The 70,709-nt window shown below is 40.9% G+C and overlaps 5 protein-coding genes, 5 non-coding genes and 1 pseudogene across 10 annotated transcripts; 3 read left to right on the top strand and 8 right to left on the bottom strand.

Moving 5' to 3' along the window:
• Positions 1-23,345: 23,345 nt before the first annotated feature.
• Positions 23,346-25,581, bottom strand: LOC121970275. The gene is made up of 4 exons (XM_042520871.1): positions 24,603-25,581; positions 24,338-24,520; positions 24,170-24,261; positions 23,346-24,088 (listed from the first exon to the last, which is right to left on the bottom strand). The coding sequence occupies exons 1-4, from the start codon at positions 25,323-25,325 to the stop codon at positions 23,476-23,478; spliced, it is 1,611 nt and encodes a 536-aa protein (XP_042376805.1). The 5' UTR covers positions 25,326-25,581; the 3' UTR covers positions 23,346-23,475.
• Positions 25,582-27,385: 1,804 nt separating this feature from the next.
• On the top strand, positions 27,386-27,480 carry LOC121974084. Its single transcript, XR_006109947.1, has one exon. It is a non-coding gene; the product is annotated as a small nucleolar RNA snoR1 (small nucleolar RNA).
• An 842-nt stretch (positions 27,481-28,322) lies between these two features.
• Positions 28,323-28,414, top strand: LOC121974083. Its single transcript, XR_006109946.1, has one exon. It is a non-coding gene; the product is annotated as a small nucleolar RNA snoR1 (small nucleolar RNA).
• Positions 28,415-29,013: 599 nt separating this feature from the next.
• LOC121970274 (dof zinc finger protein DOF5.6-like) lies at positions 29,014-29,915 on the top strand. The gene has a single exon (XM_042520870.1). The coding sequence runs from the start codon at positions 29,229-29,231 to the stop codon at positions 29,796-29,798; it is 570 nt and encodes a 189-aa protein (XP_042376804.1). The 5' UTR covers positions 29,014-29,228; the 3' UTR covers positions 29,799-29,915.
• A 1,852-nt stretch (positions 29,916-31,767) lies between these two features.
• LOC121970273 lies at positions 31,768-33,572 on the bottom strand (annotated as a pseudogene).
• A 219-nt stretch (positions 33,573-33,791) lies between these two features.
• LOC121970272 (peroxidase 4-like) lies at positions 33,792-35,099 on the bottom strand. The gene is made up of 3 exons (XM_042520869.1): positions 34,863-35,099; positions 34,575-34,766; positions 33,792-34,499 (listed from the first exon to the last, which is right to left on the bottom strand). The coding sequence occupies exons 1-3, from the start codon at positions 35,073-35,075 to the stop codon at positions 33,939-33,941; spliced, it is 966 nt and encodes a 321-aa protein (XP_042376803.1). The 5' UTR covers positions 35,076-35,099; the 3' UTR covers positions 33,792-33,938.
• Positions 35,100-36,744: 1,645 nt separating this feature from the next.
• TRNAG-GCC lies at positions 36,745-36,815 on the bottom strand. Its single transcript has one exon. It is a non-coding gene; the product is annotated as a tRNA-Gly (tRNA).
• An 87-nt stretch (positions 36,816-36,902) lies between these two features.
• TRNAG-GCC lies at positions 36,903-36,973 on the bottom strand. Its single transcript has one exon. It is a non-coding gene; the product is annotated as a tRNA-Gly (tRNA).
• A 1,574-nt stretch (positions 36,974-38,547) lies between these two features.
• On the bottom strand, positions 38,548-38,650 carry LOC121973873. The gene has a single exon (XR_006109785.1). It is a non-coding gene; the product is annotated as a U6 spliceosomal RNA (small nuclear RNA).
• A 1,256-nt stretch (positions 38,651-39,906) lies between these two features.
• On the bottom strand, positions 39,907-43,538 carry LOC121970271 (NADH dehydrogenase [ubiquinone] 1 alpha subcomplex subunit 8-B-like). Its single transcript, XM_042520868.1, has 3 exons — positions 43,401-43,538; positions 43,120-43,331; positions 39,907-40,258 (listed from the first exon to the last, which is right to left on the bottom strand). The coding sequence occupies exons 2-3, from the start codon at positions 43,305-43,307 to the stop codon at positions 40,123-40,125; spliced, it is 324 nt and encodes a 107-aa protein (XP_042376802.1). The 5' UTR covers positions 43,308-43,331; positions 43,401-43,538; the 3' UTR covers positions 39,907-40,122.
• Positions 43,539-43,685: 147 nt separating this feature from the next.
• Positions 43,686-47,451, bottom strand: LOC121970270. Its single transcript, XM_042520866.1, has 8 exons — positions 47,098-47,451; positions 46,524-46,706; positions 46,011-46,454; positions 45,771-45,947; positions 45,380-45,673; positions 45,185-45,307; positions 44,169-45,119; positions 43,686-44,082 (listed from the first exon to the last, which is right to left on the bottom strand). Exons 1-8 carry the CDS (start codon positions 47,296-47,298, stop codon positions 43,801-43,803), a joined length of 2,655 nt encoding a protein of 884 aa, XP_042376800.1. The 5' UTR covers positions 47,299-47,451; the 3' UTR covers positions 43,686-43,800.
• Between the last annotated feature and the right edge of the window lie 23,258 nt (positions 47,452-70,709).

Raw genomic sequence — 70,709 nt, 5'->3', positions numbered from 1 at the left:
AGACTCCTTAGGTTGATATCCTAACCCAGCCTTGTTGTAGACCACCCTTTGGGCATTTAGAATCATATCTAAGGTCTTAGAGCTAGTTGAGAATTTCTCAAGCATTTTCTTGAGTTTCTCAACTTCACTCTTTAGGGCTTTGTTTTCATCCTCAAGAAGCTCTTGATGTAGGTCATCAACCTCATCTTCCCTAAGAGTCTTCAAGTGTTCTACTTCATCTTTTAATGATTTAATTTCAGTTTTTGATTTCTTAAGCAAAGTAGATAAATGTGCAATAGTTTTATAGCATTTTTCTAAGTGAGGAGAAGTTACCTCTTCATCATCCGAAGATGATGAAGCCGCGGTTGATGTATCACTTCCGAAGTCCGATTCCTCCCTTGCCATGAGCGCTAATTGGCGAGTGCTTTTCTCCTTCTTTTCTTCCTCCGATGAGCTTGAGGAGGATTCATCCCAAGTAGCTTTGAGAGCTTTCTTCTTCTTGGCCCTTTCCTCCTTCTTCTTTAGTTTTGGACACTCGCTCCGATAGTGTCCTTTCTTGCTACACTCATAACATGTAACATTAGTCTTATCAATATTTTGATCAATAGACTTACCTTTCCCTTTGTATCTCCGGCTCCTTCTCATGATTCTTCTCACGAAATTGGCCATCTCGCTTGATGATGATCTACCTTCATCATCAGACTCGGAGGAGGATGAGGATGTAGGAATTTCTTTCTCCTTCTTCTTTTCTTTCTTCCTTCTTCCATCCTTGCTCTTTTCTCCTGCAACTAATGCAATACCTTTCTCTTTTTGACCCTTGTTAGCAAGTTCATGAAGTTCCATTTCACAAAAGAATTCATCTAATTTAACAATTGAAAGGTCCTTGGAGACCTTGTAGGCATCTACCATAGATGACCACAAGGCATTCCTCGGAAAGGCTTTGAGAGCGTACCTTACGAGATCGTGATTCTCTACGCATTCATCTACGGAATGAAGACCATTGATGATCTCTTTGAGCCTTCCATGTAGTTCACTTACCGTTTCATTCTCCTTCATGGTGAGATTTTGCAGTTGGTTTAGGAACAAGTCTCTCTTGGCGATCCGAGAGTCTCGGGTTCCTTCTTGGAGCTCGATGAGCTTGTTTCACAAATCTTTTGCACTCACAAAAGGACCTACCTTGACAAGTTGATCTTTGGCTATCCCACATTGTAGAGTGACCACCGCCTTGGCATCGGCTTGTCCTTTGCGAGTTTGCTCGGCGGACCACCTTGACGATTCTAGTTCCTTACCTTCTTCGTCCTTCGGAGGTGTGAACCCTTCCTTGACCGAGAACCACATGGAGATGTCGGTCTTGAGGTAGTACTCCATACGGCTCTTCCAATATTGGAAGTCCGCTCCGTCGAAGTAGGGTGGACGATTGGTGCTAAAACCTTCCTTCATAGCCATCTTCTTGCTCTTTAGGGTGTTAATCCGGATGAAGAGCGCCTTGCTCTGATACCACTTGTTAGGACCTTCGGATGGCTAGAGAGGGGGGGTGTGAATAGCCTCCTTTAAAACTTAAAGAATTTTCTTGCAAGAGTTTGTTAGCACAGCGGAAATAAGTAAAATGAAAACTGATGCAAGGAAAAGAAACAAACCACCACTAACAAAACGATGTACGAGGTTCGGGGATAACTTGCCCCTACTCCTCGGCGTGTCCGTAAGGTGGACGATCCATTAATCTTTCGATAGATCACACCCCGGACAAAATCCGGCTAAGTATCTCTCCTTCTCGGTGGAGTAACCTCTCCACAAAGTCACAGAAATGATTTGAAACGAAGCACAAGACTTACAGAGTTTTGTGGCTAAAAGAATGGACAAATGAAACTTACAGCCATGAAGCAAAATGCAAAGACAAAAGGATTCCACAGCCAAGAGCTCAACAACACAGCACACTTGCTTTGGTCGACAGAGAGTTTTCAAAAAAAATCTTGCCAAACCTCTCTTCTTCCTTCTTCTTATTCTGCTTTCTCACTGTCTTCAGCCAGAGCCGAATCACTGTCACCTGTATCGAATCACTGCGACCAACTCAGGCGTCGCCAATCACTCTTCCTCCTCATCTGGTTCTCTGAACTCACACCAATACTATCCATGGTCTTCACTGGTGTCTCTGAGCTCGAACCAATAAACAAGAGTCAAGTTGTAGCCACTGATCGCAGCCAGTGAACGTTGATGCTCCAAATGCACCATTTGCAATGAAACACAGTGGAAAGATCACTTGGTCTTATTCTTCTGATGGAGCTTAATTTGAAATTAACCATTGGCACGACACCTGCAACCTGTAACTTAAAAAATCTCACAGCAGATGATTTGATCAGTGAATCAGAAATCGCAGAGAAACAGCAGAAGACAAACGACATCATCGTGGATCGGTCATCAGACCGATCCATAGCCTTTCGGACCGATCAGGACACATCCTGATCGGTCTGGGATGATTTTGATCGGTCTGTGGACCGATCAGCCTATAGGTGGATCAGTCCACAGACCGATCCCCTATAGTTTTCCAGAAATCATCGCTTCCTTCTGATTGGTCTGTAGACCGATCAGATAACCCACAGAATGCTTCTGTGTGGTTACTGATCGGTCACGAGATCGATCAGATAATCCACAGATCGCTTCGGTGTGGTGATCGGTCAACAGACCGATCCAATGTCTCTGTGTTAGTTTTAGAGCTTCCCAGCCCTAAACCCTAACGTCTTCCTGGTCCAGAGAACGAGCTACCAAGCCCTCTCTGACCTAGTCCGGAGAACGAGCTGTCGAGCCCTCTCCGACTTCCACGTCCGGTCCAGGGACTGAGCTACCGAGCCCTCTCTGACCTAGTCCGGAGAACGAGCTGCCGAGCCCTCTCCGACTTCATCCGGTCCAGAGAACGAGCTACCGAGCCCTCTCCGACTTTGCGTGCCAAGTATCCGTACTTGGACTTTTCCTCTCCACATGATCAACCTTGATCATTAATCAGTCTGAGTTTAATTAACATCTGATACAAACTTAAATCAGTGTCAACATCAAAACAACAGCCAGGTCAGACTGTATTAACATAACACACTCATAATAAGAAGGAGCCCAAAATGTAATTTGGGATTGGTGCGGTAGTTCAATAATAGTTCTTTAGTGGAATGAATTATTATTGATGAAATTAAGTTGTGTGTTGGGGGCGAACACGGGATGCTTAATTTCATCGGGAGACCAAAACCAATTCTCCTCTCGGTCCCTATCGTAGCCTCTAGTATATAGAGATTTATACCCACCGCATACCCACCTTCTTACCCATCCAATGGGGCCGGCCAAGCTAGCTTGGAACCCAAGCTAGGGCCGGCCAAGATCAAGTAGATGAGTCATGTAGGTGGTCGGCCAAAGCTTGGGTCCCAAGCTTAGGTGGCCGGCCACTAGAATATTAAAAAGGATTTTTATTAAAATTATTTCTTATGTGGATATCATGATTTTAAAAGAGAGTTTAAAAATTAAAAATTTCCTTTTATAACTTTCTACAAAAGATTAAGAGAAGAGATTAATCTCTTTCCTTATTTGTAGTTTAAAAGGATGGTTTTAATTTTTGGTAAAAACTTTCCTTATTTGTAAATCATCTACATGTTTAAAAGAGAGTTTAAAATTTGAAATCTTTCCTTATTTGTTGATTAAAGGAGGATTTTAAATTTTAAGAAAACTTTCCTTTTTAACCATGTTCATGATTTAAAAGAGAGTTTAAAATTAAATATTCTCTTTTATAAGTTTCTACAAAAGATTAAGAAAAGATTTGATATCTTTCCTTATTTGTAGATTGAAAGAGATTTTAATTTTAGAGATAACTTTCTTTTATCCACATGTTTAAAAGAAAGATTTTAATTTATTAAATTTCCTTTTTATAAACCAATCATGAAGGGATAAAAATTATTGGAGAAATTTTATAAATTTCCGGAAGCAAATAAGGAAGTTTTAATTTGTGTTTAAAATTTTATTTGCTTGGAAATTTTATGGTGTGGCCGGCCAAATAAATTGGAGAAGAAAAATTATTTTTAATTAAATAAATTTTTCCTTTTCATGGCAAAAGAATTAAGGAAGTTTTTATTAAATTTTCCTTATTTGCCAAGACCAAGGATTATAAAAGAGGGGGTAGAGGAGGCTTCAAGGCTAAGGACTCTATTCTATTTTTCTCCCTCTTTTCCTTGGTGGTGTGGCCGGCCCTTTCCCCTTTCTTCTTCTCTTCTTCTTCTCTTTGTGGCCGAACCTCTTCATGCTCATGGAGTTTTAATTGGTGGCCGGATCTAGCTTGAGGAAGAAGGAGAGAAAGCTTACATCCCTTGGAGCTTGGTTGGTGGAAAAGATCTTCATCTTTTGGAAGCTTTGTGCTTGGCCGAAATTTGAAGAAAGGAAAAGAAGGTGCTTTGGTGGTTTCTCATCTCGGAAGATCGTTGCCCACACAACGTCCGAGATTAGAAGAGGAATACGATAGAAGATCAAGAGGTCTTTCTAAAATGTATAACTAGTAATTTTTCTTTCCGCATCATACTAGTTATTTTTGGATATAATACCAAATACAAGAGGCATGCGATTCTAGTATTTCGAATATGTTTTTCGATGTTGTGTTCTTTTGTTTTTTTTCCTTGTGATTTAATTGTTCTTTTCGGTTAACCTAAAGTTATTTTAGGAAATTAAATATTAACTTTCCATAAAAGGTTTTGTCTAGTCGGTGGTGGTTGCTCCCATATCCAAGAAGGCCATGTGCCTCACCACGTCAGTACTGGGAACCAATTATGGAAATTAATATTTAATGGAATTAATAATTTAAGGTGATTTGGGTCGAACGTGTTAAGTTCCGCAGGAGACCCAAGTCAAAACCTAAAAGAACGAATAGATTAAGTTTTGGATCAAACGTGTTAAGTTCCGCAGGCGATCCAAAATTTAATTTAAAAGAACACATGGTAGCTAGGAAAAGGTTCAGACCTTTGTACAAAATTTTTGTATAGTGGAACCTCTAGGTTTTCCGAGTAGCAACCAGCAATTGGTATCAGAGCTAGGGTTTTGCCTCTGTGTATTTGGTATTAGTTTAATTATGCACATGTCATACATAATTTAGACAGGATAATAGTAGGATGTGTTAACTTTGTGGATGCAGGATCCAACTATTATGACTTATAGTTATTATGTGTGTGATTGGACCCTTGGACATGTCAAGGGCATTTTATTGTGTGTGCATGATTGTATTATAAAATACAGCAGGAGCTGTATTTAGTTTTATTAGGATTTTATTTTTGATCTAGTTACATGTACATTCATTTTATGGAATATAGGATCGATGGATGTAAATTTTATTTTATGTTCGATCTAGTTTACATGTACATGCTTTCGAGGAATATAGGATCAAAATGTAAAATTCTATTTATGTCACGGATCGAATCTTGCAAAGCGTGGAACCTTCTAAGGATCAGAGGCGCAGCGGAACTAGGAGCAAGATGGATGCGACAGCTATGGCCAAATATGGCAGCAGCTTGGGATGACAATACACGAAGGACAACCAGAGATAAAAGCCATAATAGTTGAAAATTAGATTTTCTATTTATTGCTTTTATATTCTGCTGTGTGTGCATGTTAGTTTACATATTTAATAGGCTAGCATAGTTAAAATTCCTCATTTATAAATAACTAAGTGGGAGAGGGATTTTTAAGTAAATCCCATGGTCTCCATTACTGGTTTGTAAGTGATGCAAACAAGCTTGCGCGTTGGCTCTGAGTGCCTTCCTCCATAACGGATGAGCTTGTTTGTGGATCACTAGAACAGACTTCTATTTTTGGATGACTATAGGAAGTTAATTAAGAGCGTGTGATCTTCCCCAACGGAAGGGGCATAATCTTATTAATGGACTTAGTGTCAAGTAATTGTATACACTTAGACACATCTAATAGTATCCTCCCCATCGGAGTCACTGCTATTATTTGTGTGACCAAATGATACCAACTATTAATTTTATTTGTCAAAAAGTTAGGTTGACAAGATAATAAAATTAATGGGTTAAAACCCTCCTTTTACAAATATTGAATTTGTATACGTCCACACTAACGTGGCATGCAAAATTCAAGGTTTGAGGTGTTGGTGAATTTAAATAATATTGTTTGAGGAATCAATATTTTTTTTAAAATTCAAAAGTTTTTGACCAAATATTTGATCAAAGACAGATCAACTATTAATTTTATTCGTCATAAAGTAAAGTTGACGAGATAATAAAATTAATGAATAAAATCTCCTCTTCGATTTTGTATACGTCCACACTATCGTGGCATATAAAATTCATGGGGATTTTTAAGGAGTTGATCTTGACCAAGTATTTTTGTGATTCTTAGGTTTTAAAATATTTGTCAATCCCCTAGTAGTCATACTATAAGAAAGACTTAATAATCCCAATTGTAATGATTGGAAATAGGACTTGGACATTAAGGTAGACTGTCTTCTTAGAACTAAGAACAATATAGGTGTATTTAATTCATTAGTTGAAACATGTTTAGTGGTGTTATCTACCAGAACCTGGAGTGTAGATACAGATGCCATTAATCATGTCCGCAATTCATTGCAGGGTTCCAGGAAACCCGACAACTAAATGAAAATTAAAACACCGTCTACATAAAAATGGTAGCTGTTGCAGTGGGAGATGTTTATCTTTTGATAAGAATAAAACATGGATTTTTGAGTAATTGTCTTTATGCACCAAGTTTAGAAAGAACTAGTTTTCAGTTTCTAAACTATTCAAAGAACTTGATATTCTGCCTCTTTTAAATAACAAAGTTGTTATTAAGAAAAAGAGGGAAGTTATCTGTTCTGGTACGTTGGTTGGCAATTTATAAATCCAATAACTCTCACGATGCAACAAATGGAAATTAGTAACACATCTACTAATTTTAAGAGAAAGTAACCTTCAAAAATGAACCAATTATATCTTTGGCTTCTAAGGCTAGGTTATATTAACTTGAGTAGGATTCATTGGTAGCTGATGAACTTTTGGGTTCATTAGTAGTGAAAATCTTTCCAACCTACGAGTCTTACTTGGAAGGAAAAATAACTAAGAAGCTTTTAAGTCTAAGGGGTATAGAGTCAAAGATATATTAGAATTGGTTCATTCTGATTTGTGTGATCCTATGAGCATCCAGGCAAGAGGTTGTTTCAAATATTTCATCTATTTTATAGACAACTATTTGAGATACAGATATATTTACTTGATGTGCCGCAAGTCTAAGTGCTTTGATTAGTTCAAAGAGTACGAGGCTGATGTGGAGAAACGACAAAGGAAAAGTATCAAGACACGACGGTAAGATCGTAGTAGCAAGTACCTCTTGGGAGAATTTAGGAGTCATTTATCAGAAGTAGGGATTCAATCCCAGCTAACTGCACCTGGTACACCCCAACATAATGGTGTAGGAAAAGGAAGGTATAGGACTCTTATGGAAATAAGTAGATTGATGAGTTATTAAGAATATTATCAAAATCATTTTAAGGATATACTCTGGAAACGGGAGTGAATATAGTACCTTCTAAAGTCAGAACTCTCTACTCATATAGAATTGCTGAATAGGCGTAAGCCTATTTCGAAGCATATTCGGATTCGGGTAGTCCAGCACATATGCAGAAGAGAGACAATGATAAGTTGGACAGGAATTCACTTGTTTGTGGGTTATCCTAGTGAAATGAAAGTAGGTTTATAGTCTTAAAAATCAGAAGGTCATTGTTAGCATCAATGACCGATTTTTAGAAAAGGACTATGTAATAAACCATGTGCCCATAAGAAAATTTGTTCTTAAGGAAGTAATAAAAGGCATGTCTAATCTAGTACCAACCGTACAAGATGAGATACCACAAGGAAACTGCAACACGTATCACAAATGATACACAATTGAAGAAAGTGCCTTGTCACAGTGGGAGGGTTGTTAGGCAACCTAAAAAGATTCATGTTTTGGGAGAGTTTTTGGACTCGATCCCTGGAGGACATGAACCTGATCTCCGGACATATGACGAAACACTCCAAGATAAAGATGCAATATCTTGGCAAAGAGTAATGAATAATGTAATTAGAATATATGTATTCTAATAAAATCTGAAGCTTGTAGAACCACCAAATGATATAAAAGCCTTTGGGTGTAAAATGTCTATAATAGGAAAAGAGGATAGAAAGGAAGGTAGTAACTTTCAAAGCAAGGCTTGATGAAAAGGAAACATTTTCACTGGTAGCCATGCTTAAGTCTATCCGATTCTTTTATCTATTTGGCAAGTGGATGTCAAGACAAATTCCTTAATGGAAGTCTTGATGAAAGCATCCATATAAAGCAACCGTAAGGGTTCATTGCAAAGGGCTAAGAGCATCTTGTGTGTAAGCTCAATCGGTCTATGGACTGAGCCAAGGTCTTGGAACATCCAGTTTATCAAAGTAATCCGCACTATGGATTTATTGAGTAAACGGATAAGTCTTGTGTATACAAAAGGTGTGATGGAAACGTGGTGGTATTTCTTGTACTATACGTAGATAACATTTTTGGTAGTTGGAAACAATATCAAAATATTGTCAGAAGTAAGGGTATGGTTGTCCAAATAATTCGATATAAAGGACTTGGGAGAATGTATATATTTTTGAGATCAAAGTAATAAGGGATCGAAAGAAAAAATATATTTTACTTATCCTAAGCTTGATACATCGGAAAATCGTTGCTCGTTTTAAGCATGCAAAACTCCTCGAAAGGTTTCTTACCTTTTAAGCATGGAGTGTCTTTATCTAAAGAGATGTCTCCGATGACATCAAAGGAGATTGAGGACATGTAGGCAGTTCTTTATGTTGGTGCAACCTTAGGTCAAGGTTGACCTGGTTGACCTGACACGAGTTGACCTGACTCGAGTTGTATTTTGATGTTTGACGAGAATAGAAAAGTTCTATTATGATGTTTGACGAGAGTAGAAAAGTTGTATTCTGATGTTTGACATAATACAAACTTGGGAGATTGTGGGTGCAATCTTTGGTCAAGGTTGACCTAGTTGACCCGAGGTGAGTCGACCTGATTCGGGAAATCCTGGTGAGTGAAGCCAGGTGAAAGTCCTGGTGAGTGAAGCCAGGCAAGGGAAAGTCCTGGTGAGTGAAGCCAGGCAGTTGGAAAGTCCTGGTGAGTGAAGCCAGGCAAGGGAAATCCAAATAGGTCAAGGTTGACCAGACATCTGGTGAAAAGTCCAAGTATGGAGACTTGGCACGGAAAAGTCCAAGTATGGAGACTTGGCACGGGAAAAGTCCAAGTATGGAGACTTGGCACGGAAAAGTCCAAGTATGGAGACTTGGCACGGAAAAGTCCAAGTATGGAGACTTGGCACGGAAAAGTCCAAGTATGGAGACTTGGCACGGGAAAAGTCCAAGTATGGAGACTTGGCAAGGAAAAGTCCAAGCAGGGAGCTTGGCACGGGAGAAGTCCAAGTATGGAAGCTTGGCATGGGAAGTCGGAGAGGGCTCGGCAGCTCGTTCTCCGGACTAGGTCAGAGAGGGCTCGGTAGCTCGTTCTTTGGACCAGACAGAGTTGGAGAGGGCTCGGTAGCTCGTTCTCCAGACTAGGTCAGGGAGGGCTCGGTAGCTCGTTCTCTGGACCGGATAAAGTCAGAGAGGGCTCGGTAGCTTGTTCTCCGGACTAGGTCAGAGAGGGCTCGGTAGCTCGTTCTCTGGACCGGATAGAGTCGGAGAGGGCTCGGTAGCTCGTTCTTCGGACTAGGTCAGAGAGGGCTCGGTAGATTGTTCTCTGGACCGGACGAAGTCGGAGAGGGCTCGGTAGCTCGTTCTCCGGACTAGGTAAGAGAGGGCTCGGTAGCTCGTTCTCAGGACTAGGTAGGGTTTAGGGCTAGAGCTCTAAACCTGGATCAGTCTGGTGACCGATCCAGTGATACGCTGGTTGACTGATCGGTCTGGTGACCGATCAGTAACCAAACAGTGTGCTTCTGTGAATTACCTGATCGGAGGGAGAAGAAAGAGGGGGATCGGTCTGTGGACCGATCCACCTGAGTCCTGATCGGTCCACAGACCGATCAGAGACGAGGCCAACTCTCACAGAGAGTTGGCTGATCGGTCTGGGGGCCGATCAGTCTAAGGCCTGATCGGTCCCAAGACCGATCAGAACACTCCTGGACCGATCAGGAGTGTGCCTGATCGGTCCAGGCCCTAGCCGTTGCGACACAACGGCTAGTTTATGTGTCTTCTTCTTCGCAAGTTATATAACAGGTCGAGGGCTATAGGATTAGGGGTTGCTTCTCTTTTCTTACTGAACTTATTGCAATCAGAGCTTTGCTGAGCTCTCATTTTCCTGAAGCTTCGTGGAAGCTGTTGTAGGTGTTTCGTGAAGTTGCTGCTTCATCCAGTCCACGAGAAGGCAAGCTGTGTTTTTACATTCTTACTGCCTTTGTATTGTGCAGAATCTTTGTACTCCTATCTTGCTGTTGCAAGAACTTTGTGGCTAGGTTTCTCCACCCAGAAGGAGTGTTTATTAGCCGGTTTTCCGGGGTCTCATCCACCGACGGATTGAGAGGATTCGTCCACCTTACGGACACGCCGAGGAGTAGGAGTTTCATCTCCGAACCTCGTTACATCGCTGTGCTTGAGGTTTGATTTCTCCGAAACGATAATTTGGGGTCGGCTATTCACACCCCCCCTCTCTAGCCGCATCCGAAGGTCCTAACAAGTGGTATCAGAGCCAGGTTGCTCTTCGTCGGATTAACACCCGGGGGAGCAATTATGTGCCTCGCCACGTCACTCGGTGGTGGTTGCTCCCATATCCAAGAAGGTCATGTGCCTCGCCACGTCAGTACTGGGAACCAATTATGGAAATTAATATTTAATGAAATTAATAACTTAAGGTGATTTGGGTCGAACGTGTTAAGTTCCGCAAGAGACCCAAGTCAAAACCTAAAAGAACGAATAGATTAAGTTTTGGATCAAACGTGTTAAGTTCCGCAGGCGATCCAAATTTTAATTTAAAAGAACACATGGTAGCTAGGAAAATGTTCAGGCCTTTGTACAAAATTTTTGTACAGTGGAACCTCTATGTTTTCCGAGTAGCAACCAGCAATTTCCAGACTGGTCCTCCAGATCGATAGGACTTTTGCTCAACACCCGAGGTTTCAGGACTTTCTGTTGGACGCCTGCTCTACGACCCGTCCAGTCTTCCACCTGGTTCGCGACACCAGGACTTTCCACTTAGGGTCCCCGACTCTAGGACTTTTGCCTGAAGCCCTCGACCCACCAAAACTTTTCGCCTAGGGTTACCACCCCCTACGACCTAGGGTTACCGCCCCCTAGGGTTTTCCCTTTGCCTAACCGCAGGTAGGACTTTTCCTCACCTAGCATAATTCAAAAAAACTTTATGCTCCCCCTTTCATTATGTTTAAATTCTTTATTAGTTTAAATTCTCCTTAATTATTAACTTTGACTTTTCTCTTCTCCTTTGACATAAATCAAAAATAATACTAAGTAGAGAACAAAAATGTAAAGATAAAAATTTTTTAGCTTCTCCTGAAAGGTAGCTCTTATTTGAATATTAGTATTGCAAGAAGAAAAAACAACTTAGCAAAACTTTTAAGTTTTTTGAAAGTGACTTAAACTTAGCTTTTGAAAATAAGTGATTTAAAATACATTTAGATTTTTCAAAAAATAATTTAGCTAAATTTTAGTTTTAAAAATTACTTAAAAAATTTAGCTAATCTTAGATTTTCAAACTTAGCTTTTCCCAAAAACATAACTAAATTTTAGCTTTGAAAATAATTGTTTTGTTAAGTACTTTAATTTTCAAAATAAGTTGATAAGAACTTTTTTAATACTCAGTTTTATAAAGATTTTGAAAAAAAAAACTTAGTTAAAAGTACTCATCTTAAAAAGAAAAAAATAGTTTACTTTTAAGAATATTTTGATAAAAACTTCAGCCCTTTTTTTTAAAAAATATATATATTTTAATAAGCACTTAGCTTGAAGAATATTTTGTTAAAAAAAACTTAGCTTTAAAAATATTTTCTTATAAAAATACTTAACTAAGTAAAATATTTTTTAAAAAAACTTAAAATGCTTTATCAAATACTTAGTTTTAAAAAATGATTTATTTTTCATTCCAAAAATAGTTTAAAAATGAACTTTCTTTTTCAGAAATATTTTGAACCTTTTTTTTTAAAAAAAAAAAAACTTTAACAAAAAAAAACCTTAACTTAACTTCTTTCACTCCCCCTTGATTAATGCCTTAAAAATTTTAAGAATGCTAGAGTCCAAGCATGTAAATAAATAAAAAAAAAGTTTATTATTTTCCTGATTTTTCATCTCACTCATTTTAGGTTATCAAACATGTTCAGCTTATGAGTACTTGTGAGATGGAGTTAACTTTATTTTAATTTTATCAATAAAAGTATGAGTTTGAAATTTTAAAATATAAGTTTGAATTTCAAATATGAGTTTAATTAGATTTAAACATTTCACAATAAAATTTCGAATATATTGAAAATTAATTAAGTTTGAAATTATAAACTTACATATTCGAAATAAATTTTTATTTGAAAATTAATTATCTTTTAGGAATAATTAAGATTTTGAAAATCTAAAAGTTAATAATTTAAAATTTAATTATGATTAATAATAAAATAATTAAGATGTTTGAAAATGATTTAAAAATAATTATAATTTAATTATGATTTTAAAATAATTAACATTTTGAATTTAACTAGGTTTGAAATTAAACCTTTTATAATTAATTAGATTTTGAAATTAATCATGATTTCATAATTAATTATGAATTTTAATTGAGTTAGCTTTAATTTAATTAATTCAGGTTTGGTTAACTACTTTAAACCTAGGTCCATCTCACCCTTTTCTAGATTTTCAATCAGAGAACTTTACTAGTTTTGTGAGATGGTTAATTTAATCTTCAATTTAAATTCCAATCTAAGGATTGATTTACAATTGAGTTAGACTCAGATTTTTTATTAAATATTCATTTCAATGATTGACTTTCAAGCTATGGTGAGGCACTAGATCTTCTTGAGTATGAGATCATCTACAACTTATAGACAAAGTCTTTTAAAGAAATTGGATATTTAATTTTTCTTTTTGAAACCCCTAGATCTAACTAGTCAAGTGTAAATCATGCCTAGGTCCTTATCTAGCCTAATCTAAGCATGTATAATAGAAGTAGTACGACAAGCATCAAACAATTCTATTTATAAATAAAGATGGTTTTTTCTATTGGCTCTCCCTAGATCATAGCCTCGATAAGGTCTATTAAGGTAATGGATTTGATCCTTTGGGACCCAATATTATCCAAGTCTAACTTGTTTAATCAAGTTAGACTTAGGGACCCATGCTTGGACTACTTTTTTATTTGATCACATTACAAGAGATAAATAAGACTTGTATTTTCGTTTACCCTTAAACCCAAGTCCGGATCGGTTGTAGACGGCTCTCTATTTTCCAATAATCAGGTCCAGGTTCTTGGAACCCAAAGTGAACCGTTCCAACGTGTCTTTTAGTTCCTTGACTTGATTTTTCAAGCTAGAATTCTCTTCCTCAAGCTTTTGGACTTGAGTTGAGGTTCCAGTCTGAATAAGGTCTGTCAAGGAGCTAGGTTTAGTCACTTCTTTAAGGGTTGTTATCTCCTTTTGAAGTGATTTGACCCGGACATTGGATTTAGCTAATTTCTTTAATAAATATGAAACTAAATTTTCTAGATCGTCTACTTGAGTACCGTCGAATAGCGAACTTATAGTGGGGTTAGGTCCTTCGGAAACGGATACGGATTTGTGGCTTCGCTCGGGCTCGGCTTTAGATTTGCTCTCGGTATCGAACTCAGACTCAATTTCGGCAACATATGCTTCTACCGATAGAGCGAGGAAGCTAGTTTGCTTGTGTTCTTTTTCGTCGGACTCTTCGAAGGACTCGGACCATGTTGCTTTCAAGGACTTCCTTCTTCGTTGCTTCTGGTTCGGACAGTCCGGCTTATAGTGTCCCTTCCGATTGCAGCCGTATCAAGTAACTCCAGATTTGGGCTTCGTGTTCGATGGAGTCACCTTCTTCTTTTTGCACATTTTTCGTATCAGGTTGACGAGTTCGACTGCTATCTCGTCGTCGTCGTCATCTGAGTCCAATTCTTCTTCGGACTCGGGTTCAATCTGATGCTTCTTTCTAGTCTCCTTTGCCTTACTTGTACCTACAATCAACACAATATCTTTCTCAGCTGGACGTGCATTAGTCTATTCATGCAATTCAAATTCAGAAAACAACTCATCTAGTTTAATTAAAGATAAATCCTTAGATGCCTTGTAGGCATCTACCATTGATGCCCACACTATATTCCTCAAAAAAGTATTGAGTGCGTACCTTATTACATCCCGATTCTCCACCTTCTGTCCGATTGCATGGAGGTCATTGAGAAGATCTTAATGTGCGCGTGAAGTTGTCTAGCCGTCTCACCTTCTTACATTTTGATGTTATACAATTTATTAAAAAGTAAATCACGCTTGCTTACCTTCGTGTCGGAAGTGCCCTTGTGCAGCTCGATCAATTTTCCCACAACTCTTTCGCGCTTGAGAATGGGCCGACTCAGTTCAACTCCTCTTTTGTCAGTCCACATTGAAGAGTGCACGTTACTTTGACGTTGGCTTCGACCTTCTTTATTATACTTGCGTCCCAATTTTTGCATAAAACCGGTTTTCCCATACCGTCGAGTCGGAGTGTGATGCCGGTTTTGATGATCATCCACATCTCGAACTAGGTTTGAAGGTAAGAATCCATTTGGCCCTTCCAGTTGCCAAAATCTTCGCCGGAGAAGAGCAGCGGTCGGGTTGTGCTATAACCTTCTTGATGGGTCATTTTAGAGAAAACCTCGCACACAAAAAGACAATAAATTTTGTTCCAAGACTCGGTCTTGGATTTAGTAGTGTGGGATTTAAGAAATTAAAATGCGAACTCGAGTGGTGTTGCACCAACTTCGAGAAAAAAAATCGATTGCGATAAAAATAGATCGGAAGGCGACAATTTTACGGATTCCGATTGACTCTGAAAAAAATTGAAAATTGCCTCGAGAAAAAAAAATTGCTTGAATGATGGTGTTAGACCCCGTGGTAGTTTTGATGTGATCAACCAAGTTGGTTAGGTCCTACTTTGTGTTTGATCCCTGTGTCTGAGTGTGCAGGAGCTTAAGAGCACAGGAAGTCGAGCGGAAGACGCAGCTAGCGAGAAGGACGGCACGGGAAGAGAGCCGACGGGCTCGGTGCGTCCGAAGGACGAGAGAGCTGCGGAAGAGTACTCCGGTGGGCGTGAAGAGTGTGCGCAGCGTTCGAGGGACATTAAGCCGGGACGGAAGGCTGCTCGAAGAGAAGGCCGGGAATTGGGTTCGGGTGAGCCCTATTCCGGTTGGCCGCAATCACCCAAAAGATCGGAGCGTTGGAAGTCAAAGCAAGCTGGAAATGAAGCCAAGAAGCTGAGCTGCTAGCTTGAAGGCGCCTTCAGCCAGGTTGAAGGTGCCTTCAACCCAGTCAATCCGACCGTTTGCCTTCAAATAGAGTTCTATCCGATCACTCGCTTAGAGGCGCCTTGGACCCTCGTTGGAGGCGCCTTGGAGCTTCGAGATCAGATTTCTAGAGGCTATTTAAAGGCCCCTGGAGCTAGGAATTCAACATCAACTCAAGCAATCATTGTGTAGCCATTCCTAGCAATAGTTCTAAGCTTCCAAAGTGTAAAAGGTTTCTCCGCCTTCAGAGAATGAGAATTTTTCTACTTAGCTCTTCATCGCCCTGGATTAACAACTGTCTTGGTTGTAACCAGGTTAACTCCCGATCTTCTCTGTCTTTCTATATTTTCGTATTGCTTTATTAATTTATCACTATTGCACTAATTGAGTTGAAAGTACGAGGAGGGTATATTTTATTTTTTGTTTTCAGCAATTCACCCCCCTCTTACCGGCCTCCACTGCACCTACAATTGGTATCAGAACCTGATCGCCTCAGAAGGACTAACCGCCAACTGAAGCACTACGATCAAGATGATGGCCGGAGTGAACATTCATCCCCCGAAGTTCGACGGAGATTTCGCTACATGGAAGCGAAAAATGGAGGTATTCTTTTAAACAGACTTTGATATTTTAATTACTATGAAATATGGTTTTGTAGCTCCTAAAGACAAAGAAGAAAACACGTGGAGCAAGAAGGAGCAAGCCGATTTCATCGCCAACGGAAAAGCTGAATTCCACCTCCTCAGCGTTCTGCCACCTCAGGAGGTAAGTCAGATCGGAAGCTACGACTCAGCGAAAGATCTCTGGGAGAAATTCCTGGAGCTTCACGAAGGTACCTCTGAAGCGAAGCTGGCGCGACGCGACATCCTCCGGACACAACTAACAAACCTCCGGATGAACAACGGTGAGAAGGTAGCGCAACTCCAAGCGAGAATCAAGGAGCTGATAACGCAACTAACGAACCTTAGAGAAGAAGTAACCAATCGGGATTCCATCCGATACACGCTCAATGTCTTCCCGAGAACTCCAGAGTAGGCCTCCTTAGTAGATGCGTACTACATCTCTAATGACCTCGAGATAAGTACTTTAGAACAATTGTTTTCCACTTTTGAACTTCACGAATCTCGAGTTTCAGAGTCCAATGGAGTAGAGAAGACCAGTCAGAACATTGCCTTAAAGGCAAAAATGAACAGTTCTGACTCCGAAGCTTCAGTCGACGAATCCGAAGCGACACTACTCATAAGACGCTTCAATAAGTTTTTCAGTACTAATAAATTTAAATCGCAGAGGCATCATCAAAAGAAGAGGACGGTTCGTTGCTACAACTGCAACGAAGAGGGGCACATCAAAGATGACTGCCCAAAGCTAAAGAGAAAGGAGAAAGAAAGGGAAAAGTCAAAATACAAGAAACCAGAACCCTCCAAGCACAAGAACCTGAAGGTTACCTGGTCAGATTCGTCATCCTCTGAGTCAGACATCGAAGAATTCTCGGGGTTAGCGCTAATGGCGAACCATCAGCTGGAAGAAGACTCAAGCACAGAGATGAGCATCGATGAAGGGGGAGGAACATCAGAAGAAGAAAGCAGCAGTGAAGGGGGAGCATCACCAGATCAGATAAGTAAGGTAAACAATCTAACCCCGACTCAATCTTTTAAATTTATTAAAGCTCTTTCTAAAGAATTAAATAAATTAGAAAAAAAATGAAAATTTGAAATCAGAAAATGAAAATTTAAAATTGGAAATTGAAAAATTGAAATCTGATGCATGCTTAAAGATAAATGTTTTTCCAAAATCAAAACTTAAAATTTATGGAAAATTAAACTGGTATATAAGGAAGCATCAGGGTCAACTTAGGAAAATTTCTAAGAATTATATACCCCCTAAGTTTTTGACTAATCCTGTAGGAAGGAACCTTTATTGGGTTCCAAAATCTTTGTTTGTTTAAATTTCTCTTTTAGTTAAAAGCTTACAGTGAGAAAATTAAACATTGAAATTCTTTATGGAAGCTTTGTCTAAGGAAGTGATTGTTGCTCCAATAACCAAGAAGGCCTAGTGTCTCGCCACGACCTGGAAGCTAAAATATTGAAAGAAAATGTTTAATTAACTTTCTGAAAAAACATTAAAAATAAGAATTAAATAATGCTTTGAAAGTTTATCAACCATTTTTTTAATTAATTAACTTAGAATTTTTTTTTTTTGGGAAATTCAGTTTAACTTAGAATTTTTTTTTGTAAAATTCTAAAAATTCATTTTTTCTTAGAAATTTTTTTAAAAAATTCAATTTAACTTAGAAATTTTTTCAAAAAATTCATTTTTTCTCATAAATTTTCTACCTTAATATTCTCTTGTTGGAACCTCATTTTTGCTGTGATTAAAGGGGGAGAGAAAGGTACAAGTTTAGGGGGAGTACGGAAAAATTAAAAATTTTAATATTTTTTCTAAACTGTGTTGCAATTTTATTTATTGCAAATTTATGCTTAAATATGTTAGTTTAGTAATTTCCTTTAAAATTACTATTTATGTCTATTTTAACCCTAACTTGAACTTGGGTTGATGCACATCAAAAAGGGGGTGATTGTTAGACCCCGTGGTAGTTTTGATGTGATCAACCAAGTTGATTAGGTCCTGCTTTGTGTTTGATCCCTGTGTCTGAGTGTGCAGGAGCTTAGGAGCACAGGAAGTCGAGCGGAAGACGCATCTAGCGAGAAGGACGGCACGGGAAGGGAGCCGACAGGCTCGGTGCGTCCGAAGGACGAGAGAGCTGCGGAAGAGTACTTTGGTGGGCGTGAAGAGCGTGTGCGTCATTCGAGGGGCATTAAGCCGGGATGGAAGGATGCTCGAGGAGAAGGCCAGGAATTGAGTTCGGGTGAGCCCTATTCCGATTGGCCGCAATCACCCAAAAGATCGGAGCATTGGAAGTCAAAGCAAGCTGGAAATGAAGCCAAGAAGCTGAGCTGCCAGCTTGAAGGCGCCTTCAGCCAGGTTGAAGGCGCCTCCAGCTTGAAGGCGCCTTCAGCCAAGTTGAAGGCGCCTCCATCTTGAAGGCGCCTTCAACCCAGTCAATCCGACCGTTTGCCTTTGGATAGAGTTCTATCCGATCACTCGCTTAGAGGCGCCTTGGACCCTCATTGGAGGCGCCTTGGAGCTTAGAGATCAGATTTCCAGAGGTTATTTAAAGGCCCCTGGAGCTAGGAATTCAACATCAACTCAAGCAATCATTGTGCAGTCATTCCTAGCAATAGTTCTAAGCTTCCAAAGTGTAAAAGGCTTCTTCGTCTTCAGAGAAGGAGAATTTTTCTACTGAGCTCTTCATCGCCCTGGATTAACAACCGTCTTGGTTGTAACCAGGTTAACTCCCGGTCTTCTATGTCTTTCTATATTTTCGTATTGCTTTATTAATTTATCACTATTGCACTAATTGAGTTGAAAGTACGAGGAGAGTATATTTTATTTTTTGTTTTTAGCAATTCACCCCCCCCTCTTGCCGGCCTCCGCTACACCTACAGATGGTTTCACCAATTTAAAGCGACTCCACTCTGATACCAATTGTAAGATCAAAAGTGCTAGAGGGGGAGGGTGAATAACGCTCGTGACTATTTCATTCGTTTAAAGCAATCGAGTAATACGCAGCAGAATAAAAGCAATAAAAGAAATGACACGTTGGTTTACTTGGTTCGAAACATGTGGCGACTCTTACTCCAATGCCCGCGACCGTTGATTACTTTCGATGGGCAATCACTATAAGCTTGGAAATTCTTTACAATTTCAAGTACAATATTAAAGCAGTAATAAAATTTATACCGACTACTAAGAACAGTAAACTTGAAGCTTCTGGTCATCAGAGTCTTGTTACAGCTTTGTCGGATCGTCCTTTGAGTAGCACGCTGAGAAAAGATCGCGAGTTTGTGTTGTTCCTTTACTGCTGCTCGAATTGGACTTAAGTAGCCCGTGCAGGGAGCCTCCAACACCATGGAGCATGCCCTCAATCCCGCCGAAATCGCAGCGTGGATGAGCTCCGAACTGGTCGCCGCTTATCCGCCTGAAGGTGCCTCCAACTCCATGGAGGGTGCTCTCCACCAGCGTCCAAGGCGCCCTCAACTCCATGGAGGGGGCCCTCTGCCTAGCGTTGAGAGCGCCTCCAACTCCATGGAGGGTGCCCTTTGCCCTACTGCGCAAAGGTGTTCGGCTAGTGCACCCAAGGCGCCTCCAAACTCCATGGAAGGTGCCTCGGGTACTGTTCATCCGAGGCTTTACATCTTTTTTGCTCCCTGCAAGATGTGTTAGTTTAAAATACAAAATATATCCTGCAAAACAGAGTTAGACATAATAAAATAATATTAAGATAAATATTGGACAGTCATCGGACTGTCCGGTTCTTAGGGTTGTAAATGAACCAAGCGTTCGTGAACAAGCTTGGTGTTCGGCTTGGTAAGAGTTTGTTTATGTTCGTTCAATATACATTAGATTAATTAAACAAACAAGCTTGAACAGCTCGTTAAGCTAAACAAATAAGCTTGAACACATATGTGTTCAGCTCGTTAACGTTCGTGAATAATATTCGTGAACAATATTTACGAACAATATTTATTAATAAAATTCTTTTCAATATGCTAAATAAACAATAAAATAAATAAATAAATAAATAAATTTAAATTATCAATCTTAATAACCAATCAAACAATTAAAAGTTTCAAACAATCAAAAAAGCTTGAATTGAGAGCTTGATAACATCTAAACGAACCAAGCTCAAGCCAAGCTCAAACTAAGCTCAAGCCAAGCTTGAATTGAGAGCTTGATAACATCTAAACGAAGCAAGATCAAACCAAGCTCAAGCCAAGCTCGAACCAAGCTCAAGCCAAGCTTGAATTGAGAGCTTGATAACATCTAAACGAACTAAGCTCAAGCCAAGCTCGAACTAAGCTCAAGCCAAGCTTGAATTGAGAGCTTGATAACATCTAAACGAATCAAGCTCAAGCCAAGCTTCAAATAAGCTCAAGCTCATAAAAAATAAACCAAGCCAAGCTTGAACACTCATTTCAAAAGCTTGGTTCATTTTAAGTTCGGCTCGGCTCGGCTCGGTTATCTTATCAAACAAGCTTGAACACCCCAAAGCTCGGCTCGGCTTGTTTACAGCCCTAGCGGTTCTGACTTCGGATTTCCAACCAGAAACCCTAGGTCGAACCGACGCCTACTATTCCCTCACCGGGAATGAGTCCTCACCTACTCCACTCAAGAGATATACCTGTCGCAAGACCGGTCCTCTAGACCGATTGGACTTTTGCTCATCGCCCGAGGTTCCAGGACTTTCTGCTGGATGCTCGCTCCACGACCCGTCCAGTCTTCCACCTGGTTCGCGACACCAAGACTTTCCACCTAGAGTCCCCGACTCTAGGACTTTTGGTCGAAGTCCTCGACTCACCAAGACTTTCCGCCTAGGGTTACCACCCTATAGGACCTAGGGCTACCACCCCCTAGGGTTTTCCCTTTGTTTAATCGCAGCTAGAACTTTTCCTCACCTAGGGTTACCACCCCCTAGGACCTAGGGTTACCACCCCCTAGGGTTTTCCACCCGCCTAACCGCAGCTAGGACTTTTGCCTAAGTACATTTAGGACTTTCCTGCAATCTCATTCAAAGTCGTTAGATAACAAAACAATTTAACTTTGGACCCTTTGACATAATTAAAATACATGTTCGATCGTCGGATGCTTCCCGTACCAACAAAACCTAACTTAATTCGGTTAACAACATTAAACTACCTCGGGGTACCTACATATGGTATCTAGGGGACCCTAAAGGAATTGAGGAGAAGAAGAAGGGCATTTGGGTCAAATCATTAGTAGGGCTTTTTAGAGGATGAGAGAGGCTTTGGAGGGAGGGGGCTTGGGGTTGGGTTCCTCCGCCACCACCCATGGGACCGGCCACGCCGCTCATCGCACGCCTGTTACCGCCTACGCCACCTCCAGCATCCACTCCAGCAACCATCTCCTCTTCCCTCTTAAGCCATCACCTCCTCACTAAGTGGTGATGCCACCAGACTAACTCAACGTCGTTCTCCTCTCGTCGGTAGCCCCTTCGGCACTAGCTTTCTCGTGCCTGGCCGTCGGCCTCTCTCTGACGGCTAGATTGCTTCTCTCACACATGCTAACAACCTCATGTCATCGCTCGCATCCTCCCCTGCGGACCTCCTTGCCCCAACCGTCGATACCAACTCGAGGCAAGGCTCACGTGACCTCTCTGTCAACCGCCGCCTCATCGGTAGCCCCGTCCCGCCTCCTCACAAGCACACTAGCATGCTATGCGCCACCCTTGGCGCCGACTCTCTTTCCCTCCTTTCTGGCACCCTTCTCGTCACCATCAGTGGCCGACCACCAACACCCTTCTCTCCACCAACTATAGCCAACCGACATTGCCCTCCGGGGTCGCCGCCCTCACACCACCTTATGGCTGCTGCCTTGTCACCGACTGACTACGCCAGCATAAGATTAGCTTCGAGCTGCATCAAGTTCCCATCATCGCAGCTAACTCTGAGTCACAATCAGCCCCATCGTGCCTTCGATCCACACTGTCATACATTTCCAACGACAATCTAGTATCCGATTTATGTTGACGTATGTTTCCAGTGCTGATCCGGCCTTCGGGCCACTGTTGTTATACTTTGCGTCTGTGATCTGTGTTCTGCTCTGCGTATTATGTTTCAACCTTGCACCACTGTTAGGATTCAGCCTTTGAGCTACCGGTATTATCTGGCATGCATGCCGCTGTTACATTCCGGCCTGCGTTCTGCTGTTGTATTCTGCCTACATGTCGCCTTCCGGATCCACGCTACATTCAGCTTCGTGTCGTCGCCTCCGGACCCAACTCCTCACCCAGCTCACATTCACGTACTCTTCTGGATCACGACGATTCGAGCAACCTTATGACTAGCTCACTAGTCTACCAGATGGCGCCCCCTGGGCCAGGGTACGTCACCGTAATCACTCTTCATTTATTTCATTATTTTGATATTATCCTGCTCCTTATATATTCGTGGAATCCACCTTGAGCATCGGGATGCCAGGGACTAGGGAAACCTAGTCGCTGTTTGCAAGTAACGTTGACTAGAGACCTTCTGATGACTTGGTCAACATAGAAGACAACTCATCATACCCTCCCCCTCCGGGTCATGGCGATTTAATCAACATTCTAGCCATGTTATTCCGATCATTCCGTTTTCTCAGCTTCCGGACGAGATCAAATAAGTCCATTGTTTATCAAAAACCTAGATTCAATATTGGTTTTGATACGAAATTTAAAAAGAAAAAGTTGGAAAAAATATCTCCATTAGAGATGCCCTTAATTTTCATCGACACCTTAGGAAAGAGAAAATTAAGGAGCTCACAAAACACTCCCAATGGAGATGCCTTGAGGTGGGACGGGTTTTTAGATAATAGAGATTCAAATCTCACCTAGAATATATTATATCCGAAGACTTTAAAAAAATTTTGGGTTGTTTTCAGGATTTATCTATACTTCCTGATTCTTGATGGTAGGTGGAAAATTTTTATAGATTTGGACCAATCACATCTAGTTGTTTATAGTAAAAAGTGATTACGCTCACCCTATAAGCCCCTCATAGCCTGATCCCTCACATCTCGTCTATAAGTTATGTGAGAGAAGATAAATCACAAGGTCAACCTATAACCGACCCGTGAAATGGCTAAGGGATAAAAGAAATTTTTTCCTAAGGACATACGTCTATCAAGAATTAATCTTTATCTCATTATAATAAATTTATTACCCTCTAATCAACTAATCAAAGACAAAAGTCACATCCAAGCTTACTCAAATGAGCACATCCCGATTAGTCAAACGGATCCCTGAATTGTATTTAAAAGAAAACTTTATAACATTAATCCACTAATCCATTAAATGAAGTTCCACGAACAAATTATTAAACGTGCATGGCTCAAGTTGAACATCAATTCGCCGGTCTATGGGTTTCTTGCCTTGATCCTTAGTTTTCTCGCTATTTGCGGCACCCTCGGATGAACAAGCTTACATTGCTCCAATTCTATCCAGTTTATGATCCTCAGTATCAGTGACTGGGGACAGCTACCTGACTTCAATCTCTCACCATCCTTTTGAGTTTGCTTCTTCAGACCAGATTCAAGTGCTTCTTCCACAAACTCCACGAACCATCTTCCTGCCTCTTTTCGTATCTGCTTTGCCAATTTCATCGACCTCCCCAAGCTAGAGCAACTCGGACCTTTATCCTCATCATTAATTTTATGGCCGCCATCTGATCTTGGATGTTTGCCAAGGCACACAGTGTTGGATGCTGATCTCGTCTTGGAAGTCGATCTCCCATTTTGGTTGATGGAGTTGTGATCCCTCTCTTTTAAGATGGAGTTTTCGTCGTTAGAAGATCGTTGTATCTTCGCTGAATCTTCTTTCTCTTCGCTTGGTGCTGTGATCAGAGTAGCTGCTTGAATCGATTCTATGTCTGCCACTGCCTGCACAATCTCCTGATGGAAGCTCAGGAACTGGTCGAAGCAAGCTGCCGGTGATTCTGGCTTTCCGCTTTTGCTCAATTCAGAAAACATCCTGAAACAATTCACACAATTAAGTCCTTAATGTCGATCGAATCGAGTGACTAGTTAGGAATAATGGAGATGATGGCCTTACTTGAGAACTCTGACCACGGTTTCTGTAGCAGAAGCGTCTCGCAGGGCCTGAAGAGCTGTCTTCTGAGCTGCTTCTCTTTGTTGCAGAGCCACCTGCAATTCAACTTCACACTAAATAAACTAATGAAATTTCTGAAAGGAATTAAAATTCTGTATATAAAAACTGCACCTTTCCAAGGGTGTCGAGCAGCTTCCCGGGCAAGGGTATGCTGCGTTCGCCGCCGGAGCTGTGGTACTGTGCGTTGTCGAAGGTGATTAAGGTGTCCTGTTTATCGGAACTCCAGCATACGTCCTCTCCGATGGATTTAGCACTCCTCAGTTTTGGCATGGGGCTTTTACTTGGAGGCGTCTCCTGGAAGAAGAAGAACAATTGGAGCATGTGAGATTCGACGAAAGATATTTCCTCCCTTCCTTCGGCGATACACTCTGCTTACAGCGGGAAAGGGAGTCTTTGGAATCTTGGGATCTCTCTCGCCGACGCTCTTCCACCTGGAGAACTTGGCCATGCTGCAGCTCTTCCTCACAGACGCTGACCCGGTTTCCTTGGCATCGGCGGCACTCATTTTACTCAGAGGAGTTCCATTGACAGATGCTCTGGTCGCCATTACCGGAGACGAGAAAACGCTACTAGTCGGAGTAAGTGTTATGCCCTTTTTGGGGGTTTTGACACCGAAGTCCAAAGCCACGGGCTTTACGCCTCCGGCGACTGCGTTCTTCTCCCACGAGCTTCTCCTGTGAACGGAAGCAAAGGAGGCGACGGACTTGTCGCCTCCGCTTGCCATAACACGGGCGATTGGCTCGGGGGTGCCTAGGAGGGGGTGGCGTCCGGGCAATGGCCGGGCGCCGACGATGAGGGGAACGGGGGAGGCCGGGTCGAGGCGGTCGACGTGGATGAACTGGCCTAGCTGAAGCTTGTTGGCGAGTACAAGCTCGTCCTGGCCCTCCGGAAGCGTGGCGTAGATGGAGTGCGCGGAGTCCGAGAGCTTGATGTAGAAGCCGCGCTTCGGCCACAGGTCCTTCTCGTCCAGGTCGGCCGGGAGGATGTCGGTAACCTGCAGCTGCGCGGTGCTCCTCCGCTCTCCGCATGACGTCGCCGGCTTATCCTGGTTCATTCCATCAAGGAGCTTTCGCAAGACTCCCGGCACCAATGTTGCCATGGCGATCTGGGGCCAAAATCAAGAATTTTTTCGGTTTTATACAAGATCAGAGCAACAATCTCGAATCTCGAATACAACAAACAGTCAAGAATCGCCGGAAAAGAGAGAATTTGTGAGGAAGAGCAGCTTGCGTTTTGGATCGATTTAGTAGGCCACCATGGGTGGGCAAAGATATCTGAGAGAACCTGAGTGACGACTTGTGATCTCGTTACCCGCTTATTTCACTCTCACAGGTCATGGTAGGGAACATAGGTGGGTCCTACAGGTTCTTCGAATCAACATATTGGTACGTTCTGTTTTAATGCAGTGGTGAGTATTATAAGAAGCCGGTATTGTGCGGCATCGTGGAATTTGTAACGTTGGGCAACGGTCGAGTTCCTTTATTTATGATTAAACATAAATAATAATAATAATAATTATTATTATTATTAATTATCCGAAGACTAGTTTTTATTTTTTATATTCCGTTTTTATCGATAAGAGCGTTTCAATGCGCTTCCATTGGGGAAATCTCGATAATTTTAATGGAGTTTTTTTAAAAAAAACCGAATCCAGCTGACATTAGAATTTGGAAATCCACCGAACCCTAGTTTTTCATACCCGCTAACCCGATTTACTCCGATTCCCATGCCCATCCATCCGATCTATATATAGCTGTTGCACCTGCGTGAGGGTTTTAGAACGCCGCCGAATCGGCGGCCGCCTCTTCTCGATCCTCCTCTTCCCCTTACTTAACTTGTCTCTTTTCTTCGCCTGTCTATATATACCTTTTTTTTTTTTTTTTTCCAGCGATATGATTTGCGAGATTCTTGTTTCCGCTATGTTTCTTCGTGCTTTTTAGTAGCTTCGCTGAGAATGTTATTCATGCTGGAGTTATCTCTCGTTTGTATGGTTTATTTGGGTAAGATCTGAGGTGTTTCTCTTTGCGACAAACAAAAAAAAAAAAACGAGATTTCGTTCTTGTACATTAATTCATTTCGAAAGCTTTAAGTGTCTTGTGCTCTTGACCTTCAAAAACAAAAACAAAAAAAAATCGTGACTTTGGGAATGTTTGTGCATGTCAGTATTCACAAGCTTATACTTTCTAATCATGAGAGTAGGGTAAATGTTGGTTACGTTCCTTTAGCTACATACATTTTTGTTGCCACGTTTTGTTACATTTGCTCACTTTTCAACCTTATACGACATCTTGTATGTTGGATTTATTTTATTTTGGGATTTCAAAAATATTATCAACAATTGTAAGTGGATTTGTGTTTGAATACTTTATATGTGTAATATTCTGCTGAAGCTGCACTAACTATTTTGGCTGATTTGTCAGCATCCCTGACTATAGTTAAGCTAGCTTATTTTTGTTGGATATTCTATCTGTAGTGCTTATACGAGTGTACTAATTTGAGTAGTCTATTAGTGGCAAATTGAAATTACTAGGATATGTTTGCTTGGGATTATGAATCCTTGATGTTTGCACCTAATTCTTTGTGATATCAATGATTTCATTCATGTTATTGATCATGAAAAAGCTTAAGAAGATGGTGGAGGCGGGTATGTCTTTCTTACCAATCCACATGAGATTAACATGCTTTGGTATGCACAATTGAATGTGTTCATGCTAGTCTATGAGACTACAACTTTTCTCTTAAACTAGTATCCTCTGCAGTAATTGGAGCAGTTGTCTTGGAAAATTTCTGTTTTCTACATAATTTTGTTGAATTATGTTTCTGCAATAATTCAATATTCATATCTTTTCATCATGTAGGATAGTTTTCTCTAATTCACAGCGAGGAATTCTGTTTGGTGATTTGGAGTTATGGGCAATCTAAGTTATGGCTTGTTCTTGCTTTGTGTTGTTGTTTGTCAGTGCAGTGCCTGGTTTTGCTTCCATGCTTACCATGTTTATTGCTTGACATCCTTTGCTGCTATTACATTGCAGAATCAAAGTCTGATCGACTTCAGTAGCCTTTTTTAGTTGATCTTAATTCGCTAAGTAAACCATCTTAACTATGCCTGCGCCTATCATTTTATTAGGACATTATCAGTAATGAGCAAGGATCAAAAAGGGTTATGATGATCATTGCTTGTTCTGACACCTCTTGTTTGAGAAGGGCTACATCATGTCAGCACTTCTTTGAGCAGAGTAGCAAATGTCTGAGCCCTTTCACGATCAATTGTAGAGGAGACATGCTTTCAAAATCACAGTACAGGACTTTTTAGTTGTTAACTATTTGATATACAACCAAACATCTATTTTGAGTATGCCATAGTAAATAATTCTCAATACAAAAACAAACATTTTCCGCACCTTCTCATGGATGATTCACTATGGCTTGTAGTAGTTGTCACTGCTATATGGTGGGCTGTGATGAATATTGCTTTCTTCTGCCACCTCTTGTTTGAGAATGGCGGGGAAATTTGATCATGCCTGTGTAGGCAGTGTCCTAACTTGGCTGAAGTTGGGTGGATCCCACTTACCACCGAGTGGGCCCCACTAACCCCTAGTCATGCTGGGACATTGTCTGCACAGGCTTGGATCTTCCACCTTTATGGGAGGGTAAGTTCGATCCTATCCACATAGATAGTGTCTAAACCCAATTAAGCACTGTCATGTGGATATTAATCATAAACTTTTCTTTTAACAAAAAATATAAATCTTGGTGATTGGTACACACATGGCAGTGCCTGATTGAATTCAGGAGCTATCCATGGACAGCTCAGATTTTCTAGTTCGTAAAATGCGGATCAGAAGATGAATTATTTTTCATCATTATTGGAGAGTGATGACCTTTGTAAAATAAGTGGAGGCCATCACTCTCCACCAATGGTGGAGAGTCGTCCATCTTCTGGTCCGTATTTTGCGGACCAGAGAATTCTTGCTCATCCATGGATAAGATCTAACTTATCGTTTTATGGCTCTTCGTTGAGCAAATTCAGCAATAAACTGAGCCCCTTTACTGTGATTGTTTCTTTTCATCAAATAATTCTAGCATTTTGTTCCAGGGCCATGATGAATAATGCTTTCTTCTGACACCTCTTGTTTGAGAAGGGGCTTTATGTCTCTTCCTTGAGCAGATTTAGCACCGAACTGAGCCCTTGTTGATATTCCTTTTTGGTGTCCGTTTTTCTTATTAAATTCTTTTATGTATACAATCTATTGTATGATCTTTCATTCTATGAGGCAGTTCAGCTTGCTGGTGACACAGGAAGTCGGCAGTGCAGGAGTATGCCATGAAATGAACAAAGATCAAATATGGTCGATGTCCCGTGAATGGAGAAGCAGGAATCGATGCTTTCCTTGTAGGCTTGTAGCCGTGGGAGAATAATGAGGCTGACCAATAAAGAAGCCAGGAATCGATCATAGCTTCTCAGATCATCGTAGCAGCATTCCTAATCCACTGTAGCATGATGCTCAAATTCGATAAAATGTCAGAGTGGGTGCTACCCGCAGACTTAAGCTTTTGCTCGTTTGGATCAATTGTTCTTTATATCCAGATCTAAGTCAAATTTGGTATTCATTTGTTAGAGAGACGATCAAGTCGGAAGTAAGGGGGGAGGGGGGTGTGGTGGATTACAATATTCTCAACCCGTGATGAACGACTGTGTCTGGTCCTTGTGCTGTTCGGTGAAATGTCGCAGTCACAGAATTTAATATCTTAGACATTATCAATGACTTTGCTTGATAAACGCTTTCGAGTTTAAACTTTAAAGTAGGCAAATGAAGCCCTAAGTCGCTCCTCCACTGACGTGTTTGTTATCTCTTCCTACTACTTTGTTATCGCATTCACAACCAAAGTGACTAGAGCTCCTCTCCTCTACTCTCTATATATTCTTCTTTCTTCCCTGCTCAAGATCCCTCTTCTTCTCCCACTTCATCATTAGCTCGCCATTAATTTCTTCAGGAGAGTGATGGGCCAAGACGAGGCCATATCCGCGGCCTACTTCCTAGCCTCCAGCGAGCTGGCCGCATGCTCGACGCCGGCAGCTGAGAGGAGGTTGCGGCCGCCACCGCCTCAGGAAGAGCCGCTCAGGTGCCCGCGGTGCGACTCTACGAACACCAAGTTCTGCTACTACAACAACTACAGCCTCTCGCAGCCTCGCTACTTTTGCAGGAGTTGTCGCCGCTACTGGACCAAGGGCGGCTCGCTCCGCAACGTCCCTGTCGGCGGCGCCTGCCGCAGGAACAAGCGCTACCGTCCTGCCTCTGCCGCCATCTCGGCTGCCACAACAGTGCAACCAGTACAGTTGCCGAATTTCTCGACCAACGACGTCTGTTTAAATATCATGAACAACTGCAAACATGGACTCGGAGACATGAACACGCTCGGGCTTTGCACGGAGGAGGAACCCTGCCAAAATCTAAAGTTTTTGTTGGATGGTGAAGGATCATCCTGCATGAACAATATTCTCTCCATCGGGTGGCCAGAATCGATCGGCTACTCTGACGATGGATCGTTATCATCGTCATGGGCTCTATGAATGGGAGTGCAACGAAGGGACGCATGCTCGATTCCATATTTTGTTTTCTTAATGAAGGGACGTGCTGATAATGTATATTTTTTTTCCCAATCAATCGAATGTTAAATTTCAAATTAAGAGTTGTTTCATATGGAAGAGAAACACCAATCTTCATTTGACTTTCTTGTTTAATTGAATGATTATGACATTAGTTGGTTGGGTTCATCCTTCCGTTCTTTTCGACAAGATGTATGCAAACAGACAATGACGGAAATTTGTCGGATATTTTTCTCAAAAAAAGCCAAAATTAAGGAACCTGATTCAACACCTATCTCATTCAGTGGGTTTTAAATCTGACAAACGCGGATTTAACCATTGATCTTGAATTTGACTCTGAGTTCGGGATGAACGAAATCACATTTTAATTTACCATGAGTCTGCAGTAACACGACAACAATGATGATAGCTACGCATAAGGAAAAAAAATTTAAAAAAAATTGATAAATTTAGTTCGCCGTATTAATTATTATTCGGTCAAAATTTTATATAGGTTATCAAAATAAATCAGAAAATACATGGAAATTTTTTTTATAATTATAAATATATTATAATAGTGAGGGATTTGAATTATAAATATTTAAATGAAAGCTAGATATTTTATCGCGTGTTATAATCCAAGAGAAACTATTGATAAGAATATCTATAATAATACTAAATATTTCTCTCAAATATTTATGGTCTCCACAGTCCACATCATCACTCAAATATCTCACTTCTTAAATATCTCAAATCTCACAATCAAATATCCCCTCAACCAAATATTTATAGATCCCACCTATCAAATATCTTACTTTCAAATATCTTAAATTATATAATAAAATATCTAAAAAAGATAATCATTTTTCTTATGAGACCCACTTACATACCATCTAAAATAAAATCACCTAACATAAAATTATATTCGATAACTTTTATTCACCTCTCAAATATCAAATACGTGAAAGAAGCCTTGATCGAAGATGTCCTAACGAAAAAGACCGATGACTTTGCGGTAAATTTAATGGCCGAGGGCGCAGCGACTGTTTATAAAAGACAGCCGCAGCCCCTATTTTTCATGTAGTCGTTGTCAGTCCTATTGGGATTGATGGGTACGACGACTGTTGGTGGGCAGGAATGGCCCACTCCACGCGTGAATAGATGTTAAGTTGAAAGGAAATGTTCTTATTTTTCTTTTTCTCAACAGAGAACGGCAGTGGTCTTGCAACGCGATTCAGATGTTATTTTTCTTTTTCTCAACAGAGAACGGCAGTGGTCTTGCAACGCGATTCAGATGTATGAGGACGTAGTGTTCCAACTATCAAGACTTTGGTTGGGTTACAGTCCCCCGTGCAATCTGCGCATTGAATTTTATTCTGTTTTTCATAACACACTGTAGGAAATAATGATAGTATTACGACTAGTATTTTTTTTTTATTATTTCAATTCAATCTCCATTATAAAATTTATAATGATGAATCAATCATCCATCCACACAAATGATAAATTCAAAAATCGACTATCCATATAAGAATCAATCGCACCTGGAGGCAGCTTGTGAGATGAGTTGACGTTCGCGGCTGCTGGCAAATTTTTAGGGACAGGCCTTCTTAAGGAAAGGATCGGTTGGATCAGATTCAGTGTTACTGAATACGAGTTAAGTCAGATATAAAATATATAATCGATGATACTTATCTTTTACTTCAATCGCACTCACTTAGAGACATAACAACAGAGTGCTTTCTAAGTTTCTGAAGCATTTAAGATTGAATTCTTAACAAATTAATAAATTAATTTTTATTAATGAGCAATTGATCTTAAAAAAACGTATTGAGGGATTGTTATTGTGAACATTTTTTTAATTTATCTTGACACGATGCAAGAAGAAGTAGGACAAACTCTCCACGTAATGAACATTCAAAAGTCGACATTTGCATATGCTTGCGGTGTTCCATAAGATCAAACCGATGAACTCCAAAATTAATTAATTCGAATAGCTAAATACATGAACTATGCAAATAAAAAATTTAACTAGCTAAGATGTACACATTAAAATTTCAAAGATAAAGCAGCTAGCATACAAAGCTGTTAACTTATTGCATCACAAAAGCAACAGAGGTATCTCTACCTTGGCATTGACTCCATCTGAAACAATCCTGTTCTCGCTCTTCCACTTGACATAGTCATTGCGGTTAAACTTTGTAAAACCCCTGGGAATCAGTTCAAAATGTTAGCACACAACATAAAACAGTGGCATGACTCTGGTGATCATTCCAATGTCAGCACACAACGTAAAGTGCCAATTTGATAATACTAGTAACCTCCAGTAAATTCTCAAACTGCTTGATGGAGTTTTATTTGGACTTCGAAGGTTTTCCTTCCTACACTCACCATTTTCCACTGACAATAATCTTCCGACGTCCAGGGAATTTGAACTTAGCCCGACGCAATGCTTCTTGAGCATTATGGCTGTTGCTATCCTTGCAGCGAACAGATAGAAAGACTTGGCCAATACTCACCCTAGCACATGTCCCTTGAGGCTTGCCAAAGGCACCACTCATCCCAGTCTGGAGCCTATCAGCTCCAGCACAAGAAAGCATTTTGTTGATTCAAAGGGCATGAAATGGGTGGACTCTCACTCTTAGATGGAAAGCATCCTTTCCTGCAAATTTTGTCATGTATTTATTACATGCGATGCGGGCAGCCTCAAGAGCTTCACTGGAAACATTTTCCTTTTCCCAACTCAGGTGGACACAGAAGGGGAACTCATCAACCCCTTTCTTCTTCATTCCAACATCATAAATCCTAATCTTAGGATCAGGAACACCACGGCAGTACTGTGATTTAGGATAGGGTTTGTTCTTAATTTGGCGATAACAACGTTCAGGTCCTGCGTGAAAAATAAGCCTTCAATTTGCATGCCAATTCACAACAATTAAAATTGGAAATAGATATGTGACTAACTAAACTAGGGGACAGTTTAGAGCCACCTGTATGATATCACAAGAAGTTAAACTAATTAGGTCTTTCATGTTACCATAGAGATTTCAAAAAAACAAGTTCAACAACAATCACTAGCTAAAAAGTTTTAAGGACACTATTGAATTAGCTTTGGTTTTAAAATTTATACTATTTGATGTAGAACGCCACTAATTTAAGGACACTATTGAATTGGCGATTACACGAACTAAATTCCGTATATTCAAGTATGCCCATCAATCAGTATGATAAATTAAAACCATCCTTATAACAAAATATTTCATGTTACTTCATAATACGCTAAAGCTAAAAATTATAGGATAAACATAAGATTTGTACCTTCCACGGAGTTTTTTTTTCCTTCTATTTTTTTGAGGTAAAAAAATGGGACTGCTAATGCAGGTTCAGATGACACGACGAACATTCACATTACGATTTTTCTGCTATTAACAATTAACATGAAGGTGATAATATGCTTGAATGAAACAAACATTGAAAATGATCCCCTTGATTCGACGTAAAAGGAGACAAGGAATCAGTTCAAACCGATCAAACCCAACAAAAAATGTGTGCAAAATCTTAATTGTTAACAAATCTAGCGAATCCAGATGCAAAGGCTCGTTGAAGATGAGAGAGATATCAAGAAACTTACTCCTGCCCATTGTCCCCACGAAGCCGAAGCACGAGATCGCCGACAGCCAGCAAGGGAAAATAACGCGGCTATTCGACGATTCGTGTGTGATTATGCGATGGGAAGAGAGCCGAAACCCTAGGCGGAAACTAAAGACCCTCTTCGATTATTACAGGCCGTGGGCCGCCAACGGCCCATATACTAAACACGCCTATAAAAAGCCCAACAAGTTCCCAGATCCCCCGTTTGCTGCATAATGCCTAGGATTGCCTGGGGGAACATGTTCTTCTACGTCCAATTTCCGACGCCGGCGACGTATCTCCGACGTTGACCTTATCATAAGATCAAGTCATCTAGTGCAAGTCTCGTGAAAGAAAACTCTCTGACTTTATAGTTTATCAAGATATATAAAACTTTGACTTATTAGTTTACATATAAAAACCCACGGCGACATTCAAACCATTCGAAGTACATTTTAGCACGCATAGTAATCTCTCACACATCATCGTTACACACTAGTTGATTTTCCTGCAGTTCTTGCGGATCTCCCCCTGATATCCAGTGAGCGGGCTGATGTCCCCCATCTTGGTCATCGCCGCCGCGAAGTCGGCGGCGAACTTGCTCGGATCGTAACTGTAAGTCCTCACCAGCGAATCGGTTGATCCGGCGCCGCTGAACATCTGCTGATCGGAGTGAAGCAGGCCTTTCCGGGAAACAAGATTGCCGAAGTAATAGTTGTCGAAGGTGGTGGGAGTTTGGAGGTCGAGAGGCGCCAAGTTGTCGTCGCCGGATCCCTGCGTCCTCGGACAATCGGACCTCCTCGCGGTGGCCAGGGAGCCGTCGATGTTAGCGTCGTCGTAGATGTGATCCCTGAAGGAGGTGCATCGAGCTTGGCCGACGGTGTGAGCCCCTACGAGCGCCACCATCTCTTGAGTCGAAAGGCCCTTCGCCGAGAACTTGGAGATGAGGGTGCTGAGGTTGGAGGTTGCAGGAGGGATGCTGCCGTTGGCTCCCGAAAGGCTCGCCGTCCTCGAATCCCTTCTCCCCAGCTTCACCTCCCAATACGGCCCTCCATACTGCATTCAAATTGCAGCGTACTCTCAGAAATCAAAACAATGAATCTCAAACTGTTTGTGTTTCTGATCACTTACAATTACTACAGCGTCTCTTGCGGTGATCGCTAAGATGTCAGCGCAGGAGACGACATTAGGACATGCCTTCTCCACTGCACACTTTATTCTATCCACCACGTCGAATCCTCTAACAGAGTTCTTGTTCGGAGTCGCTGTCTTCTCCCCTGTGAAGCTGCTCGTGTCATCTAAAAGCAATGATCCATCGCAACCCTGCAGGATGAGAGTAGTTTACCATCCATCAGTGTCGTGATCTTCTGAAGTAATTAACTAACTCTTTGCATGCGCTTGAAAAAGAGCAGTACTCACATTAACAAAGCAATCATGAAAGAAGAGGCGAAGCAGAGACGCGCCCATGCGCTTGTCCTGGGAGACAGCAGATTCGACCACTGACTTCACCGTCGAAAAGAGATTCGGGCATGAATAAGAGTAGAAGGTCGTGGAGAGCTGCGCATTTGCGCTAGCTATAGAAAGGAGTGCAATGACGAAAGAGGCGTGGAACATTGTTGAGGAAGAAGCCATTACTCAGTTTGGTTTGAGAAGAGGATTCTAATTGCATGGATTTATATAGGGGATGAAGCAGGGCATTTTCAGATGATCCAGCTAAGATCAGGGATCATATGACAAAAAAGTGAATATGTTCGTCCCTAGTGTCCCTGTTAGTCTGTCCCAAAATTTACATGGAAGACGTAAATCATGATGACTGTGAAGACAAGTGACAGATGGGATGAGTTTACACAGGTTGTAGGGATTTACATCTTGAAATTCGACCCTAATACCTCATGTGTCACTTACCAACTCAGCTAAATCAGTAGCAGCACAACTAAGATCAGGGGATCAGGGATTAGAGAATGTGTCTATCCCAAGCTTCTCATTCGCCCGCCTATGACCAAGTCTCTCGTCGAGCCCAATTCAAATCGGATTATGACCACATGGCTCCACCCTTTAACATGCTAGCCCGACCCGGACCCCGACTTAAGTCGGAGTGGTTTGTCTTAAGCTCGGTCGTGAGTCGAACTAGTTTGATTTGAGCTCGGCCATGAGTCAAGCCAACCTGGCTCTGCGTTGACTACACCGTGGCCCCTGTTATCCCCAGCAATTTGTGGGATGAAAGTAATTTACCTCACTAATCATTGCATGTAATTTCACTATGGAAAGAGACGTTCTAACTGTGAAGTTTGGAAAAGGAGAGCCAAAACACTTTTTGTCTTCAGATAAATCGGAAAATACTCTTTGCCTAAAACAAAACACGTTTTTATTGAAGCACCAAACATGTCGGTTAAAAAAACAATCAACTTAAAAAGAAAGAAAGAATATAAAAACTGCTACTTTGGACAGTCAAAACCTTAATCATGCTGGCTTGTATCGTAGTTTTCAGCATTTGTAAGCGATGATTGCTCACCTAATTAAACTTCATCTCTAGCTAGTCACCATAAAATGGAACTAAATTCTCTGGCCTATTCTTCTAGTTGATTGGAACAGCAATAATCTCCCCAGTAGCTATTTTTTAGTGCAACTTTTACTTTTCTTAACCTACTACAAATTGATTGTCCTCTGGAGGTCAGACAACTCACTAACTCTCGTAGAAAAAGAAAGCAAGTCTAACAAAGTGGGTGCTGACATTAAAACCTCGCTGAGAATGTGAGTGTTGGAATTGCACCAGGTCAATGTCTGCTTTAAAACAGATTCAGCAATCAACATCTGCTACACTGGACTGGAAAACTACTGGGTAGAATCAACCATAAAAAGCCCTCGGTGAACGATAGGTTGGACTCCTAAGCAATGATTACATTTGAGAAGTTTGAATCTTTGATGATTAGTGTAAAAGTTGTTTGGCAAGAGCATCTGTAGTTTTTCGATTTACTTTGATCACAAAAGAATGGAAAACTAAACGTCCTAATTAATTGATGGGAGATGTTGTTAGAAGTGGGGTTAGATTTTACGTTCGTCCTAAGTCTTGGATTTGGGGGATCAAATTATAGAGATCTAGCCTCTAGGTAGGTAGAGCGGTTGACTTTGTGTCCCGAGCGAGGCAAAGTCGTCATCGGCCTCACAGTTTGTAGTTGGTGGGTAGTCAAAGATTTGTTCCCAAGATTTTGCCGTGATCATGCTTTTTCTTTACGTTGATTATCTCAAGGTTTTGTAAGGTTTCTGATGCATATTCTCAAAAATAAAAATTAAAATTAAAAAGTGCACCAGCCGGGAATCGAACCCGGGTCTGTACCGTGGCAGGGTACTATTCTACCACTAGACCACTGGTGCTGTGATGCTATTTTCCATTATCATTATTATTAATCCATTAAACTATGGCATTTTTTTAAAATAAAAAATAAATAAATAAAAAGGCTCTGCACCAGCCGGGAATCGAACCCGGGTCTGTACCGTGGCAGGGTACTATTCTACCACTAGACCACTGGTGCTGTGATGCTATGTTTCGTTATCATTATAGTTAAGCCATTAAAACTATGGCATTTTTTTTTTTGCTAAGAGTCATGATAAACAATTGTGACCTACACATTTTGATCATCTTCACTGCATGCTCGATCAGATACCAACATGTGTGTAATGATCTATTTAATCCAAACCCATTTCAGAACCCCTACAATTGTACTTGAAATAGATTGCTCATACACAACTAATAAATGATGCAACAGAAAACACAACTGGTCTTGATGCCTTCGTAGATTTCTACATGTTTACTTTTGTTCCCAATCAGTGCTCGCTGTGTTTCGGCTTTCCTACACAATTTCAATTGATCATAGACAGTCCAAGTGCTTTTGCTAAATTTCACACTAACATTAGTCGACATTATTAGCATTGGATAGTGGATTACATCTGAGTAGAAACTAGAAAGTAGTTACTAAGCAAGGGAGGAATTATAAGTTCAGCAGCTTTGATGTACTCAATCACCTATTCCTAGTTTCAGTATCAAATATGCACACTCCTATAGAGAAGCATTAAGTCCTAAACAGAGGTTTGCTTATAAACAACTAGTAAATGATGAAACATTGAACATGCACATTGGCTAAACAAAAGAGCTTTGCATCAGCATTCCAATAAACCAAAACTGATCTTGATGCTTTTCATCGGCTACCTAGGCCTTTGTCATTGGGATTTATTAAAGGTGCTAACAGATACTTAAGTCCTAGTTTATCTGTCCTAAGTTTCTAGACTCGCACATACGAACATTATTAACATCCAATCTATGTCATAGAGTTGTGTTACAGCTATAGATCATAAAATCAACATGGAAGGTTTCTAGACTCACACAAAATTGAAGTAGATGAGCAATCAATGTTAATGTTATTGGATGAAATGGTAATAAATAGATTTACATGGAAGTTTCTTTTTCTTGTATCGTTTCTTAGCAATGCCTAAATATTAAAGTGCATGAACTAAACAAAACAATTTCTCCTAGCATGGCAAGTAAACATAATCTCCTAATGAAAATTCACCTTCTAATATCCTGTGTTTGTAGTTCCTATTTCAAATGAACGACAAAACGATCACCAACTTTAACAATCAGCCATAAGAAAAACAAGGCATTAACATTACATAATTCAGCTGGTTGGTTAGAGACAACATACTTTATTAAAAAGTCGGAAGGAAATAGATTGAATATAATAATAAAGAATTGTTTTGTTTTAAAAACAATCTATTGTTTCCATATTCCAATTAGACTTCGCTAGCTACTTTAAAACGCAAGTTAGGGGCAAAGAATATGAATGAGATTCACGAAAGCACATTAATGCTGGGGGAAAAAAATACAAGGTAGCTTTTTGAACTGAAAAAAAAAAGGCGAGAGGCAAAGTTTAACAAAATCAACGAAAAAGGGTTTAGGGTTAAAGCTAGGGCTTAAGGTTTACACCTTTCGGGGGAAAAAAGGGGCAAACATGAATCAACGAAAGATCAATAACAGTACAGTAAAAATCATACAAAAGAAGATTTTGCAAAATCACTGATGAGCAGAAGAACCGATTATCAGTTTGGAAAAAAAAATTTGGACCATTTCTCGATTTATGCGTGTCATCCTTGCGCAGGGGCCATGCTAATCTTCTCTGTATCGTTCCAATTTTATCGGATGTCTCCGAAGAGACAGACCTCATCTCGCGACAAATCTAGAAGAGTGGCCAAAACCATTTGAAACTAACGGTGTGGGATTAATAAATGCTCATTAGACATTTTGCCCTTTAGATATTGAAGTAGCACCAGTTCCCAACCTCGACGAAACATGCAAGAAGAAGCGAAAATCACAAGAATAGGACACGAGAATGAGTCGCAAACGATGGAGAAGAAGAAACGCAAGACCTAGAACAACAGAGGATTACTTATTTTTCTTCTCCACTTGGCAAATGATAGTGGTTGATTTGTAAAACTGACAGGCATGACTAATGGTTCTCTGACAGTGAATCAATTTTTTTTGATCGATTTGCCATGAATTTTTTATGCCATGGATAATGTTTTAAAGAACCGAGGGAAAGAAATGGGAAAAAAAAAAATCTTTTATTGTCATATATTCCCGTAAGCAAATACAGTTCAGATCCTGTCCCTAAATTTTTTTATCTCCGTGTCCTTTGCCGATCAGACGGATTAAATTACATCTCAAGGCATCATGGCATTTTAAGATGTGTACAGTATCCTTGTGATGTACAAGACATCCTTGAGATATAATATGATCCGTCCGATCAACAAGAGGATTGGACACGGGGACAAGAAATTTGAAGAGAGGATCCGAACTCAAGCAAATATAATCTTGCCTTGTGATATACAAGACATCCTTGAGATATAATCTGATCCGTCCGATCAGCAAGAGGATCGGACACCGGGACAAGAAATTTGAAGAGAGGATCCGAACTCAAGCAAATATAATCTTGTTAACTAATTTTTCAATACTATTTAATGATATTATATAAACACGATTATCTTAATGTAAAATAAAAATATTGTTAACTCTCACGCGCTAAGTTAAGTCACGCGTGTATCTTATAATTGCAATTTAATCTTGAATATAAACATATTTTAAAACATCTTAAAATATTAAACAATTTGAACTACTTTAACGCATAAAAAAACATAATAAATCAATCAATTTCTAGATACCTTTTATAGCTGATCCCCATTGCTCATAAGAAATGTCCCTTTGGAAACCAACAGTATGCACTTGTTCGTTTCACACAAATTTATCACAGTTCAATTCAATATTTCCTCACAAATAAGTTAAGCGCATTTGTTTTCCTTCCTTTAATCACATGATAAATGAAACAAGTAAAAAAAACCCATATCATTCTCTTTTTTTTTTTTGTCACTTGAATTATCCACATTAGCAAAAGATGTTAATGCGATGCATCATCGGTAAATTGAAACACTGCATGTCCTGGGAGCTTATTCATTGAGCCAATATGGAGGAAAGGTATCTTGAGCAACATTAGTTCAAATGAAATATGATTCAAAGAACAAGATCAGCACAGATCCTGGTGACAAGCATTTTCATGCCACTGGTTGTTTCTTATGTGGCAAAGGCCAACAGAGGAAGTCGATGTCTTCATCAATACTCAAAAGATGACGGTAATTACTTGGATATCGGGAAAGCCTTCTCAAATGCTTCCTGCTCTGGGCGGCACAAGTCAAACTCATTGGTGTAGTAGTACATGCAGCCAGCATAAGCATCCATCTCTTTAGGACATTTCTGATGGAGTTCCTTCAGCCTGCAAGAAAAGTTGTTGCTCTTCAATTATTCTGTGAAGAAAATAATTCTGAGAGTAATATTTAATTTTTAAGAAACCATTTAAGCAAAAATCAAGTTTTTAGGTTTCTTCTCCTCAAAATACATTTGTGATAATCGCATAGAACAATCATGACAGAGGAAGTAAATCAAACTGAGAATTAGTATTTCACTTGATGTATCAGATGCGAGAGACTATTTGTGATACATTAGGTTTAGACTACTAAATTTCCCTGCTGATGATGCTGATGACTAGTTTCCAGTCTATGCATCAATTGACTAGATGGACAAAAATAAATTTGCTAGTAAATGCCTATTCTCCTGACTCTCTTCGCTCCAACAAGGTCATCTCCTTGTTTATTTTCACACAGCTTGCCCTTATGCCAAAATAGAGGTAACACCTTCCAACTAGCCTGCCTCTCAACCCAAGTAAAACATAAAAAAGAAAAGGAAAACAAAAAATAGAAGTCCAGAATCCATCTTAAGTTTCTACCAATTAGTACCTCGCCAAACTTACTTGCACAGTTTGTTTTTTCACTGATTGATTTTTGCTATCATGCACATTTCAATAACCAGCCAATATGTATGTCAAGCTTTTATTCTCATGTTTACCATCGGCATCTCCAGTTGAACACTCGTGCCATGATTTAATGAAGTCTGCACGTGGTCTCTGGTAACATCATGCCACATGCACAGAGTACAAAATAGAGATCAAATCTCACCATTCTTGTTATAACTTTAAAAGTCATCATCAGAGGTTTGACTCTACTAGCAAGCATTCCCTTCCTAAAATAAAATAAAATAAATACACAAATGAATTTGTTTTTTTTTACAATCCACAATTTGATTTTTTTTACCAAATGATTCACGATATCAATCTTAATTTGACAACCTTATGTGGCACCGTGCTAACAAACCTATTAAATTATTGATAATCATACTTTTTAAATTTTAAATTATTTTATTTTTTATTTTTCACCTTTATATTATTAAATAAAAATATTCACCCGTGCAATGCACAGGCATTCCAGTATCTAGTAAGAATATTAAGATGTGAAATACCTGACTTCTCATGATTATTAGCAAATTGAAAAATTCCTCGAAGAATTTCCAAGTCTCTCTAAGCTTACAATGCTCTTGCATGAATGTTGTCCGGACCGCACACCCTAATACCAACACTTACGCAAAAGTACATACAAATATGGTCATATGAATGAAGTGAGAATTCTTTGTCAGTTTCTTTTAGGGCATAATATATTATACAGGCCACATGCTTTATGACCTGCCGCAGACATTGCTTTAGACTAAGTCCCAGTTTTACACAATGAACTATCACGCATGAAATGTGAGAAGACTGACAAATTACACATAAATTATGAAATAAGGCAAAGAGAGCAATGACCAGCTGCATGGACGAAGACCTTAATCGTTACCGAAGCTTAAGGTAGAAATGAACAAGGCCTAAGTAACAAACCTTTGCAGGGAAGGCATAGCTAATTAATCAACACTCTCTTGAGCATTCTCCAGAAAATAACAGTTAATTCATGTGCTTCTGCCAATGGGGCCTATGTGTAACTAACTGGCGCATTTAATAAACTGAATGAGTTAGAATACCCTACTTGACAGCAACAAATAAAAAGGTGCAACTAAAGATGACTAGGAACTTGCATTAAAAATTTGAACACAAAATCATGTGGGGAATCTTTGGATTGATGAGAAAAAAGACACCAATAATTTTTGGAGCATTAACAAAATATTAAAAATTAGCCAACTTTACAAATTCCTATGATGTCCAAAAGTGACAAATGCTAGATATTCAACCTAAAGGCCTTAAATGATGAATTTTGAGAATATTGTGACTATCCAATTTCAAAAGTCTGTTATTACAGTAGAGAAAAACATATGTGGTTTTTTATTTTGTAAAGACCCTTGAAACACCAAAATTTTAATAGGATAAAGTTGACACTAAATTTTCCAAAAAATTCTTATGACAACTAAGAAGACAAAAAAGTAAATGAAAGTCTAGAATTCTATAGCTGTGTTTCATTGTGTAGAGATAATCAATCCCTCAGTGCAGATCATATTGCATCATTTACTTCAATGTACAAGATTTTTCCGTAGAAGTTGAATCTTGGACACTTTATTCATGTGATATGAGAAGAATATAGAGTGATTCAAATTTGAGAATCATCATACACCACAAAACCTACTCGCCAATGTTATTGCTTCTCCTTACTTTGCATGGAAAATTTAGATCTACTATCATATGCTAGAGACAGTTGCTGGAAGAGTGCAAAGTAATTGAACATGGAGAAGTGCAAATTTAACCTTTCAGAAACACAATAACCAGCCTATATAGCACTTATCCGCACTGTCTCATTGGGATACATTCAATACAGCTGAAACGTATAATAAGTATGAAGTGCTCTTTCTTTTGACATTTTTCTGCCTTGTCAATTCAATGGGAACAAAAGAAAGTCTGCATCTTCTATTTTATTAGACCAAAGAAAAACTTGATTATATAATAAAAATAATTTAATTCATTTGAATGTTACTATGCGTACTGGATGGCATCTATTTAGCCGGCCACAAATAGTTAAGAGTCAAACGCGGCTTGATGATGAAAATGACGATGATAGTTCCCCTAACAAGGATCCGGAATAAGAGAAAGACTAGAACATACCTACTTAAACTAAAAGGTAGAATTTTGAACCTAGTTTTTTTCCCCCCCCCAAATCGATGGTAAAATGCATTACACGAAAAGCTACGAACTTGCCTACGCGAATAATAGAACAAACATTTAAAGATCATGAGCTGTAGAAACGATTCAGAACAAGTACTTACAGATGTAGGACACAGCTCGTGACCTGACGACCCTTGTCGAGGCATTTCTCCGGATTGGGGTCCTTCTTCTTGCACTTAAGGAATGCCAAGTTCTCGGCCCGGCACCGCACGGCGATGTGCTTGGAAGCGGCCATGAGGACGGCTGAGGTGGGGATCGGCTCCCCAGCCAGATCGACGGTGCTCGACATGTCGCGGATCTCGCCCTAACTGCCCTGTGAAATAGAGACCGCGTGAAAAGGATCGTTAGTAGAGAACGGTGAAATCAAGGCACCGATCCATACCTTCGCCAACAGATCTCACGCTCGCGACGAGGAAGACTGCCCGGAGAGACTCAGAAGCCGCCGCAGCCCCGCCCTGTTCGTATCCCGCTAATGCGCAGGCGAGGAGCAAAAGGGTGTGATGAAGTCACGATTGCTGCGCCGGTCTATATTGGGCTCCGTTTTGGGGCCCAATATTAAAAGTTGCATTAGGATCAATTTCTCGGCCCAAGCCCGAGTACTATTTTTTTTTTAAAAAAAATTTGATTTGTAAAATTCCATCATAAAACAATTTACTAATCTATTGACTTTAACAGTAGTTATAATATTCTCACAAGTTAAAATTATAAATGACAAATATGATCTATGCACATTTACAAAGAATTACACTGTTTTTCAAAGAATCAACTGATCTCCTTCTCTTTCATTTCGGTGGTGTGCTCCATATTCTTTTCTGTTCATCAAAGCTTCCAATGACTGCAGACTGCTGCTTCTCGCCTAATAAGTTTGCAAACTGCTCGTAGTATTCTTGGCTATCGAAATTATCCAAAATGTGGACTAGTTTCCCATTTCTGTCGACTGCAATCTGTCCATCTCGACTTAGATCTCCAGTTAGAACAGTAATCGGTTTGATTTGCATTCTCGTATTCAACTTGCCCTGGTCGACCAAAACAACTGCACCTAAAATTTCACCTAAAAATATATCCTGCAGAAAGAGATCATATATCGATCAGTAACTGAAATCTATTGTTCTTCAGTTACGTTAAGCTTCGAAGAATAAACTAGTACTACCATATGACGATATAGTTTAGGGTTCTTCAGCACCAGTTGATTGAGCAGTAACAACAGCTGCTGTGCGAAGTTTGATTCCGGAGTCTGCTCTGCAATTTTCAAACTTCGGAGCATCCTCACACACGAAGCTGCTCTCTTCTGAGCACTGAGAGGAATGAGTGTGATGCTGAGGTTCGACTCCATCACCTTCTTTGCAGCTAAAGGATCGAGGAACATGTTGAACTCGGCAAACTTGTTGGCGGGAACAGTGAAGACATTCCCTCTCTTGTTTCGCCCGTCCATCACTTGCCCTCCCACCACATAAACATCCTGTATTACTCTAGTTGCATCTCGATCTTGATCGATGATGCTGGCTAAGTTAGTGAGAGGACCATTCGTGAGCAGAGTGAGCTTATCAGTCGGGCCCAATGCTCTTGTAATGTGCTCCCAAACTTCCACAGCCAGTGTCTGCCTAAGCGTAGGGTGATCGGTGTTCCTCGGAGCTCCAAACTTGCATGAGTTTTCAGCTGTGTACCTTCGAGGACTCCGCGGCAGCGATCGCGCGAGGCCGTAGAGCGTGTCGGAATCGAGAAGCCCGCCGCTTCCTTGTGGAATTGCCTTCACGTATTGGCAGCCAAGAACAGGAGTGCCTAACGCAGTGAAATTCCCCAATCCGACTGGAATGTCATCTCGCCCCATCATGTGAAGCACATCGTAGATTATGTCTACAGTTGCGGCAGTCGCCCACCCATTTCCACTCACCAGAATTCCCATGAGGTTTATCGTCTCGATCGGCGCTTTCAGCAAGTAGATGAGTGCGAGGAAGTCTCCGGCGCTCATGTCCATGTCGAACACCACAGCCTTTCCTCTCGTTCGGCTTAAGGAAGAGTTTGGCTTGTAGAACATTTCTCTGTAGAAAGGAAATTGTCTTGCGAGGCTAAATTTCCCAGACTGAGGACGAAGATTAAGAGCCTGTAGATATGCAACTCGCATTATTATCGAATAGAAACATCAAATCATCGATGTTTGATTCTTACGTCCAAGAAACTCTGGAAGAACTGTCTGTTCAGTGGGCTGTTTGAATCTCTGTTCGGCTTAGCCTCTTTCGCAACTCGCACCTGAACAGCTTCCGATCCAGTGACTTCTTTGGTGTATCCGTCCTGCAATTGCAATAGTTTTGTGTTCTTCGATTTGGATTGACAATTATTGATCTTATTATACGATTAAATTACCTGACATTTTCCTTTAGTTGAGGCATTGACGAGGCAAAATGGATCTCGGAGCCCTGCCTGAACGTGGCCACTGTGGACGCCGCCGTTTTGCAAGTCGAACTTGGGAACCGCGCGGCCATGGAAGAAGGGGTTGGAGCCGTCGTCGACGCCGAAAGGCGCGTTCGACGTGACCACCGTTACGTTGAGGTACTCCATGACGGCGAACTCGTTGTCGTCGTCGCCGGTACGGTCGTTCCCGTCGCGCATGCTGGAGATGGCGACGCCCGAGAGGAACGAGTCCCACATGAAATAGCTCTGCGTGCGCGTGCATGCATGCAAACATGAACAGGAGACACGGTCTTTCTTCCGGCGATCTATATATCAAATGCGAAGGGGACGGGCATGGACTCACAGTGTAAAAATGGTCGTCTAACCAAGTGTCGCGAATGATCTTGAGAGATCTGAAGCAGTACTGCGCCTCGAAGGTCTCTTGGCGCTGCTGGAACACTCGGAAAAACTCCTCGTTGATCGGGATGGTGTTGGTCGCGTCGAGCGGAACGAGAGTGATCGGAATCCCGGAATGGAACACCTAAAAAAGAATCATGAAACGTATATATACAAAAAGGCTACGAGAACTGCAACTTGCACGAACCTGGTAAGCCGCGAAAGGATCAGAAAAGATGTTGAACTCTGCGAATGGATTGGTGGCGTAAGCCGTGAAGAGGTTGCCATGGTCACCGCACTGCAGGGGAATGCAAGAGCTAGAGTAGTCCGGGCAGCAGCCAGTAGGGTTTTCTGACCGGATCCCTCCTCCCATGATGTAGATATGCTCGATGTTCTTCTTCCACCGGGGATTTGTCATCAGAAACAGGGCGACATTTGTGTGTGATCCGATCAGAAGCAGAGTGGTCGGGCCTACAGAGATGGTCTCGAGCATGACTCTTTGGACAGTAGGCTGACGCAGGGGAACGTATCTCCTCTTCCCCTGAGGAAGAAAGGACCTTCGAAGGCCGTAATTGGTGCCGATATCGAGCCTCCCGCGAGAGCCCACCGGAATCGCTTGTCGATAGCGGCAGTCACCGGCCGTCGACATTCCCTGAAATTGAAGGTATACGCTTAATCTGAGATCAAATAAAAGGATAATCAAATGGAAGAAGTGTAGTACCTGCTCGATCAGAGGAAGAAATCCACCGACATTAGGGAAAATAATGGAGCCATCGTCTGATATGCCGCCGTCGCCTCCAACTCCCACAGCAACATCGTCTCTGTTCATCATGTATAGCAAATCGTATACGTGGTTCACTGCGTGCCCTGCTTCGGACCACGCGTTTGCACTGATCGTAACTGCCTGTGATTTATGCAACATTTTTGTTCAAAAAACACAGAAAAAAAAACAGAGGAGAATCTGCTTTTGACTGGTGCAAAAGGGGAGAGAAATCTGTAGATAACGAAGAAGAGCTTAGAAAACTCGATATACTGTTGTCACTAGCACCACTTATTTCGTGCATGGCCAAGCTTGTTTAAGCTAGAATAACTATATTAATTATCAACTGGCTAGTCATTGTCATAAAAGAACTCCATTTTTGACAAACTGAGCCTTTAGAGTTGCGCAATCTTCACTCGGTTTGGATCAAACATGAACAGTGAAAGTAAAGTTTAATTAGAGCATAAGAACTAATCAAGAGAAGCAAGATTAAAAATTTACGCTTCTTGATGGAGGTGAAGAAAAAGAGTCGAACCTTTAGATCGAACTCCGAGCGGTTCTGCTTCAGAATGTAGAGGAGCGCAAAGAAATCGTCAGTATCGACGTCTGTATCGAGTAGAATCCGGCGAGGATGCTTCGCGATGACCATGCAGTTCTTCCGCCCGAGGAAGAAGCTGATCGCCATCACCAACGCAACCAAAAGCAGAGCACTCCCTTTCACTGAATTCATTCCCATCTTCTCTGAATTACTGATCCCCCTCTCCTTCCCTCCCTCTTCGATCTTATCACGTACGGAACTCGCCGCATACCGGCAAATCGAAGCGATCCATGGCGAAGGGAAGGAGATGACTTAGGAAGACAAGGAAGGATTGACGAGAGGAAGAAGAAACAGAGGTGGCCTGGAAAAATGGAGAAGCAGATGGCCACTAGTATATAATTAATAATATTGAATATTGTCAGGATTCAAATAATTCCCACGAAAAAACAAAAAGATAAATCAGACCATCTCACTGTGGATGATTTAATTTTATACAGAAAATACTTACGGATGAGGATATCGAAAAACTTTAGATGGAACTAAAAATCCTATTAAGATTAAATTTTAAATCTTTAGAACGAATATATATATAGTGAATATCTATTATTAAATCTATGATAATATATATAAGAGATTATAGATTTTATAAATAGATGGATAGAAAATGAAAAAAATTAATTTATTAAAATGAAAAAAAATCTAATTTTTAGTTAAAAAAAAGAATGGAATGAATTTTTTTTTTTATTTAGGTATCAGTTCATCGATTAATTTTTAAGATAATCAATTTAATTTTGTAAAAAAATTTTATCGAACAATCACAATGAAAGATTATTCAAATAATCAGTATTTTTAGATTTATCTTATTGGGAAAAAAAAATCTTTATAATGATGGCAAAAGGTGAATACGTTAGCCCCTAGCGCCACAATCAATCCGTCCCAGAACCAACACGGAAGAGGTAAATCACGAGCGACTACTAGTCTTTGAAATAGTAACTAGCACATAAAGGAGATATTTATCTTAATTTTACCAAGATTCAAACCCCGGACCTCATGATGACAACATCTCATACATTAATTACTAGACCCATCCAAGGGATAAAAAATAAAATAAAAATAAAAAAATAAAAAATAAAAAATCTTGACAATGCACGATAGCATTGTAGCCCCATGGGCGAAATGAATGGAATTTTGTATCATGCGGAGAAATGTTTGAGGCTTGATATCTACTCGTCAACTTAGGCATTGCTTGATGCAGAGGTTGAGTGATTTGCACTGACTTGAGACAAACAAGATGATAGAATAATAAAATGTCTTGTTTTGATATCAAAACATTCTCATTCTCTTGGAGACTATTTGTTTAGTTTGATAGTGGATATATATTACACGTCACTAGGGTGGTAAGAGTCAAGTTGAGTTAAATTTTATATTATTTAAAAATCAAGTTGAGTTTAAGATAAATTAAATTATTAAAATAATTGTTTAAATTTAAGTTCAGCTTGATTCATATTCAATTTTTTCTATTATTTAAATTTTTTATATTTTTAAATTATTTAGTTGATTAATGAGTTTGATATTACAAGTTTATTTGTTCGTTCAATGATGTGATGGACAAGCACGAATAATATTTAAATAAATAAATCATTTTTTATTTGATTTTATATTGTTTTTCAGCTTCTTTATATTTGTTAATCAATTGATCACATTTGTAGCCTATGTTCTCTCATCATTTCTATCAGAATCCGAACTATGATCCTCTTATTATAAAAGGCCGGTTCTACATTTGTTTTTTCTTTGTCTAATAAATGCCTATTGATACGGGGTGATGATAAGGAACCCTACCTTACTGTCACAGTAGAGGTTAAAGAAGGTCAAAATTAAGATGATCAATATGCATAGGGTATTGATCGGTCGGGCGAAGCACGATCGGAAAGAGGGATCCGATCCACCGTCGCCCTCGACATGGGAAGCATTCAAACAACCGACGCTCAAGGGAGCAGTATGTAGGAACCAGGCCGAGCGACTCTTTCGCTCGGCCTAGCAGCAGACTTGACATCAGTCGAGCACGCGGACAGTAGACTTTCGGCCGAACGGTTATCTCGATCGGCCCAGCAATAGAACATGTGGATAGTGGGATTCCGGCCGAGCGGTTATCCTACTCGGCCCAGCAACAGAGCATGCGGACAGTGGACTTCCGGCCGAGCGGCTATCTCGCTCGGCCTGACAACAGACAACACGTGGACAGTAGATTTCTGGTCGAGCGGTCATTCCGCTAAGCCAAGCAACAGACACAGCAGACTATCTTTCGACATCCTTTTGGGAGCTGGTGTCGTTGACAGACGACATGGTCAGATAGAGGATCGTACGGCGGAAGCTTCCACTATCACTTCAAAGATATGCTCGGCCCGTTAAGGTACTGTGTCAGGGACACTTTATTGACACGTCTTTTCAAGGAAAGCTTTGAGATGCATGCCCACCTTGGGAAGCGTGCACACGCATTACTAAAGCTCTATATAAGGGGGGTTTATGCATCGACGGAGATATGCGATATTTACTGTTGCGCTACAGTCTTCATGTTGCTCCGCTACTTGTTTCTTCTTCTCCTTCGTATGAGACTGAATTGAGCGTTGGATGGACATTGCCGGGAACCCCTTACCTGGCTCGGTACTGACGTCAGCTGTGTTACAAGTCGGAGCGAGGTCCACAGGAGGTCAACGAGAGCGCCACATCCCTAGAATCCATCTCACCGACTTTCAGACAAGATCATATTTGGCGCAGTCTATGGGAACGTCACCTGCATCCGAGCCGAGAAGATGGAAGACGCTGGACGACTCATCACCGTGACGCTCACTCAGGAAGAGCTTGAGATGCTCGTTCAAGCCCGAGTAGCAAAAATGATCGAGCAACAACAACAAGCGTTAGCCGATCGGCTAGCGTCGTAGCCTGCAACATCGACAGTCGATAGTCGAGCGGGGCAAGAAAATCGAGCAGAGCAACTCTCCGTATGGGGATAGAATCGAAGGCCGACCGACACACAGGGAGAAGCACCGCCTGCATCGATCCCCTTCCATCGAGCTTTGTTCCAGACCCCCTCGGAGATAGCTTAAGTGCATCAGGAGCGGGGATCATCCTCAGACGATGCTCCCGTTCGGGATACATGGGAAGGCAAAGCGCCCCGAAGTAACGCGTCTCCCGAACGGATCAACAGGCAGTTCTCAGAGGAGATCTTTCAAGACCCTCTGCCCCGACATTACACCCCGTTGGCGATCAAGACGTAGAACGGGTTGACCGACCCAAATGATCATCTGGATCGGTTCAATAACAAGGCCACGCTACACCAATACATGGACGGAGTGAAGTGTCGTGTCTTCCTCACGACTCTCTCTAGATCGGCGCAACGCTAGTTCAGAAGACTGTCGGACGGTCGATACGGAGCTTCAAAGACTTTCGATCCGTTTTCCAGTACCACTTCGCCAGCAGCCGAAGCTACCAGAAGACGAGTGTCAACCTCTTCGCCCTGAAGTAAGGGCCCAAGGAAGCGCTCCGAGCGTACATTCAACGCTTCAATCAAGTGGCCATGGACATCCCCTCTGTCTCGTCTGAGACCATGATGAACGCATTCACCCAGGGGCTCGCTGAGGGAGATTTTTTCTGGTCACTCATCAGGAAGCCACCCAGGGACTTCGATAACATGCTAAAAAGGCCAACGAGTATATCAATGTGGAAGAAGCCTAGATGGCCAGAAGAAAGGAGACGTCAACCGAGCATACGGTACCAACCAAACACTGACCGTCAAGCAGCCATCAGCCACCCAAGGGGTTGAAGACTGAAGGAGCACGACCACACCAGGAGACCAGGGCATATGTCGTACAACATGTGGCGTCTGGTCGGCCTAAGGCATCGAAGGGCAAGGTATTGCCACCTATTTTTTGTTCATTCCACCAGTCGAAGACTCACAACACATGGAATTGCCGCAAACTAACACCAATCGTCAGTCGACCGACCCCAAGAGGATACTGCCACCGATCACCTTCCCCCGATCGACGACAGAGCCATAGATCTGCTGAGCGACGAGAGGATGATAGGAGGGCACCCGAACGCCATCACCAACATCAGTGGAGGGGGGACACCGATCACACCCGAGTCTCAGCCGAGCGAAATAGGGCAACCGCTCAGGAAGAAGAAAACTGGAACAACGCTTCCCGAGGAGAGATAGGCATGATAGCCGGAGGGCCGATCGGCGGCAACTCCAATCGAGCGAGGAAGTGACATGCTCGGCGGTTGGAGATCCACGCCGTGGGATGCAGCAAGGAGAAGGCCAAAGGCCCCCAGATCATCTTCGGCCCTAGAGATTTGGAGGGAGTAGAGATCTCTCATGATGATGCTCTGATCATCCAAGCGGTGATCGCCAACTGCACCATTCACCAAACCTTCGTCAACACGGGGAGTTCGGTGAACATCATCTTCAAGAAGGTGTTCGATCAGCTGCAGATTGATCAAAGTGAGCTGCTGCCCATGGCGACCCTGCATTACGGATTCACAGGCAACGAAGTTTTGCTGATCGGCCAAGCAAGGTTGGCCATCTCGCTGGGATAAGAGTCGTTGAGGAGGACCCGGACCACGAACTTCGTAGTAGTATACGCACCATCGACCTATAACGTCATCTTGGGCCGACCAACCCTCAATGAGTTCTGGGTGGTGGTGTCAACTTACTGCCAGAAGATAAAGTTCCCAGTGGACGATCAGGTGGGCGAGGTCAAAGGCGACCAACTGGCCTCTCGGTGCTGCTATGTGGAGATAGTCAAGACCGAGGCAAAAGCCGCTCAGAAGGCTCCGCCATTGGAGGTAAACACGATCACTGAGAAACCCCCTACCTTGGTATACGGAGAAAAGGAGGAGGTCCAGATCCACCCCAGCTGAACGGAAGCAACAACCTTCATCGCCGCCGACCTGGAGGAGGAGAAGAAGGTAGAGTTGGTCGCCTGCCTTAAACAAAATCACGACGTATTCGCCTAGTCGACCCATGAGCTTCCTGACATCTCCCCGAGTGTGGCTCAGCACGAGCTTCATGTCCGACCGGACGTTCGGCCGGTAAATCAAAGGAAAAGGAATTTCAGCGCGAAGCAGAAAGTGATAATCCAGGCGGAGATAGAGAAGCTACTGAAGGCCGGCCATATCAGGGAAGTCCAATTCCCAAGTTGGCTAGCAAATGTTGTGCTAGTCTCCAACCTAGGCAACAAATGGCAGGTCTGCATAGACTTCTCATACTGCTACAACGTCATGCTATTCGGACTAAAGAATGTCGGAGCCACCTACCAGAGGCTGATGAACAAAGTGTTACGACGACAAATCAACCGTAATATGGAGGTATACGTCGATGACATACTTATTAAATCCCTCCGAGCTGCTAACCTATGCGTAGATATCAACGAGACTTGTCGAACACTGAGGACATATGGAATAAAGCTGAACCCGAGCAAATGTCTGTTCGGCGCGAAGAGTGGTCGCTTCCTAGGCTACATAGTCACCGAGTGGGGCATCGAAGTCAATCCGAGCAAGGTCTAAGCTTTGCAAGACACGCCCCCGCCTCGGAACTTGAAGGAAGCTCAGAGGCTGACCGGTCAGATCAAAGCGCTATCCAGATTCATATCCAAGTCGTCCAATCGGAGTCTGTCGTTCTTCAAGGTGCTTCACCGAGCCACGAAATTCCAATGGGACGCCGAGTGCGACTGGGCGCTGGAGGAGCTGAAGGAGTATCTAAACTCACTGCCTGTATTGGCCAAGCTGATTGTGGGTGAGTCACTGTGGATTTATTTGTCATCCAACGAACATGTCGTTGGATCGGCTTTGGTTAGGCAGAATGATCAAGATCAGCAACCTATATACGAAGACGGATCCAGAAATAAGAGAAGGAGTGGACTAAATTTTGAGTGTGGAAAAATGAATTAAGTATCAAATACAATTAAAAAAATTAATTTTTTTTATGTCAAATTATAGACTATAAAATATAATTTATTTTTTGGATAGGATTAGAGTACAGGACAATCTTATCTTTGTGCTAAAATGAATTGAATATTTTTTTTAATATACAGATATATATTTTATTTCATACCTAATGAGATTTATTTATTCTAATATATATGATTAATTTGACTTAATAAATTCTTCTTATTTATTCTTTTATATTATACTCATATTTTTTACCTATATTTTATATTCATTAAAATTTATTTTTGATAAATTTAATTGAGATTGATTAGATTATAAATAATATAGGATTACCTTAAAGATTGATTTATTTATATATTAGGATTTCTAAAAAGAAATCTTTTCATTAATATAATAAAAATATATAATTATAAAAAATCCATTTTAGTAACGTTCTAAATTAAAAATATTAATAATAAAAATACTTTATTAAATTTAAATAAGATATGAGGTAGGGATAGTTAATGCAAAATCTTTCTCATGTATGATTTGAACGGGATAAATGAATGCAAGATTTTTTATTTCTTTTTATTTGCTGTGACACTTTTTGTGATTTGAAATAGATGATTATCATAGATGATTAAATATGTAAAATAAAATTTTTAGGCTAGGCTATAGCCCAAGACGGGCCTAAGGTAAATCCATCTCTGCTGTATATTTTCTGAGTCATATATTGAAAGATGCTGAATATTGCTACACCGGTCTCGAAAAACTAGCGTACGCTTTGATTCTAGCTGCTCGGAGGCTTCGTCCGTACTTCCTAGTGCACACGATCATCGTGCTGACTAACAGTGTCCTGGGACGAGTTCTTCATAACCCAGAGGCATCGGGAAGGCTAATCAAATGGACGACCGAGCTGAGCGAGTTCGACATTCGGTATCAACCCCGAGCGGCGATCAAAGCTCAAGCCTTGGCAGATTTTGTCATAGAAGTCTAGAATGGCGAGCCGGCAGCAAAATGGAAGATATATGTGGATAGCTCATCCACTCGGCAGGGCAGCGGGATCGACATATTGCTTATCTCACCGCGGGAGGACTGGATGCAGCTGTCCATTCTGCTGGACTATCGAGCCACTAATAACGAAGCAGAGTATGAGGTGCTAATAGCCGACCTACAGGCAGCTCGGCACGTGGGAGCAGTTAAAGTCCTCATCCATTCAGACTCCCAGCTCGCTGCCAGCAGCTATCCGAGATATTTGACATAAGCAATGCACGGTTGAGGCTCTATGCAGAGGCTTTCGAGAAACTAAAGGCCAACTTCCAAGAAGTCATTGTACAGAAGATCCCCTAGTCGGAGAACCAAGCGATGGATGAGTTAGCGAAACTAGCAAGTTCATTGACACCGATCGTCATCGGTCAGCTGATCGAACAAGTCTCGCTTGTGGCGCACATTGACCGAACGGAGGGAATAACCTTCTCGAGCGACTAGAGGACAACTCTGATGGAGTTTTTGCGTTCGGGAGCTACACCTGCCGATCCGGAGGAAGCCAGCTTATTGAAAAAGAGGGTTGGGCGGTTCACCTTGATCAGCGACTGACTTTACAAGAGAGCCTTCTCCAGGCCCCTCCTCAAGTGCGTCAGATCGGTGGACGTCGAGTATATTTTGAAGGAGGTGCACCAAGGCTCTTGCGGAGGTCATCTGGGCGGTCGTGAATTAGCCCGTAAGATGCTCTTGGTTGGATACTTTTGTCTGACCCTCCAAGAAGGCGCAGCTCGGACGGTGGCCACTTGCTTGTCCTGCTAGAAGTATCACAACATGTCACACTAACTGACCGAGGAAATGAAAGTGTCCACGTTATCATGCCCGTTCGACCAATGGGGCATGAACATCATGTTGGTTGCTACCCGGAATATCGTACTGGTCCCCTTGTATAAAAATTTTGTACAAGCCCCGAACCATTCCTAATAACCTATTGTGTTCTTTAGAAATTAAATTTGGAATCGCAAACAGAACTTAATATTTTTGATTCTAAATTCAACTTATCTGTTCTTAGAGGTTTAAACTTGGATCGCAAACGATACTTAACATTATTAATCCAAATCCACCCATGTTACAAAGTTGATTAAATATTTATTTTTAGAAATCGGCTTCCAGGTTAAACATGGTGAGGCACTAGGCCTTCTTGGGTATGGGATCATCCACCACTTCCTAGACAAAGCCTTTCAACGAAATTCAATATTTAATCTCCTTACAGTAGCCCTAGGTTTAACCATTAAGAACAATCGAATCACAAGATCGAAAAACAAAAGAAACACAAAATCGAATCATAAATCTGAAACCTAGACTCGTTAGCCTCTTGTGTTTGGTATTTCAAGATCTAAACAAAAGAATAAACTAGTTATGATGCAGAAACTAATAACTAGTTATACCTTTTATAGCTTATAGACCTCTTGATCTTCTGTCGTATTTCTCTTCTTATCTCGGACGTCGTGTGGGCGACGATCTACCAAGATGAGAATCCACCCAAGCCTCCTTCTCCTTGCAAGTTTCGCCCACCAACAATCTCCTAGAGATGAAGAACTTCGGCCACCAACCAAGCTCCAAGGGATGCTAAGATACAATGCCTCCTATCTCTCCTTCTTCCTCTAACAAGATCCGGCCACCAACAACTCCTAGAGATGAGATGTCGCCGGCCACCAAGGAAGAAGAATAGGGGAAGAAGAGGGTCGGCCACCACCAAGGAAGAGAGGAGAGGAATAATAGATGTGTTATCTCATGGGCAACCCTCCCTCTCTTTTATAATCCTTGGTCATGGCAAATAAGGAAAGTTTTAAACATAATTAAAACTTTCTTATTTTCCTTGCCAATGACTAAAAAGAAAAATCTAATTAAAACTTCCTTTTAATCTTTCAATGGCCGGCCACATCATGTGCACTAAACAAGGTAAGTTTTAAACATAAAATTAAAACTTCCTTATTTGTTTCCGAAAATTTTTAAAATAAAAATTTCTCTTTTAAATTCCCTTCATGATTGGTTATAAAAGGAAACTTTTATAAATTAAAATCTCTCTTTTAAAACATGTGGATTACAATTAAGGAAAGTTTTATCCAAAAATTAAAATCTTCCTTTTAACTACAAATAAGGAAAGATATCAAACATTTCTCTTAATCCTTTGTAGAAACTATAAAAAAAAGATTTAATTTTTAAAACTCTCTTTTAAAATCATGACTTCCACATAAGGAAAGATTTTTAAAAATAAAGTCCCTTTTATTTTTTATGTGGCCGCCCACCTAAGCTTGGGCTCCAAGCTAGGTCGGCCACATCTTAATCCCATTCAAGGCTTGGTTTGGCCGGCCCTTGCTTGGGCTCAAAGCTTGGCTTGGCCGACCACCTAAGGATGGGTAAGAAGGTGGGCTTTAGGTGCATATAAGACTTTATAATTAAGAGGCTACGACAGGGACCGAGAGGAGGAATTGGTTTTGGTCTCCCGATGAACTTGAGCTTCCCGTGTTCGCCCCGAACACCCAACTCGAGTTCATTAATAATAACTCATACCACTAAAAAGTTATTATTGAACTACCGCACCAATCTCATATTACTATATGAGCTCCCTCTTATCATGAGTGTGTTAATCTCCTTGTGTTTAAGGTATCGAATGTCCACTAATTAAATGAGTTACTAACAACTCACTTAATTAATATCTAACTCCAAGAGTAGTACCACTCAACCTTATTGTCATATCGGACTAAGTCCACCTGCAAGGTTTACATGACAATCCTTATGAATTCCTCAAGGGGGCATCATCAACCTAGATTACTAGGACACAGTTTCCTTCTACAACCAACAACACACCATATAAATAATATTATTTCCAACCTATCGGACCTTTTGATTTAACGAGCTAAATCTCACCCATTGATAAGTCAAAGAAATAAATACCAAGTATACGTGCTTGTTGTTATATCGGGATTAAGAGTATACACTTCCATAATAACTGAGGTTCTATTTTTCTATGCAATCAGTATAAAAAGAACAACCTCAAATGGTCCTGCTCAATACACTCATAGTGTACTAGTGTAATTTTATAGTCTAGATAAACTAATATCAAATTATACTACAACCACTCCAATGGTTTGCCCATTCCATCTTGGTTGTAAGCTACTATTTCTAATTTATAAGGATCTGATAACATGATCTTCTCTGTGTCTCCTCACACCATGCTATTTACAATATAAATTAAATGGACAACTACACTTAGCATAAATGTAGACATTTGACCAATGTGATTCTTATTTCTAAATAAATATTTATACAAAAAGCTAGGCTTTTAGTATACATTCCAACACATGTTAGACCTTTCCCCATGGCGACCGGTCAGCGGAAGTTTCTACTCGTTGCGATGGACTACTTCTTGAAGTGGGTAGAAGTCGAACCACTGGTAAGAATCACCGAGCAGATGGTCATCAAATTTATTTGGCAAAATATTATTTGTCGGTTCGGAATCCCACGCTGACTCATATCTGACAACGAAAGATAGTTCTCCAGTCGGGAGCTTAGAGAATTGTGTGAAGACTATGACATCCAACAAGCCTTCACCTCGGTGGCCTACCAATTGGGAGAACCTGAGAGTCTTATGTGCTCGGCTCGACCACATGGGGGACAGTTGGGTCGACGAACTCCCCAGTGTGCTATGGGCTGTCCGCACGACTCCGAAGGAGGCGACCGACATAACCCCATTCCAATTGGTGTACCACAACGAAACAGTTGTCCCTGTGGAAGTCGGAGTAGAATCCGATCGGGTGCAGCTCTACGATGAAGGGAATGCCGATGGAGACTGATGGAGCTCGACTTAGTGGACGAAACACGAGCAAAAGTTGTAGTTTGGCTAACAGCGTACCGACAACGAATGAAACAGAATGACAATCGGCGAGTGATCCCGAGGTCCTTCTAGGTCGGCGATCTCATCTGGAAGAAAATGAAGTCAATCGGCGACGTCGCCAAGCTTGAGGCACCATGGGCAGGATCGTTCAAGGTCGTGCAGAAGCTCCGTTCGGGCGCCTACTATTTGGAGGACGAAGAGGGAAGGCAGCTCGAGAGGCCATGGAGCGCGAACCATCTTCAACCCTACAAGGTTGGATGAGAGGTGCGCGAGTGAATACTATGTATTATATTTCTTGTGTGTCTCTCGAGTATAGGACAAAATTTAAATAAAAAAGCAGAGGCCTCTTAAATTACATCTTTCTCAACGATCGAGCGGTGACCATAAACCCGGGATCATGTCAAACCGTTGAGCGGTGATGTTAAACGCGAGTCCACATCAAACCGTCAGGTAACGACGTTAAACTCTTGTCTCCACCAATGGTCGAACGACAACCTTAAACCGGAGACCACATCAAATCGTCGAGCGACAACGTTAAAACCTTGTCTCCACCAGCGGTCGAGCGGCGACCTTAAACTCGAGTCTATGACAAACCATAGAGCGACGACGCTAAACGTGAGTCCACATCAAACCATCGAGCGGCGACATTAAACTCTTGTCTCCACCAACGGTCGAGCGGCGACCTTAAATCTGAGACCACATCAAATCGTCGAGTGGTGACGTTAAACATGGGTCTACATCAAATCGTTGAGTTGTGACGTTAAACGTGGGTCTATATCAAATTGTCGAGCAGCGACGTTAAACTCGGGTCTACATCAAAATCGTCAATCGACGACGTTAAAACCTTGTCTCCACCAGCAGTCGAGTGGCGACCTTAAACCTGAGTCTACGACAAACTAACGAGCACCGACGTTAAATGTGAGTCCACAACAAATCGTCAAGCAGTGATGTTAAACCCCTGTCTCCGTCAACGGTCGAGCGACGACCTTAAACTCGAGTTTCGCACATTCTGCACCAACGGTCGACCAACGACCTTAAACACTTGGCTCAGTGAGAAGACAAGCATCGGTTACTCAAAGGCCTAAGTCCTCAAAATACAGTGACCATTTGACACTGCTCTTCAAAGCGTCCCTAGGACCGATCGGCGGTGCATAGAATTAGTGCGTCACTGAATTCGAAATGGATCGATCGACTAGGTGGACTAATGGTGGGTGATCGGAGTCACGAGGCCACGAGTTCGTTCAAAACTCAGAAAAAAGGAGTCAAAAAAATCATGCAAGGAGACAAAACTCGTCCGAAAGGACGAGCATTCATTAAAACTTATATTACATTTTACAGGGCCCTGCCTCACTCAAGATAGTACAAGATGTCGTCGGGCAACGCGGTAGTGAGCTTGTCCCGACTGATGACAGTGCTGGTCAGAGTGATCGGCAGGTGGCCTCCCTCGCTGAGCTGATCGATCGTCCTGTCGATCGCCAAGTCAAATAGTCAAAGGGCCTGGTCAGTGACTTTGTCACAGAATGCGTCCGAGCGGATGTAGGCTTGCTTCATGGCATCAAACCTACTTGCCTCGACATCCTGCTAAATCCTCAAGGCCGCTCGGGACCCCTCCAGTTCGTCCTTTGCAGTGGATAGCTCCTTATCTTTATCGGCGAGCTGGCCATGAAGAGTAGCCTCCTCACTTGACCGGCTATGCCGCTCGGCGAATAGGAAGTCCTTAACTTCCTTAAGCTTTTGGGCGAGGGCCCGGACCTCTTTATTCTTCTCGTCAAAGTCGACGATGGCCCGGTTCTTTCGCGCGTTGGCCGACTCAATCTTATTATCAAAAGTGACAACCTATTTGTTAAGCCACTCCAGCATAGTGGCCTGCCCAGTGCTCTTGGCCCGTTCAACCTCAAGTAGTTTGTCGCTCTTCTCCAGAGCATCCCGCAGCTTGGCCACTTTAACGTTTGTTTTCTCCTGAGCGGTGGAGGATTAGCCGCTCGACGCCTTCTGCTGCTTTACTTCCTCCTCCAAAAACGTAAGTCTGTGGCACATGACCAGACTCTCCACCCAGTACTAAAAACCACAAGAAAACATAAATGATGATTGGAAGTGAATTATGAAAACGTAAGCTGAAACTTACCCCAGTGGACATCTGGGTGTGGTTGTTCGCGAGCGCGCCCGGAGTCATCATCGCTGCATGAACTCGGGCGTCCTCCCAAATCTTAGCGAGCAACCCTTGGATAATGATCTGGTGCTCGGGGCCTTGAGACTCACCGCTCGGCTCGCTATATTCTTCAATGGGCAAGTGGAGGATCATCGTGATATGACGCTGGCCGCTCGAGGCCGATTGAGCCGAGGTCGCTCGGTCGGCTAGTCGAAAGAAGGACGTAGGATGGATGCCGGACTTTTTTACTTTCGAGGGCTTCGAAGGTGGTGGCATGAAGGCCACTAGCGGTGCGGCGAGAGTCTCCTGTGGTAGATCAGCCGAGGAGGGCGTCCGATCAGACGACACGGAGGCTGTCGTTTCTTGAATCGAAGTTGGGGTCGAAGTTTCGACCCACTCGGCAGACTGCACGGCTGAGGTAGCGGAGCGCGATGAGGGCTCTGCTCGACGCCTCTTGCGCCGGTTCAGTGGTACATCTGAGGAGGCCGAGCCCGATGGATCCTCAACCGGGTGGATCAGACACCGCTTGGATGGAGGTTGTGAGCCCGCAGCCGCTTCTATGCTAGCGCATGGCTTGCCTCGCCTTCGCTCACTAAGATGGTGTTGCATCGCCCTCATCCTGGGGCTCTTCATGGGAGCTGACCGGCTGCAGGCCACGGCTCGCCAGTTCTTCAACAACTGCCGCATTGATCGCAACGTCCTTGAGTTTCGCCCTATCGGCCAAAGGTGCTCGCGTCATGACTGTGGTTGCAAAAAAGAAAGAGAAATTAATTAGCATCAAAGGAAGAATTAAAGGAGCTTCAGACCTAGGCTAGTTGGTAGCCGGGTGCGGATCGGACTCAGGCCGAAGATATACAGGACACCCTCCAGCAGCAGCTTATGGATGTCGTATGTCTGACCAGCCAACATGGAGGCTACATTCAAGTAGTCCGATCGGCTCTTGTAGCTTTTCAGGGGAGGCTGAGGTGCCACTTCGAGCTACCAGTGGATCGAGAAGTCTAACCGATTGGGAAGGCGCATGAAGAAAAAGTATTCTTTCCAGTGCTTGTTGGAGGTCGGCATCTTGTCGAAGAATACTAAACTGACTCGAGACAGGAAGAGGAAAGTCCCTGGATCAAACAGTTTAGGGTAATAAAAATAATGAAAGATCCAAGGGGTAAGAGGGATGTTGTGCAAACGAAACAAGATAATGACGCCGCACAGCAGTCGAAAGGAGTTCGGCACAAGTTGAGGAAGGGAAATGTGAAGACATTTACAAACTACGAGAATGAAGGGATGAAGGGGGAACCACAGACCGATGATAAACTGATCTCGGAAGAAACAGATGCAGTCGGTCGGCGGAGAATGGGGCCGATCGGACGGAGAAGGAAGAATGATCTGATGATCAGAAGGAATTTTGAAAACGTCTCTCAAGCTCTCAACGTCGCCTCCATCGAATCTAGACTCCATGGATGTATACCAGGGTCCAAGGACAGAGGCAGACGGCTGTGAAGAACTTGTCATCGCGAGAACAAAAATGAAAAAGAGGTTGAGGGGAAGAAATGCCATCGAAGAAGGAAAAAGCTACTGGAGTATCACCGGAATACAAGAAGGTCGAAAAGCTTCAAGACGGAATACGATTGGGAGAAAGTTTGCGTGGGAGAGGTCGCCGGAGAATGGATCGCACAGAAGCAGAGAGATGGTCGCCGAAGCACTCGAGGGAGACTGCGAAGGAAGCGACACGGCGGGCTCATAAGCTTCAGGCTCGACCCACCAGGGCCATCCGATCTAGGTCGTGGAAACCTAGGAAAAGATCTCACCGTCGAATTTGAACCACTAAACATCACATCACACTTGTCATGTCAGGCGTGCGGCGACATCGGGCGTGACATGTGGCACCTCATCATAGGTCGCCATTTAATGACGGCATGGAACGCTCAGCCTTAATACGCAGAGATTTGCACGATTTCCCAGAAATCCGGGTGACATCAGCATGGCTCGCGCTCGCCCAAGACAATCCAAGGAAAGATTTCACAAGTGCAAACCTTCGTCGTGCCAATCGGATCAAGGGAGCTTACATACGGTCGAACGACCAACTTCAACAGGCTGATCAGCAAGGTGAAGTCGCCTCTCGAACAGAAACCACAGAGTGTCGAGGGCCGATTGGGAGGAAATCTCCTCACCCAATTGTCCAGACAGTCGGACTTACATCCTCCTTCAACTAGACTTGAGGGGAGGCTTGTGATGCGGTGATGATGAGGGGCCCTACCCTGTTGCCATGGTGGAGGTCAAAGGAGGTCAAATTCAAGGCGGTCAACGTGCATAGGGCATCAGCCGGTCCGGCGAAGCACGCCCCGACCTGGGAGAAGGATCTAATCCACCGTCGCCCTCAACACGGGGAGCATTCAAACAACCGACGCTCAAGGGAGCAGTATGCAGGAACCGGACCGAGCGGCTCTTCTGCTCTACCTAACAGCAGACTCGACATCAGCCGAGCACGCGGACAGTGGACTTTCGACTGAGCGGTTATCCCACTCGGCCCAGCAACAGAACATGCGAATAGTGGGATTCTAGCTGAGCGGCTATCCCACTCGGCCCAGCAATAGAGCATGCGGATAGTGGACTTCCGGCTGAGCGACTATCCCGCTCGGCCCGACAACAGACAGCACGTGGACAGTGGACTTCCAGTCGAGCGGTCATTCCACTCGGCCAAGCAACATACATAGCAGGTTATCTTTCGATATCATTTTGAGAGCTAGTGTCGCTGACAAGCGGCATGGTCAGACAGAGGATCATACGGCGGAAGCTTCCACAGTCACTTCAGCGATATACTCGGCCCGTTAAAGTACTATGTCATTGTCAGGGACACTTTACTGACACGTCTTTTCAGAAAAAGCTTTGAGATGCATGCTCACCTTGGGAAGCGTGCACGTGCGCTACCGAAGCTCTATATAAAGGGAGGTCCAAACATCAACGGATGTATGCGATATTTACTATTGCGCTATAGTCTTCTTGTTGCTCCGCTACTTGTTTCTTCTTCTTCGCCGGAGACTGACTTGAGCGTCGGAGGTTCATTGTCGGGGACCCCTTCCCTGGCTCGGTACTAACGTTAGTTGTGTTGTAGATCAAAGCAAGGCATAGGAGGTCAACGGGAGTGCCACATCCTCAGCATCTATTTCACCGACTTTCGGACAGGATCACATATCATTCTTAAATCAAAATATATAGAAGATACCTAAAGCTCTAATATGGATTAAACATCTCTTGTTTTCATGTATTCACTTTTGGTTCTAAATTAAAAACCTTTAGTTTCCTTTTTTTCTCTCCACAAATCAAATTTCAAATGCAATCACTTACAACTTTAACAATTACCATAATATACTTAGTAAGTTATCATTATTTCTAAGCATTTGATTTCACAATGCTTAAATTATTTCCTAGAAGAATGATATGTTGTTCATCTTATGGTGTACATCTAATGTATTTTTTTCACTTCCTAAATCTTAAAAACTATATTCTAAATTATAAACTCTAAATCCTAAACCTTAATGTCTAAACCCTAAATCCTTTTTTTTTTTTTTTAAAAAATTACACTAGGTGTGCTCGGATGTACAACATAATATGGACACCATATCAAAGTCTTTATTTCCTATACATGTTTTTTTTTTAAATGCTAAATTTATTAGATGTATACTTTTGCCACTTAGTGACGAGTGAGTATAGGGCAAAACGAAAGGTCTTTAGTTCAATGTAGAGTGAGAACATCAATTTGTCTATCTTTTATTGTTCTTTTCTTTCATATTTAGACTTAGATTCTCTCCATCATATATATCCACTTTTATACCAAACCATAATAAATTGTTCTTGTTTATTTTTGTGTGCTTTACTATAGACACCAAATTTGGACCGATAAGTTTCTGATATGAAAATAATAAATTAGAGAAATCTCTAGCGTTGTCCAATGATATCACTAGCACTTGCAATCTCAAAAGTTGTTTTGGAATCAAGGTTGTTAGGTCTAGAGCTTAATAGTGAGTAAAAAACTCCACATAGATGACACAAATTTTCAAAATATGATAGAAAATTTAGTGAACATTATAGAATTTTCTATTCAGAGGTTTGATAGGGTCTAAAGTATGCTGGTTTTCTAGGTAGGTGTTATTTAGGGTATGAGATTATTCCTCTTGATTTTTTTTTCAATAATAATAATAATAGAAATAATGACAATAGAATTCTTTTCTTCCTTTATCTCGGAGGAGGCAATAAGACATTGACATTTTAACAATGTCATCTCATAACAAATTTCTAAAAAAAACTTTAAAATTATTTTTTATATATATAAAAATAATAAATCTAGTTAGCATCATTAACTAGCCCCTGGATGACCTGTCTGACCTCATGAAAAATTTCCAACGATGACTAGGATAAATCGAGAAGCCCTAGTGGTGGGCGGCCAAGAAGCCCAGCATGTTGGTTATTATATCTAATTTTGGTGGGCTTAATTGTAAATTGTGCATATGAGTATCCATTAATGTAAGCGCTCGTGGTGGGCTTAATTGAACCCATTAATGTAATCTAACTTAGGTTTTTTTTTAGATTTTGATTGTTGAATGTAGACCTTGTATATGTAAAACATATAATCATGCATCTATTATTATCTATGGGCTGATAATAAATGTACACTATATATAGGGACCTGTAATCTCGCATCTATTATCATCTATGGACTGATAATAGATGTCCACTATATATAGGATTGGCCCCCAAGAGTTTAGGGAATCATCTTGACCTAGTTTTTGTTGGGGATCGGTGACCTGCTAGAAGGGGGTTGAATAACTAGGTCACCCTCAACTTTAAAATTATATTTATATATATATATATATATATATAATAACCCCAGTTAGTTTCGTTGACTAGTCCTGAGGTAACATGTCCGGCCTCACATAATTTTTCCACTAGCCACCAGGGTAAATCTAGAAGCACTCGTGGTGGGTAGCCAAAAAGCCCAGCATGTTGGTTATTATCTCTAATTGCTTAATTGTAAGTTGTGCATATGAGTATAAATTAAATCCATTAATGTGATCTAACTTAGTGCTTTTTTTTATTTCAGTTGTTGGAAGTAGAACTTGTATGTGTAGAATCTATAGTCCCGCATCTATTATTATCTATGGGCTGATAATAAATATCCACTATATATATGGATCTATAGTCTCACATCTATTATCATCTATGGACTGATAATAGATGTCCATTATATATAGGGTTGATCCTCAAAGGTTTAGGGAATCATCTTAACCTAGTTTCTTGTTCCCCATTGACAAAAAGTTTTATGGTGTCGTCATCCCCTAAGCCACTTGAAAGATCTTCCTCGTTTGCTTCCACTTCTTTTTCCTCAAGATCTTCTAGACTACGCTAAAGGAGAAAGACATGACTCTTGAATCAGGTTCTTGTCATTATATTTATGTATTTACTTTCTTATGTCTATGAGTTCTTTATGTTTTAGAACTCATGCAGCTTAGGTTTTACAAGAACTGTCAATTGGTATCAGAGCGAGATTTCTGTTTCATCATTTTCATTGGTAATAAAGTTTAAGGATTTTTATCAATTTATTGTTTTCTATGTTAAATTAAGTTTTTCTATTATAATATAATTTTTAATCGTCAAAAATCATGTAAGAGAAAAACTAGGATAGGCTTGTTTTTCGATTTTTTTATATTTCTGTGAAAAAAATGAAGAACGATAAAAATTATCTAATCTAATTTTAGGTAAAATTGTGATAGTTCAATCAATTATTTTGGTTGAGCAATTGATTATTGAGTCTAAATTTTGAATGGAAATAATTGAAATTCAATTAATTAACGGGTTAAAACTCGTAACTAAGTTAATTATCAATCGATTAGAATTATTTTTTAATTTATTGAGATTATTTTTTTTAATTGATTCGATTAAACTTACTGTTAATCGATTAAAAAAATATTTCATTAAAAAAAATTATGTGAACAGTAAACATTAAATAGTATTTAAAAAATACTATTTAATTATAGAACTTCAAAGAAACTTTAGTTTTTTAAGAGAATATTCTATATATAATTATATAGTCACATATAGTTGACTTTCTGATCGATTAGGATAACAGATTGGATCATACTAATAGATTACCATATGGTAGCAATCGATTAATAAGTCTAATTTTATGTTGTTAAGGTTGATTAAGTAATTTCTGTTCAAATAAAGTTCCTAGGGTTTTCTTGAATTTATTTGCACAACGTGCTACTAAGTTGAACTAATGTATCAGCTCAAAGGAAGGCACCTTAGATAGGTTTAGTGTATTTTGTATTGGTAGACGTATATCTATGCTAAGATAATCGACCTAAAGGAAGGTTACTTTTATACCAGATATATGCTCAAAATAGTCTACAACTATAGCACAAAATCATTGTTTTGTTTAGATCATGCACAAAATATGTTGGCACAAAGAAAGACATATTATGTGGCTGATTAAAGTTGTTATAAGCTATATACCAATTTATAACTCATAGAAAGTGTCATATTATGCGCACAATGGGTCGGCTCAAAGGAAGACACATTGTGTGACTAATTAAAATTTGAGTTATATCAGAGAATATCGCTAACAAATAATGTGTCAGTCCAAAGGAAGGTACATTATGTTATACATGGTATCTCATAAAGAGTCCATTTATGTTCATTTAAAATTTTATTTTATTTGCATAATCTTATACATATTCTTAGTTTTAATTAAATCATGAACTTAAATAAATTTCTCCCTTTAATTTCAGTGCAATCTATAATTGCCGGTATTAATAACATCCCAATATTAACTAGTTCAAATTTTGCTGAATGGAAAGAATACGTGATTGTAGTCTTAGGCTGCATAGACTTAGACAATGCATTAAGAAATGATCGCCTTGTACCTCTGACTAGTGTCAGCACTATAGAGTAGAGGGTTGAATTTCAGCTGTCAAAGAAGTCAAATTGCATGTGTCTAAGTATCATGAGACTTTCGATACTGGTACCAATAAATAGCTCAATAATATATAGAGAACATGCTAGGAGTTTCCTTGACCAATTGGTAGATCAATGCACCTCAAATGAAAGGTCGAGACTACCATATTTCTTATAAAGTTGGTAACCATGTGGTGTAATGGTAAAGGAAACATAAGGGAGTACATTATGGAGATGCCTAATATAGCGACAAGTCTGAAAGCACTAAAACTCGATATGTCTGAGGGTATGTTAGTGCATTTCACCTTAATATCTCTGCCTATACGGTTCACTCCTTTTAAGATATCGTATAATACTCAAAATGAAAAGTAGAAATTGAATGAGTTCATTGCTTAATGCGTGGAAGAGAAGGGGAGACTAAAGATTGAGACATCTGGGAGTGCTCACTTAGCATCTAGTTCTCAAAGTGCGAGCAAGAAGCGAAAGAGGATCAATAACAAAGAAAAAGAAAAATAAACTACATATTCTGGAGGCAATGGTCATAAGGAGCACAAGAAGCAGGATAAGGAGTCCATTTGTTTCTTTTGCAAGAAAAAAGGTCAAATGAAGAAAGACTGCCTCAAGTACACCAACTAGCGTGCAAAGAAGGTAAACTTCTCAACTTTGTTAGTTCGAAAGTCAATTTAGCTATTGTACCCACTGACACTTGGTGGATAGATGTCGGTGCTACTACTCACCTAAGTATCACTATGAGGATTGTCTCAAGAGCTGACTTCCGCTTGATGGTGAAAGATACATTTATACAGGAAATGGAAAGAAGACTAAAGTCGAGTTAATTGGTGTTTTTAGGCTTTATTTAGGAACTAATATCTTTCTAGATTTAGAAAATGAATTTATTGTACCATATTTTCAACGAAATTTAATTTCAATTTTTTGTTTGGACAAATTAGGTTATTCTTGTTTATTTAGAAATTAAATTTTTAGTATTTTCTTTAATTCAGTATTGGTTGGCAATAGCTCCCTGGTTGATAAGCTCTATAAATTGAACATCTTTACTTCTATAGTTAACAATGTAATAATGCATAGTATAGATACGAAACATAAATTGACCGATAAGAATTCTTCCATGTTGTAGCATAGGCATTTAAGACATTTATCCAAACAACGCCTAAAAATATTAATGTCACATGGAATTTTATATTCCCTTGACATGTCAGACTTGGATGTCTGCATAGAGTGTGTTAAGGGAAAGACCACTAACAAAAGGAACAAAGATGCTAGCCATTGTTGTGACATTTGGAGCTAATACATACGAACATTTATGGATCATTCCCTAAGGCATCGTGGAATAGACACACATATTTTATTAGCTTCATAGATGACTATTCCAGATTTGACTATCTATACCTTATTCATGAGAAATTACAATCTTTGGACATGTTCAAAATTTTCAAAATCGAAGCTGAACTTCAAATAGGTAAGAAAATTAAAGTCATCTGATTCGACCGTGGAGGTGAATATTATGGTCAATATGATGGATTAGGTGAACAATGTCTAAAACCTTTTGCGAACTACTTTACTGAGTGTGGGATTGTGCCTCAGTATATCATGTCTGGTACGCGTAGTAATAATGGTGTAGTTGAATATCGTAATCATACCCTAAAAGACATGTTAAGAAGTAAGATGACTTTCACTTCTCTATCAGAGTCTTTGTGGGTGAAGCACTCAAGACTGTAGTTTACCTATTCAATAGAGTACCTAGTAAGGTAGTAACTAAAACACCATCTGAGATGTGAACGGATAGAAAGCCTAGCATTAGACATTTACACATCTAGGGTTGTCCAGCTGAAGCTAGACCTTACAAGCATAATAAAAGGAAACTGGACTCAAGAATGGTTAGCTGTAATTTTATAGGTTACTCTGAGAAGTCAAGAGGATATAAATTTTATGATCCCTCTAATATATCCTTCTTCCAAAAGGGAAACACCAAGTTTAGAGTGATGTGGTCAGGGAAGAATCTTTTGAGGAATGCATTGGCAATCCTCTTGTAGTCACTAGTAGTGGTGTGGTTACCATACCACACATTATGGGTATCACACATTCAGTGAGCGTAGTGAACTAAGATATACCCATGACATCTCTAATGTAATTGGAGGAGTCTACCACTGAAATTGAAGTATTGCATCATATTGATGAGCAAGTATCTCAACCACCTCAAATACAAGTGCATTTAAGGTGATCCACAAGGGAACGGAGAACTATGAATTTTCGTGATTATGTTTATCTCCAAGAGCATGATTTTAATATAGAGTTGAAAAGTGATCCTACATCTTTCCAAGAAGTCAAAAATTGCTCTAACCCTAAAAGGTGAATTAACGGCATGCAAGAAGAGTTGAAGTCTATGTCAAACAATGACATTTAGGAACTTGTCGAATTGCCTGAAGATAGGAGGCTCGTTGGTTGTAAATGGATATTTAAAACAAAGCAGGATTCAAGGGGCAATGTCAAAAAGTATAAGGCTTGTCTTGTTGCCAAGGGATTCACTCAAAAAGAAGACATTGATTACAAGGAGACTTTCTCAACTGTGTCGACAAAAGGCTCCCTTAGGGTAATCGAGGTACTTATAGCTCATTATGATTTAGAGCTACATCAAATAGACGTAAAGACTACATTCCTCAATGAAGACAAAGGAGTCTATATATATGGTGCAACCAGAGAACTTTGAGTCTAAGGACTCAAAGCACCTACTATGTAGGTTAAAGAAGTCTATTTATGATTTAAAATAGGTATCCCGTCAGTGGTATCAAGCATTTAATCAAGTGGTTACCTCATATGATTTTAAAAAGAACCCCGTTGATCAGTGCATATATGCAAGTTTAGTGGGAGCAAGTTTGTTATACTTGTTTTTGTACGTGGACGATATATTTCTTGCAAGCAATAATAAGGGTTTGATGCATCAAACCAAGTCATTTCTATTTGGTAATTTTGAAATGAAAGATCTTGAAGAAGCATCCTTTGTTTTAAGCATACAGATCTATCGTGATCATCAAGAGGCATTCTTGGACTTTTACAATAAGCCTATATTGAAAAGGTGCTTATAAGATTTAGTATGTAGAGGTGATAAGTTCATCTTGCAACAGTGTCCACGGCTTGAACTTGAAATAAAAGAGATGGAACAGTTTCCATATGCATCAGTAGTGGGATGTCTCAGATATGCTTAAGTATGTACTCGACTAGATATAACATTTATAGTGGGGATGTTAGGCATATATGTTAATAACCTAGGACCGTCATACTAGAAAATGATAAAGAGAGTGATGCGATATTTACAAAGAACTAAAGGATATTTGTTCATGTATCGAAGATCAGATCACCTGGAGGTAATTGAATATCCAGACTTTGATTTTGCTAGATGCTTGGATAGCAGAAGGTTCACTTCGGGCTATATCTTCATGCTTGATAGAGGGGCTATATTTTGGAAGAGAGTCAAGTAGACGCTAGTAGCCACTTCTACCATGGAAGCAGAGTTAGTAGCATGCTATGAAGCATCCAATCACGGGATTTGACTGCGGAACTTCATCATAGCATTACAAATCGTTGATGGCATTGACAGACCATTGAGGATCTATAATAAAGCCGTAAAACTTTATGCTAAGAACAACCGCAGTTCGTCGCAGTCCAAGCACATCGACATCAAGTTTCTAACGGTTAAAG

The sequence above is a fragment of the Zingiber officinale genome, chromosome 4A, assembly GCF_018446385.1.
Source record: "Zingiber officinale cultivar Zhangliang chromosome 4A, Zo_v1.1, whole genome shotgun sequence".
NCBI classification, from domain to species: Eukaryota; Viridiplantae; Streptophyta; class Magnoliopsida; order Zingiberales; family Zingiberaceae; genus Zingiber; species Zingiber officinale.
This window is presented reverse-complemented; position numbering and strand designations above follow the sequence as displayed.

Excerpts from the sequence above, each read along its gene's own strand:
- LOC121970271 (XM_042520868.1), bottom strand. The coding sequence starts at position 43,307 with ATGTCGAGCACCGTCGATCTGGCTGGGGAGCCGATCCCCACCTCAGCC. Across the intron at positions 40,259-43,119 it reads ACGAGCTGTGTCCTACATCT|GCTGAAGGAACTCCATCAGA; the intron begins GTAAGTACTTGT and ends CTTTTCTTGCAG.
- LOC121970275 (XM_042520871.1), bottom strand. The coding sequence starts at position 25,325 with ATGGCAACATTGGTGCCGGGAGTCTTGCGAAAGCTCCTTGATGGAATG. Across the intron at positions 24,521-24,602 it reads CAAAGACTCCCTTTCCCGCT|GAGACGCCTCCAAGTAAAAG; the intron begins GTAAGCAGAGTG and ends TTCTTCTTCCAG. Across the intron at positions 24,089-24,169 it reads ACCGTGGTCAGAGTTCTCAA|GATGTTTTCTGAATTGAGCA; the intron begins GTAAGGCCATCA and ends GAATTGTTTCAG.
- LOC121970274 (XM_042520870.1), top strand. The coding sequence starts at position 29,229 with ATGGGCCAAGACGAGGCCATATCCGCGGCCTACTTCCTAGCCTCCAGC.
- LOC121970272 (XM_042520869.1), bottom strand. The coding sequence starts at position 35,075 with ATGGCTTCTTCCTCAACAATGTTCCACGCCTCTTTCGTCATTGCACTC. Across the intron at positions 34,767-34,862 it reads TTCATGATTGCTTTGTTAAT|GGTTGCGATGGATCATTGCT; the intron begins GTGAGTACTGCT and ends CTCATCCTGCAG. Across the intron at positions 34,500-34,574 it reads CAAGAGACGCTGTAGTAATT|TATGGAGGGCCGTATTGGGA; the intron begins GTAAGTGATCAG and ends ATTTGAATGCAG.
- LOC121970270 (XM_042520866.1), bottom strand. The coding sequence starts at position 47,298 with ATGGGAATGAATTCAGTGAAAGGGAGTGCTCTGCTTTTGGTTGCGTTG. Across the intron at positions 46,455-46,523 it reads TTCTTCCTCTGATCGAGCAG|GGAATGTCGACGGCCGGTGA; the intron begins GTACTACACTTC and ends CTTCAATTTCAG. Across the intron at positions 44,083-44,168 it reads CTAAACTATATCGTCATATG|GATATATTTTTAGGTGAAAT; the intron begins GTAGTACTAGTT and ends CTCTTTCTGCAG.